Source organism: Ptychodera flava, chromosome 6, assembly GCF_041260155.1.
Source record: "Ptychodera flava strain L36383 chromosome 6, AS_Pfla_20210202, whole genome shotgun sequence".
NCBI lineage: Eukaryota > Metazoa > Hemichordata > Enteropneusta > Ptychoderidae > Ptychodera > Ptychodera flava.
In genome coordinates this window covers 5,251,715-5,323,803 of record NC_091933.1, presented here as the reverse complement: position 1 = coordinate 5,323,803, position 72,089 = coordinate 5,251,715, and the positions used below count along the sequence as shown (strand labels likewise).

The 72,089-nt window shown below is 38.2% G+C and overlaps 1 protein-coding gene and 1 long non-coding RNA gene across 2 annotated transcripts; both read right to left on the bottom strand.

Moving 5' to 3' along the window:
• Nucleotides 1-24,761: 24,761 nt before the first annotated feature.
• LOC139134246 (uncharacterized) lies at nt 24,762-52,559 on the bottom strand. Its single transcript, XM_070701160.1, has 13 exons — nt 52,319-52,559; nt 43,050-43,095; nt 40,088-40,477; nt 38,096-38,335; nt 33,933-33,994; nt 33,411-33,501; nt 29,949-30,277; nt 27,958-28,051; nt 27,695-27,822; nt 26,633-26,882; nt 26,332-26,423; nt 25,993-26,088; nt 24,762-25,276 (listed from the first exon to the last, which is right to left on the bottom strand). The coding sequence occupies exons 1-12, from the start codon at nt 52,388-52,390 to the stop codon at nt 26,020-26,022; spliced, it is 1,863 nt and encodes a 620-aa protein (XP_070557261.1). The 5' UTR covers nt 52,391-52,559; the 3' UTR covers nt 24,762-25,276; nt 25,993-26,019.
• A 10,700-nt stretch (nt 52,560-63,259) lies between these two features.
• Nucleotides 63,260-71,254, bottom strand: LOC139134666 (uncharacterized). Its single transcript, XR_011552827.1, has 4 exons — nt 70,988-71,254; nt 66,671-67,761; nt 66,025-66,054; nt 63,260-65,243 (listed from the first exon to the last, which is right to left on the bottom strand). It is a non-coding gene; the product is annotated as an uncharacterized lncRNA (long non-coding RNA).
• Nucleotides 71,255-72,089: the final 835 nt, after the last annotated feature.

Genomic DNA, 72,089 nt, shown 5'->3' with positions numbered 1-72,089 from the left:
CATGAATTCCCTCCAAGTCCATCTAAGATGTCCTGAATGCGTGGAATTGGTTGTCCGTCCGGCTGTGTCTTTTTGTTGAGTTCGCAAAAGTCTATACATAGACGTAAACTTCCATCCTTTTTACGAACACAAACTACAGGCGATGAGTATGAAGACTTTGATTTGGTTACCCACCCTCGATCGATGAGGTCTTCTAAATATTCTTTCACTTCCTGGTATAGCGGACGAGGTATAGAGCGATAAGTCCGCTGCACTGGCTCCTTATCAGTCAAATTGATATGCAATTTAAAATTCTCTATACACCCAATGTCCTTGTCATCTCTGGCAAAAGCTCAAGCTTCTTCTTTCAACATCTGTCTTGCTGCCTTTCGCTGTGCTTCTATCAGGTGACTGAGATCAACAGGTGGTTCCCATGTGTCCTCAGTACTCTGGTCTGTCTGTTTGCTTTCTGTTGCCCTGGTAACCACTTCCGGTTGTATCTGTTTGACATCTGCTTTCTCCGTAACTTCACGGACTTCAAGCGGTGTCACTGACTTGATAAACTGGAGTGATCCCAGTGCTGTACGGCTTCTGAGAATTATGTCATGCTTTGTTGTGTTCTGTACAGGTACACTGAATCGGTGTAGTGATCCAGGCTGTAACTTTGTTAAATGTTCAGGCACTTGTAATCCATCAGGCCAGGGAGATTTGACGTCAGGTTCAAATATCACTGGTCTTGGCTCGATGATGGGTCCAGTACGTGCTTGACATTTCACATGACAAGTCTGTCCGGCTGGAATCTTTACACATTTTCTTCCCACAGTTACAGTGTAGTGATGCTCAAACTCAGTGTTGTCCTGAATGAGGTTGATCACTGCCTTCAAGTCTTTCTGTGGAACTGTCGGAAATGCGGCCGAAATTGCCTTCACTTCTCTTGGTGAATCTTGGGTATAGTCCCTGCATATTTCTTCTATCACATTATAGCCAATGATCGGGTAGTCGGGGTCATCTGATGTACTTTTGCTTACCAGGATAGGTACTTTCAATCGCTCACCAGATGTCTCCTCTGTGTCAAGTTCAAAGTCCACTTCCACCCAACCACTGTAAGGAATGTCTGTTCCGTTTACTGCTTAAATGTTCAATTTTGTACCCACTCCCAGAAGAGCTTCTATCGGTTTTAGTGGCACATTGTTCAGGTAAGTCTGTTTCCGTGACTGTGAGATAACACATACCTGTGATCCGGTATCCGAGCTTCCACAATGCTTGTACTTTCTTCCCCTGGATGCGACACCATACCATACACTTCTTTCCCACCAATTTGGTCAGTTTGTCATGTCGTACTGGTGCAAGATGACATGGAAATGACATCTTCGGTACTTCTGTTGAACTGCATCTGATACTTTCTTGGGCCTCCACTTGCTGTATAAAACAACACGGTGGTGTTCCCAATGTGCTTCCTGACAGTCTTTTGAACAATACGTACTGGCATGACATGCTGAACACTGGTAGAATGTCTCTACATCTTTCTTATGGCAGTGGTTACAACTTCGGGACTCTTCAGGCTGGTTGGTTACTCCCTGTCCCGTGGGGGTAACCTGCTGTCGTTTCCCGAATTTCTGTGTCTTGTCCTCCTCCTTGGACAGTCTGCTTTGACGTGGGTTGTATCTCTGCAGATTAAACAGTGTTTACAGTCCCGTCTTCCCTCTTTCACACAATCAGCACAACCATAGGGACGAGTAGTTGGTTTGATGTAGTATTCGCTCCACCACCATCTTGCTTTCCCTGCAAGGATTTCACCATAGCAACTAATTCATCATAACTTGGCCTGTTTTCTTTCTTCTTACCTTGCTTAGCTGGGTTATCTGCAGGTGTTTTGGAGCTCTTCTTCTTTCCTTTCCTCTCTACATGCACATCTGTAGCACTGGCTGTGGCAGTCTCCTCTGCTGCAGTATCTTTTTCTTCAGCTCACTCTTCTTTCTTTCTTTCTGCGCAAGTAGAGCAACTTTACGGATTTCATATTGGTTCAACTCACCATTGTCTCCTAGCTTGAGATACGGAGCTACCATCTTCTTTGAGTCTGGGTCTCAAATTCCTGATTCAATTACTTTCAGGAGTGCCTCGTCAACTGTCTTCTTTGGGTACATCCTCAGCTCAGCTTCAGACGTTGCAGTTTCCAGTATAAGATTATGTAATCTTATCACTCTGTACACAAAGTTTGGCAATGTCTCTGATTTTCTCTGCATGGTGGTATCCATTTCTCTGAAAAGATCCCCTGCATCTAATTGCAAGTATTGATCCTTCAAAGAGTTCTTTACATCTTCAAAGGTCACATTACTGTTACTTCGAAACATCTTCCCAAACTCTACTGTTTTGCGCAAAGCTTGCAATACAGCTCTTACAATTTCCTTATCACTGTACCCCTTACTTCTACCTTCATCCATTTGATTAATTATGTCTATAACCATCATTGGATCAGTCTCTTCTGGCTCCCCAAGTTGACCTTCAATCTTAAAGTCTTTGGTGTGTAAAACAGTGGACACAGAATTGGCGGGCTTTGGCTGATCACGTGACTGCCCAGGGGTCACACCCAAAGCTACGATGTTGCCATTTTGAGGGGTGGTTCCCTGAGAATTGTCTTGCTGGCCGCCATTTTCAGATGGATTATTTCCCTCACCTGGTTGACGGTTCTTTCCAAGTTCTGTGATGTTCTTCTCCCATTCGGTGATGATTGCCAATCCCCCATCTTCTGCACCCTCATTCCAGTCCCCTGGAGTACCAATAAATTTGTGTAGCTCCAGCAGGGCTGCAAATTTCCCATTCTTTGTCTTATCTTCGCCTGGTATTTTCATTATTCTAAAGACTTCACCTAACTGTTCTATTGTCATCTTCATAGTTGTTGTCATAATACTTTCTTGCAAAGAGTCTATCTGTTCCATATCTGCCACCTGATGTTCTTGTCTTTTCAAGGTACAGCAATTAAATCACACTTACAGTTTACTGTGCAGTCCGTCCGTACTGTGCAGCAGGTCTTCCTAATCCTGATCAGTTTCCAATTCAATCCCAGCGGTGCCTCCAGAAATTGTTACACGCCTCACACGGGTGTCGATTATATTGGTATGAATTGGGTTTATTGACAGGAGTAGTGAAAACCGTAATACAATAAATCCTCATCAGAGATATATACTCTGGTAGTAGAATGTATACACGTCTTGTCTATCTGTGGCAGTGTCAGGCCTGTTCCATTCAATGTCCTGTACTCAAGTGCAATGCTGGCTGTCTATACAATGTCTGTCTTTGGTCTTGTATTTTGATTAGTGATTATCTTAATGACGTCTGTAATCGTTGCATAACATCTCCTTGCACGGTTAGTTTTTGTCACTTAAAATGAGACACGTCAAGGGTCAACCTACAGAGCTTCATAATAGTCCCAAAAGTATGCAATACTTCATGTCATACTGTCTTATTTCATGTGTCCAATATTGTCTGATAAATATCAATACATGTCGCATCATCAGTAGTCACTTTCAATGCTTGATTACTAAGTTTGCAATTTTGTCAAAACTTAAAATCTGTACCAGTCATTTGCACAAGTCATTTGCATATAACCAGAGGTCATCATTGTAGGTCATGTTGATCTCAAAAATTTTCTAGTCAGTTTACTGGACATCTAACATATGCAAACTATAAATTGGCTGACAGGAAAACTTAAGTGCGAAATGACTATCAATATTGGTATAACCTGGTATAATCATCAATGTACATAGCATGTTATGCAAACTTTGATCAAATAAATCCAAGTATATATCCCTAATTAGGAAAGTTCATTAAATACACAAATTAGGAATTGGCTGAAGCAAAAATGCTTAATGCCTTTCAATAATGTTAGCCTACATAATAGTATCTTTAATGTACATAGCAAGTTTCATCTTATTTTGGTCATGTAAATTCAAATATATATCCCTAATTTCAAAAATTTATTAAATATGCAAATTAGGAGCTGGATGAATTAAAATGCTTAATGACTTTCAGTAATGTCGTATCAAAGTATCTTTATGTACCTAGCAAGTTTCGTCAACTTTGGTCTAGTCAATACAGATAAATATCCCTGATTATGAAAGTTCATAAAATATGCAAATTAGGAATTGGCTGAAGTAAAAATGCTTAATAACATTTAATAATGTTCTATCATAGTATCTTTAATGTACATAGCCAGTTTCGTCAACTGTGGTCTCGTCAATTCAGATAAATACCCCTAATTAGGAAAGTTCATAAAATATGCAAATTAGGAATTGGCTGAAGTAAAAATGCTTAATAACATTTAATAATGTTCTATCGCAGTATCTTTAATGTACATAGCCAGTTTCGTCAACTGTGGTCTCGTCAATTAAGATAAATACCCCTAATTAGGAAAGTTCATAAAATATGCAAATTAGGAATTGGCTGAAGTAAAAATGCTTAATAATATTTAATAATGTTCTATCATAGTATCTTTATTGTACATAGCAAGTTTCATCTTATTTTGGTCAGGTAAATTCAAATATATATCCTTAATTTCAAAAGGTCATTAAATATGCAAATTAGGATTTGGATGAAGTAAAAATCCTTATTGACTTTCAGTGATGTTAAATCATAGTATCCTCAATATGCATACCAAGTTTCGTCAATTCTGATCGGGTTAATTCAGATATATATGCCTAATTAGTAGATTTCATTAAATATGCAAATTAGTCATTGTTTTTCACGTCACCCCTTAATTACTTGCACAGCTGATATATCTTGATGTGATCAACATTTGTAGCAAATTTCATAAAATTGTGTGCAGTCGTTCTCAATGTATAGCCGTTTTTTCTAAAATCATTAATTATGCAAATAAGCAAAAAGTAAGCAAGCCAGACCCACCAAAAACTAATTAAGTCTTGCCATTTGCAAACTTAATCTTTGTACCAGATTTGATTCTGATCTGATGAGCCGTTTTTGAGATATTGAGCACACAGACAGACAGACAGACAGACACACAGACAGACACACAGACAGACAGACATCGCTGCGACATATACTCAGTGTGTAAACACGTGAGCAAAAAATGAGTTGAAGCTGTCTTGACAATTGTTTGGAAGACACTGGTATGTTTACCACATCACGTACAGTCCTTCAACACTTTAGATAACGTTTGCCCGGCGTCTGCTATATCATTTTCGCCTAAATTTGACAAGCAGTGGCCAGTAGCATTTCCGACCCTTCCTAGCTTTGGCATGACATGAAGAGAGAAATATCCAATAATTCTGATTTTAAAGAGCGCATGACCATAGTCATGCAGGGCTGTCCGTATTGTCAAATCACGTCAATTCCGTCTGAAAGCCACAGATTATATTTCCTCATTTGAAAAATCGAATCCAATCGTTTCTTGAAGTGGTTTCTTCCTTGCGCCACAGAGGTGACACAGGTGTTGTCAATTATGTCGTCTTCGGTCTGTCATTTCCTCTTCGTGACATGCGCTCTGATTTGAATGCATCTCTGACGTCATGTGCCGTTGACCGTCACATGTAATGTGCAACTGTGTTTCTCGACATGAAACCAAGGTGCCACAATTCATAGGCTTCGCAGATTTGCTCATAAGGAACGTAGTGCGATGTTATCACAAAAGAATTTGATAAAAGCAGAGAAATTGACTGAAGGGAAAAGTACACACTGAAGAGCTGACCGGCTGACTTGATGTGCCATGCCACGAGTTCGAAAGAATTGTCCTTACCCAGGCTGTCATGCAAAACACTTAGTCAGACTGGCAAACCATCTCACACAAGTGCATAACATTGAAGACAAAGTGGAGAGGCATAGATTGTTGAAACTAGCCAGGCGATCTGACTCTCATCAGTTAATGTGCCCGTTGATACGAATAATTCATGCTTTGTCCGAACAACATCAACCCATTCAATCATGGACGTCAGACTTAAACATCCTTTCACTGCTCTCATATGTGGACCAACACAATCAGGCAAAACCGAATTTGTTAAGCGACTGCTCAAGGAACGGGAAGCCATGATTTTCCCTTCTCCAGAAAACATTGTTTGGTGCTATGGTGAATAGCAATCTGCCTATGCAGAACTCACTGCAAAGATTCCAGGCATTCATTTTGTTGAAGGATTACCTGGAGACTTGGACAGTATGTTCTCTCCCTGTCAGTCCAATTTATTGATCCTTGATGATCTGATGTCTGAAAATGGTAATGACAAGAGGATTGCCAATATTTTCACCAAGGGTTCTCACCATCGCAATCTGTCCGTGATGCTTATCTTGCAAAATCTGTTTCATCAAGGTAGAGAGACCTGAACCATGAGTTTGAATTCACATTATCTGATCCTGTTCAAAAATCCTAGAGATGGATCACACAAGCAAATGGCCAAGCAAATGTATCCTGGAAACACGCGTTTTATTCAGGAAGCCTTTCTCGATGCTACCCGAGAATCCTACGGATATCTTCTTATTGACCTTAAACCCAATGCTCCCGAAGTCACTCATCTGCGTTCCCACAGTTTCCCCGGAGAGACTACCTTCGTTTATGTCAGAAAAACATAAAACAGATGTGACTGAAAGATATGTCATCATTCATCATGTCTCAGCGAATGAGAAAGCATGCCCACTTTTTCTCTTTGTTAGCCAGAGGCAACCCACAGCAACAGAGGGGAGTTATTGAAGGAGCCAGCAACGAACTCATTCACTGTCTTTGCGAGTGCTGTCTTAACATCTTGAGGGGCAGTGTTCCACTGACAGCAGGTCAAAAGAAGAAACTGAGCAAATACAAACATCAACTGCGCACATTGACAGATAGAAAGGTTAAAACGTCCAAGAAGAAGAAAATACTGGTCCAGGAAGGAGGATTCCTCTCTGCTGTTTTAGGACCTGTTCTCTCCATGCTTGGTAGTCTGCTGTTTAAGTGACGGCCACCATGCCCATGGAACATGCCAAGAAGATGGCACTGGTGCCGCAGGAATTACTGGATACAATACAACTACAGCAGAATCAGACGACACATCCTGTCACCAAGGTATTGTCCTCGTTAGACCAAGAGATGCAGCAGATCTTAGAAAGAACAGATATAGCTGATGATGAAAAAGCTAAGCTATACCAATAGACTCTTCAGCAGTACAGGGCTTTCATCGACAAAAGGAAGGAACCTATGAAAATCAGCATCCTTCCATCTGAGAGGAAAACTGATGATTCAGCTGCAACTCCTTCTTCCATGTCTTCATTAAACCTTAGCACAGAAGGGGAAAGGGTTGATGATGAAAAGCCAACAGATAGGGTAGATTTGGATGTCATCGAAAGTGTACCAAAATCTATGAAGAAAAAGGCAAAACTACTCTTGCAGAAAGTGAAACAGAACGATCTAATTGACTGGAACGAGAAAGGGGAACTGGTGTACAATGGTAGTCCTGTGCCGGGCACCCACATGATAGATCTTGTCAATGATATTTTACATCGAAGGAAAACTTTCACTCCCAGGGGATGGCAACGGTTTGCACAGGTATTGTCTACCATGAACGTTCAACAAGATCTGGTAGGAAACAGAGACAGATGGAATTGGATCCAGTCTTTGAAGAAATCCAAAGGATTACTTCACATGGACGACAGTGATGGTGAACCTGAAATGTTCACTGAACAGCCGTCTGCCAAGAAGAAGAAGGCACCTCCTGTCATTTCAACAGCACGAAGACCTCGACATCGTCCAAAGACTTCGATTGACTTTTAAAACAACAAGGCCCTTTCTGCCGCTGGTCATTTTACAGGAGGTTGTGGTCATGGAGTGTTGTCCCCCTTCCCTTTCTGTAAATGATGTTTTCAAACGCATAAGGTGTCTATGTGCCTGCTGTTCTGGGTCCATCGTCATCAAACATGAAACATGCGACCAAATCGATGGACTTGGATCAACATCTCAGCGAGGTATTTTATGATCCGGGTCATTCCGCAAGTTTTGGAGGAATCAATGCTGTTTACCGTGCTGCAAGAGAAAAGGGGGTGAAAATAACCCGTCAGCAAGTGAGGGAATGGATGCAACATCAAGACACTTACACGCTGCACAAGCCTGTGCGGTGGAGGTTTCCAAGGGCTAGAGTGATCGTTGGGGGTGTGGATCAACCAGAGAAACTGCAAACAGACCATGGTAAAGAGTTTGTCGACCACATATTTCAAGAATTACTGAAGAATGAAGGCGTTCATTTCTTTACCACTGGAAATGAAACAAAAGCATCGGTGGTTGAGCGTTTCAACCGCATCGATCCTGAAGACTAAAATGTGGAAATACTTCACCAGAAACAACACCCTGAACTACATATCCATACTTCCTCAATTGATGCACTCCTACAACAACACCTGGCACTGCAGCATCAAGAGAAAACCTGCTTCTGTGAACGAGACCAATGAAAAAGAAGTGTGGGACACACTGTACAGTGACTTTGAATCCAAAACAATCAAATCCAAATACAACATTGGTGAGCAAGTGAGAATCAGCAAAGCCAGACGAATGTTCAAGAAGGGCTACCTTCCAAACTGGACTGAAGAAGTATAAATTATACTATAACCCAAACGGGATTCGAACCCCCACACACTCACGGCAACATCGCCTAGCTGCTAGGCCTCACACAAAACCAGTCGGCCACTGCTTCCAACCCTAAAAAGAGTTGGTCACAGTAACCGACTTAGATGTTTCAACTCTGTGCACGACCAAACAACACGGTATGCGTGGAGCAGACGAAACACAGACACAGTACACACACAGTACACACATATATAGTAATCGGAAAAGCATGAAGCTTTTTACTGAGCTATCAGACAGACTCAGGGACAAGTAAATATCCACCAGCAGAACTGTCCACTCAGGTTAAAGAAATATAAATTATACTATAACCCAAACGGGATTTGAACCCCCACACACTCACGGCAACATTGCCTAGCTGCTAGGCCTCACACAAAACCAGTTGGCCACTGCTTCCAACCCTAAAAAGAGTTGGTCACAGTAACCGACTTAGATGTTTCAATTCTGTGCGCGACCAAACAACACGGTATGCGTTTTCACCATATCAGGATGGATTGATGATCGACCACCCTTGTACAAGTTGAAAGATTACGATGATGAAGAGTTAGAAGGGACATTCTATGAGCAAGAACTGCAAAAAGTGGTTAAGAAAGACAATGATGTCTTTAGGGTGGAAAAAATACTCAAGACGAGAAAGAGAAGGGGAAAGAAAGAGTACTTGGTCAAGTGGTACAGTTGGCCTACCAAGTTAACAGCTGGGTGACAGATTTAGGGAAGAGGTCATTTTCAAATAGGCGGTACCGCCAATACCTCCCGCGGTATACCTCTAACCCTGGAGGGACCGGCGGTAAGGCACTTAGCAGCTTTTAATGAGCTTGCATGCATAATGAGACCGCGGAAAACCGCGCTACTTAGTACGTAATCAGTAAACTATTGTTTTCAAGTCTTTTGATTTTGCGGAGAGCCATTGCATTTGAAAACTGAGTGAACCATAGACCCTAAAGTCATCAGCAAGATGCGCGCAGTTGTTTTAAGATGATAAAATGGAATACAGATACTTGCCAACTGTAACATCGAGAGTTGGTCATAGTTCTAAAATAAAAATGACATCCGTCTAAAATAAAATGACGCCAGAAAGAAACGTGCATGGTGTTGAAAAGTTGGACACCAATTTTTATGTTGGTGGCAATGTAAGTATGTTTTCTATTTTTATAGTTGAATGTCTATTTCTAGTACTGAATGATTATAATAAAAACTATGTTGAATGCTTTCTCCCATTGCCAATACCTAATTCAATAAAAAATGCATACCGACTTACTAGTAATCTACTCATAATCAAACATCGGGTTAGTTATTGCAATTAGACACCAAAGTTTGGATGCGTTGTTTTGCAAAGTTTATGACGACTAAAAATTGATCACGCGGCAATAAACACGGTGAATTACATGTAGGTGTGTGATTGCTAGTGATTTTTTTTTATGATTCTTAAATCGACAAACGAAAACATTTATATATACGATTATGAACAGCTGTGTGTCAGCAACGACACTTGCCTCCGGTCGCTTGGCTTTTCTCGGCATAGCAACAACAGTTACTGGCTGGCCGAGCAAGCCAATGCGTTCATCCCACGATCCTACGCAACAACCTACCACTAATGCGACAGTCTGCTTAAGTTTACTCCTTATTTTTGGTATTTATATGCCCATAGACTTGGAGAAAGTCTTGTCAGAAACGTAAAATGATTCCGTTTTTAGGGTCTATGTTTAAAGCACGGTCCCTCCGCTAAAGTCCCGTCAGCTTGGCTTTTCTTGGCTAACGTACCACTCCCGCACGCACGTTGAATAATGATGCTACATAAATAAAACTTGTTATCACTAGACCCTTGCGGTTGAAAGGTCAATTTAGACGTTGCCTGAATAATACATTGTTCTAAAAAGAGTGCAACCATTACGGTCCGGCAAATTGTTTGTTGACCCACAGTCCGTAGAACGTGAGACTACATGTATGTGATGATCGATTTTCGAACGTGGGATTCTCATCAATGACGACGTCGAGTTCGGCCCTGTGACGTATTTGATTTGCATAATTTATGTCAGGGTCCCAATCTCCGAAAGTCAGCAACATTTCATTGCCCAAGAAAAACATTGTGATTTTACCATATTTATTTAAATACCAGCATCCAACTTTGACGTCCCATATTTCTGTCAGAAATAACGATATATGACGTGATGTTGAGTCTGTAAAATCACCAATATATGTCGGGCTTTTTTCTTCATTTCTCCACGCTTTTCAATACATGACATGTCATGTATATCAAGCATATCAATGCTAGATCATTTATCCGTGACGTGTACACTCCCTCTGTGAAATCGTCTATCTTTTACATCTGACCATATTCCCTCTGCAATTTGGGGGATACCCATAAACAAAAACTGAAATGACGTGCCTTTTACCTTGGCGCTCCGGTACGTAAAATCGCCGAAAGAAGATTGCATTCGTAGCGAAGAACGCTATGATGCAGAGTGGCTTACGCGTTCTGCGCGCTTTACTTTTTGCACAGATTTGGATTGAGACGCTCCGTTTCACACAACCTGCTCTAATTAACGCGGTGTATGTCCGAAATCAAACTTCTATTCATTCATTCACTCTAACTAACGGTGTTTAACAGTTTGTCAAACACCAGGTACCAGGTGAGTATTTGTTCGTCCCTTGATGCGTCACTCTCGCCTCGTTTTTCGTTTGTCCATACAAACATGTGCGATGAGATGAATATTAAATGAGTTCATTGTTTTTAATCTTCATATTTTCGAGTGACGACCGAGAACGTGTGTCGATGTATAGCCCAGCATCTTGCCAAATCTAATTTCTGAATATCAATTTTTCCGAGTTGACTGCTTTTTCCTGTGGATAAACTCAATCATGCTGAAAAACAGCGTGCTGCTGGTCTGCCTATCGTCGTTATTATAGTAGTTCAACGGAGAGTCGCCACCGAAGAACGACGAATGCTCGTTTCAACATATCAGAGAACGCGATATTAAACTGTTTGACTGAAGTTCACGTATTTCACTACTTCACGGTCCTTTTGTGGAGGGACCGTGATTAATTGTACCACAGTCCTCTATTCAGAGTGAGCTTGTACAAAACTCGACCGTCGCGATTTTAGAACGACGCATTCAGTTATCAGCGTGGTCACAGATTCACATCTGTTTTACGTACTCGTGAAGCCAAAACAAGTCGCTTTTAGAATTGTTCGAGTTTCGTGTCAGAATCGATTTATTTCAGTTTTTCGCCAACTGCATGCTCCTTTTTATCTTACTATTAGGAAATCGTTTTAGATACCAGATATTGTCTGATGTTATATTTAGTTTAGCCTAACGGTGGGTTCTAACCTGGCACAACAAAAAATTAATACTGCTGCTCTGAGGTCGGAAACCGTGTTCATGGAGCTGTCCGTTTTTTAGCTCCATGCCGTGTTCAAGGTGGACTATGGTCGTACTGCAACATGCAGTACCGAACGTTAAAGCATGGAGGTAGTAGAGACTACCTCCATGGTTAAAGCCAGCCATTTCTTCGCTCGATAATCAGATTTTAACTGGTACACTACAGTGCACAGTTAAGGTAGCTTTCCACCTTTGCGACGACCCATTTTCAAACGTGAATTTTGCCATCAAGATGTGTACTTTTACCCAAGTATTATATATCACCTGAAAGCTATTTCTATGAATTTTTGTTGTGTTATCGAGAAAATTAGTGTGCGATGAATATTTTTGAAGATCTTAGTGAAAGTGTAAAGAAAATGGGTGGTCTCACGTAAAAAGTTTAAGTCTGAGCGGATAGGGGCTATTGTTTAGGTGTTAACGGGCAACTGGTCTTCAGAATACTGGCTACAAAAACGTGTCTCAGATTTTTGAAAAAGGCCTTAGTTTTTTTGACATCGTTGAGTCAAAGTTTATCCACCGATTAGTCTTACAATGCCGCCTAATTAAGCAGCAATAACTCGACTTTAAAAATCTTCATAAAAAAACTGAGACACGGTTTTGAAGACAACCTACTCGACAAACGTCTGTGAAAATCTGGTGAACTTCCGTTCACGCGTTCTCGAGTTAAACTCTTTTGAACGTGCTGCAATGTGACAAAATGCCGAACTGAGAAAACGGCGATTTAGTAAATTGGTTCGGGTTTTTCCTTTTGAATGGCAATAAACAATGTACTCAATCGACAATGTACTCAATCGTGTTTTTATCTCAAAATACCAAAACAAAGGCAGAAAGCTACCTTAATACGCTAATTTGTATTGAGCAAGAAGATTATCCCCAGCTTTAGTTCGGAATGACAGTTATGTAAATAAAGCCTAACACTTCGCCGCGAACTGGCAGTTTCAGTGTTCATTCTCTTTCAATTTTCACGTCATGTATCATTTCATTCATACCACAAATTCAGACAATTGTGTAAAAATCCTGTACTTCATTATGGGCTGGGAATTTCCATCGAAAATGTGAGCGAACCGGAATTTTAGCTTACTTTGTGCAACTCCAAGGGTCGCATACACATTTCTGCGATTTACTCCGTTCCGTTTTTGGCAATGTATCGCAACTTTTGGAGAATGTAACTTGGCGCCACGTTAACGTGACGGATTAGCCTTATCTATGTACAGGTTGTAGTTAGTGACTGTTTCTACAAAACCGTGTCTCAAAATTCCGATAATGTTCAAAAAAACAAAGATATCGTGACAAACGTGGACAAAAGCCGCTAATTATTCAGAATTCACCACTTCTCACTTTCAAGGCTAATTGTAGCCCTTTTATCGTTTATTTTTCCAACAAATGTGTTTCCACAGGTTCTAGGGTAGTATTTTCTGTATCGATTCCATTTTGCAACACCAACGACTCGAGAGTGCGAAATAAATAAAACAGTTTAAAAATTAAACCATAGCACTGACATAAAATTGAGATCAGAAGACCCCTCCTGGAATTCACATCTCCAACGCAATTTTCGTGGTTGCCAAGCAATATTTGGCCATGACCCAATTCTGAACGCGAACTGCTGAGCGGGGGGGGGGGGGGGGGGGGTGCTATTTTGCAGAGAGTGCAGTGGGCTTTAGGTACGTACCGATGAGCGGCGTCGCTTGGCCAAATGTCGACATTTTATGGCGATCAGTGCAGAAATGATCTGAGAAATTTTACTTTACAGTTTGCAGTAGTCCACAGACACATTTATTCAAATTATCAAAATGCAGAGCGATTTTTATCTAAAGAAGCTACATCGTTACCAATGCGTGCAGAGCCGTAAACTACGTCAATATGTCGGTCAATTTATATTTATTTTTTTATTATTCCTGGGTGATCGCGCTAACTGGATTCGAATAACTCTATCACTCTGTAAAAGGCTGCAATACTAACAACTCTTGACATAATGTTGGTGTCGTTTTGCAAACGCATAAATATTTCCAGTTTATTCTGTGCCTACACCCATTTTTCTGTTTGCTCAAAGTTCAAAGAATACCTACCATGTTCTGTAATCTTGAATGCAAAGCTTCAGACTTCAAACAATTATATCAGCAGCATATTTTATTGAACTTAGCTTTATAGCAGAATGTTTTATTTACTGAACGTGTTCATAAAGTTTATTAATATAAACATGTGATCGTAGACTTGCTCCAAGTCATGGGCATATAAATATCAACTCCGCATGCCGGTTTGCATGTCTGGTTAGTGGTAGGCTGTTTACGTAGGGTGAACCCTTTTGCTCACATGTGCTGCATGCTGTTCACTCAATGGCTGACACATCGCAGCCCATCGATATTGCGGAAAGTATGAACATCGCCTTGGACAAGAAGGTGCATCATATGCGCTGAATAAGTGATAGAAAGGCAAAAACATTTCACAAGCAAATCATATTTCATTTAAATTTACGTTTGGTGATCGAGATTGTGTAAATCTTCTGACCATGAGGTAGTACCTACTACCTCCATGTTCTGATCAAGTTGCACTCGAGTATAGAAGTCACAGAGGTCACGGGACAGGTCACGAGACATCAAGCAAACTGCAGCAGACGATACACGAAACCATACCTCCAAGCACAAATTAGGAAATTAATCAAAGGAATTTATTCTTTATGCCCTTGAAAGACGATTTTACTTCTCATTTTTACTTCTAACTATCAGCACAGCCAAGACCTGCCAAAATATGCGAGTTTATTTCGAAAGTGTCCGATTATCAGTCGATGAATCTTTTGAGTTGAATTATTATTTCAAAACTATCCGTATTTGCTAAAATTTGTCGGCGCAAATGGCAATTACAACACAATCTAATAATCGAGATGTAACTGGTCGAGGAAATCGCATAGCGTACACTCTGTCTATTACCCCCGTGCTCCACCAGGCATAGCATCACGACGAACGCCGAATGTCAACCCCGTATTCAGAAAGTTAGGTTTTTCCAAACTACACGGAAATACGTCGGTGGTAGTTTGCTGGTATTTTCACTGCCTTCTTTATTAAGTGCAAGGGCATTCATGCTTCTATCAAATGCGGATGAAAATTAGACGACAAACTGTCCCCAAGGTAATTTGTCGATATTTACTATCACGGAATGGTCCCACTCTGCTGATGTGAGACCCGAGTTTTACTTCCGATCTCGCACAAATCGAACAAATTTTGTGTGTCGTAACTTGAACCACGGTCTCTCTATGAGGGACCGTGCTTGAACTTTACATTTAATATTACAATCGTGAACTAATTTTTTGTGATTGGGTGTTCTGATTGCACCTTTTTATAGGTATTTTGGCCTTCAGTTTGCAATATTTTACAGGCGGAATTCGGAAGTGAACATACGCAACAGTTACAACTCACTCTGTTTATATGACCAAGATGTACGCTTGCTCTCTCTCTCTCTCTCAAAAATGCTGCAACCTGTGTTTAGTACAGCCGTTCAGGCCATTTACCTCTCTGACCGCGGTATTACCGCGATCGTTAGGAGTAGTAGAGGGTGTAATGTTTCACCTCCAGTCCGCGGTAATGAGTTCTCATGAATATTCACGGTCTCTGAGCGGCGGTAATCCTGGCGGTAAGCGAAGTAGAGGTATACCGCGGGAGGTATCCGGCGGTACCGCCTATTTGAAAATGACCTCTTCCCAGATTTAGCGACTTTCAAAGCCAGGCTGCCAAGTAATATTTCACATATACACCCGTTCTGCACAGAGAAGTTAATTCGTATCTCACAACAGCATTACGAGACTTTTAAAAGCTTCTCAGCATGGACGTCGACTGCACGTAGAACAGTGCCATATCGACAGGTTCAAAGGATTTCACCTTTTCAGCCGTGTTGTCATTTAAATGTTAAGTTTAAAGAACGAATCTAAACTGATGTTAAAAGGTTTAGATATTTCAACCTTCAGCATATACTTACTTAGCCCAGATGAGTGATGGCCATTCGATGTAGCCGTAACCAACAGCCAACTTTATCATTACGTCCAGACGTCAGTTAAGATTTCCCATCTACCGATATTCCTTCCCACAGACTTTTGAAACAAAACACAGCAAACCCTCGGTAGAACATTTCTGTTTACAAATGTTTGTTTTCAATTTTTGTCAAATGTCAAGTTATAGTGTAATTTTTCGGTCTTTGTTGTATCCGTTTTAATATCTTTACATAAACAGAGTATTTGTATTACCTTGTATTGAATAATTTTTTTTAAATGCAAAATTAAGTATTTTATTTACTCTGGCCTTGTTGACAAAACAAACTGCTGAGTTCTCTGCCAATTCCGGTAGAGCGCGCCTCGTGGACTGATAATCGGACCTTCAAATTCTTACAATTCTTTTCTGATCTACCTCAGGGGGCTACCTCAGGGGGCTCATTAAGACAAATTTTTGCCGTCCTATTTTTTCCGAAGATAGAACCTTTTTCCCCCTAGAGCAAACACAGGGATAGCGGCCAATTTGAATTTCAAATATAAATAAATGCTATAGCTTGTCTATTGCACGGTGACCCCTTATTTTATGCTTGATTTGATAAGAGAATGGTTAAAGGTTTCATAACGGACAGTTTGAGCAAATGAGAAAGTTCTGATTGAAATTTTGTGAAAATTTAGCTTCAAATATGAAGTAGGAGAATCATTCAAATGGAGCTGATTGAATGATGATAACACGAATCTTATAGTTTATTAATGATTATTTGTGAAGATATGTTGAAGTCTTGAAAACCAGTACTACTTTAAGAGCGTGCGTGGCTTTTGGATTGGAGGATGAATGTGGCTGAAGACGCATTGGGAAGCCAGTCTTGCCGTGGTTGCCGCTTGGAAACAGTGATAATGGCAGACGTCAGTGAAATAGTTTATATAATATCAATAGTAATAGTAATAGTTTATTGCATTTCAAGGCCTCTGGCACATCTGCTTAGGAGTTACACGTTAAAAAATGCAAATAAAAATAAACTAAAAATTTACAATAGAAAAATAAACCAATCCGTAAATAACATTTCTACATTAAGGATTGTTTACATTAAACTTACAAAATCTTTCTTTTCGCAACTGGAAATTTACGTTATACACGTTCATCGGTAGAACGTAATAAACGCTGAAACTTACATATATTTGGATGAATACATATATCTTCCGGTAAGTACAATGATCTGATATTATGATAAGAGGGACATTCCAACAAAAATGAAACTCATCTTCAACTCAAAGATTTTGTGAAATGTGTAATTCTAACAAAGTCGAAGATGAGTTTCATTATGAGTTCAATATACAATTGAAATATCATTGTAAAGCATGGCATTATTTCTGAAGCATCTAAACCATCGACTTTCATAGCCTTGAAAGTAAGGGGGACTTTGTACACACTGATCTGGGTGCCGTGATGGTGGAACTTGCCTCTCGTGTTATCGTTAAAATCAAGAGTTAGCCTTCGCTTCTGGATCCCGTCCAAGCAGATCGTTTGCCAGGTCGCCAACAGGAAATAGAAATGGGATTAAAATAAACACGGAATCGCAAATAACAATTGTTACCGCAACCACAGCAACAACAACAACAACAACACCAATGACAACGGCAGCAACAACAACAATATCAACGACAACAACAGCAGCAGCAACAATAACAACAATGGCGACGACGACAACAACAGCAACAACAACGACGACAACAACAACAACAACTACAGCGGCAACAGCATAGAGTTGAAAATTTTTTTCGAAGTATATAGTAATTACGGAAAGTGACATCTACACATATCAACGATGCCCTTTAGTCAGCCACAATACACGTCATTGGTGTTACGTCATTATGAGAAATAAAGTTGGTTGATTGGGTGTTGTACTCGATGTACCCATGGTTTGGGCCAGATAGCTATCGTAACGACATCATAATGGAGTATCATTAAAACGACAAGCTCCGAGATGCCATCTGCGACGAGAAGTCAGTAAGACATCAGTGGCATGAATAATGGAACTATAAATGACTGCGTTTACCCTGTGTACATAATACTAAAACTCTTTCTTCTTTTCAATGTGTACCGCTATGACCAATTTATCGTTCCTTCTCCATCGGTTTATTTGGTATAACGAAATGCAATTAATTGATGACTTTGTATTAGAGGTAATAGCACTAAAGGAATAGGCGCACCATATGATGGGCCATAAAAGTATTGGTATCCCACGTCGGTTGGACGATTCTTCAATGTTATAAGACATCACCATAGGACCACATTGATACACAAGCAAAATTGAGTTTCATTATTGACGACACAGTTTGACATGAGCTTGAATTGCGATGTCATGTAAGCAACCTCTTTCCTTGGGGTTACAATTTACAAGTGGTATACTTTTTTCTTACACAGACCAGTCGGGAAAGAGTAAAACCATGGTAATAACGATTAGCAAACCCCAAAGTAAACTATTCGCATATGTAATAAGGTCGAGAACATGTCTAGAAGACATAGGCAAGAAAAGTTTACAAAGTTTGTAGGGTAAATCTTCTTTTCGTGACTTACTTCCAGCTATATGGTTTGTGTAACTTAATTCTTTGAAAAACTCCGGCAACACTTTGCATTCCCTGGACAAATAACTTAGCTGTGCTGGCATAATCATTGCAAGCTGATTTATAGGATTTACAGAATATTTTTTATACTTTCATCAAATTGTCAGGCATATAACTTCTCAAAAATCGTTGCCGATTTGAAGTTGAGAATGTTATCTTTACACAAAAGAAACAACAATTTTGAAATTATTTAATCACTAAAGGCAAAATAGACTGAGCGGAATAATCATTCGTTCTTGACGAAAGCCTGTGAGGACTTGCACCTATTAAAGCCGTACCTAACAGATACTAGCAGCTCATGTACTGTAACAGTGAAATGAAGGAACTATTCAAGCTGTTTACTCTATGAGCCAAAGGAAACTGGAATCAATAACAATGGTTACGATCTTTATGCATATACAGAGTATTTTGCCAGACAGAATATTTGCTATTCTTGCATGCTGTTGGGACAAGAACAAGAAAGTGCAGTTGATACACCAAACAAAACGTACTCAAAGATTAGCTACAAGATACACCCAATGTCCCTTATCTACAATTACATTAATTTTCCTGACAGTTTACCGAAGTAAACCTGTTTCTAAACCATTTTATGTTATTGCTGTTTGTCTGTTCACAAGATGAAGTTTTCCTGTAAGAGATAATATATAAACACAGCGCCCTCTTTCCATGGATGAGAACCGCGCACACAGGCATACGCAGACAAGCACAGGTTCTGATACAGACACAGATATACATATATATATATATATATATATATATATATATATATATATATATATATATATATATATATATATATATTATATATTATATATATAAATATATATTTATATATATATATACACTATATATATATATATATATATATATATATATATATATATATATATATATATATATATATATATATAAACAATGACATAAATTACTTAAAGTACAAGGTAATAATCTCGTCTCAGACACCAGCTTTTTTCTCCTTTCTCTCAATAAGCTTTTGACGCACCATTATACTGCAATCTTTGGTAATATTGAAGTTCGGCACATTGTATTTCATTTGGAGGTGAAATATTTAGACCAACACAGAATGTAAATTTAAAAGCATAGATTTGTTGATAGAGCTTATTCTAAGCTTTCATGATAGGCAAAGCTTCCATCGTCTGCCTAAGTTAGAATAACTCCATACTGTCGCGATAGTCTTCCTGGTCACATCAAACAATATTTCATATGTCAATTTACTGAAACCACCCTACGAGTGAAGCCAGCTCCGGTAATTATACGAAACAAAATTTTAATGGGAATGGAAACTGGTTTATACTTGTAGTTGTTCATCAAGCCCAGAATCAAGCTAAATGTATCCATTTTAGTAAGAAGGTTATCAATCATACATTTCCGGTTGTTAAAGCTTTTTAAGATCTTGTTGGAAATATAAACAGTTTTAAAGACAGCAGAGGGTCTTGAACTCAGACAACAATATCTCATGGTTTGGAATATCCCGATCTATTGTTCATCGCCTTTGATTTCTTACTTGAAATTACAATGCCAGACAATGGTTAATCACAAACGAAAAGGTAGGTGACGGTAAGGAACAACATTTATTTTTATTGTACTTTTTGCTTTAACAAATTATTCATCTATTTTCCGTAAATTACTCGTTTGTCGATCTCTTTACGCCCGTTTCCAGCTACATTCTCTTTTTTGTTAAATTTTTGCATTGTCCTCCAGCTTTCTAGTTTGCTTTTTAAATGTAAGACTTTGTTGGCTAATCTCTCACAATCGAGGTCATTTAATCAGAGAGACTGATAAAAGAATGTGTTACACTGTGCGCTATACTTGTTATGCACTGACATTCGAATATTGTCCTGTTTATACATCTGCCCCTGACTTAAGTTAAATATACCCTTCGAACGTTATTTTAGATAAGATTTTTTTATTCGACTAAAAGGATAAATGCCCAAGCAAAATTAGATGTGCAAAACTGAAAATAAATACATCTGTGTTTTGTTCTTTTCCCAAATTCGTGTGTAACTACATAGTATTCAACTCGGCAACAATAGCCTGTATATTTTTAATGTCCAATGTTGTTGTTGACAAATTAATTATAGTCGGGGCTGGAATACATTTGTCAACAACGAATCCATGATGAACACAATGCAAGAGAAGAAAACGTTCTCCTCTTCAAAAACAAAGACAAGGCGTGAAATATTAGTGAAGGTTGCTATGAATAGCAAACGACCGTTATCCAAAGAAATGTTATCAGATGCTTTATTATATTAACAATTCTGGTGTCTGGTGTAAGTCCGGTTAAACTTTCATTGGCTCAGCATGTGAACAATCTACTAAATCTATGTGATTCAAATATGTATGGGATTAGCAAGAAGTTCTCGATGAGAGCATTTTATCAGCACTTTTGTTGAAAGGTATTTATATAATGACTGGTACAGTGAACTATTTACTCTTGACAAACTTTCATGATATCGGGAATTCAAGATTAAACTTACATCGGAAAGATATCTTTCCATTGTGAAAATTAAGATACTTAGATATAATCCCTAATATTTTTCTTCGTTCAGCGAAGGAAAATACTCGTGACGTAATGACCGTGTCACCACTCGTCTTCGACTCGTGGTGACACGGTCATTACGTCACTCGTATTTTCCTTCGCTGAACGAAGAAAAATATTAGGATACTTAGAATAATATACTTATCACATGCACAAGCCAAGAATTCGTTATTTTTTGCAGAATAAAATAAGTTTTCCATGACGATTCCGCGTTTCATCTTTTGAACTACTTTAGGAATAAATATCAGTACGCCGTGCACAAGTTGTCAATCATTTCCAGTCGTTCGTCGTGTGCGTTAGCGCTCACGTTCGTTCGTGTGTGGAGAAAATGACAGCTCTCGGTCTATACGTAGGCTACCTTCCGCAAAGTTATACTCTATTTCAAAGATAGCATAGTCCTAGAAATTTATCACAGACGAAGATACGCTATTTTTCGGGAACAAATATCGACTGAATCTCGACGGCGAACACTGTAAACGTCGCGCCTGAGCCTGTTTGAAATGCGTACGGAACCCACGGTACACGCGACCAGCTTCAAGTTCGTTGTTTCCGCAAATTATTCACGTAGTTCCTTCGGAATATACAGGCGGTGCACTCTTGTGTTTACATTGTTCGGATTAGTAATGTCGTAGTCTGTGAAAATATCGATTTCATGACATGACTTTTGATCGTGGGAGAAACATCGGCCGCCATATTGTTTGTTTACATATTTAGTAGCACACCGAAGATTGACAAAAAAGGTCCGACGCACCAAAATTGATGACATAGACGCGGGTTGTCGTGACGTAGAACGACCAGAGAATAAATCCCGCATTTTTTGTTCGCAGACGACAAACTTGGCTTGTGCATGTGATAAACATGGTTATGCTTGCTCGGCTAAAATGCTCTTCTCGTCACTTACGAATTTAAACAGATAGAAAATTCAAAATCACATATATGAACGAATACGTTTGTTATGCGATAGGAACGAGGTTGAAAATGAATACCACTTTGTTTGATTATGAAACTTTGTCGATAGTTAACGGCTGCAGTATATTCCAAGATATCATATAGTCCTCTGACAGAGAGAAAATTAATCTCTCTGATGAAATAAACTGGTCTAAATATAATTCAGCGTCTACCATGGCATATACATTCAACGTTATTGAATTAAAATTAAGAAAAGAGACAAGTGAAAAATACTGAAAAAGTGGAATAGGTGTTTGTACTATTTATCAGTCAATTTATATAGTTTTACTTACTTTCCTGCACTATAATGTAAAGGTGTATTGGGCCGATTGCCTCAAATCACTGAATGAAGACCTTGCTTGATAATAAAATATTATCAAAAGTTAAACGCTATTATTCTTTTAATGTACGTCAACCTTATACAGTAAGACGCCAATTACCAAGTCCTGTACACCACAATCATTGACACCATCAGTCCAATAGATTGTTGAAAAGTCTCTTAGTGTTACGTTTACTCAGATGTTAATGTCCGAACCAGTCATTCATTAACACACCTTCTAATATAAGCTACATATAAACAATACGGATAGTTTTTGCATTGTTTTTTCCAGAATTGATGGTTCCGCTTGAACTCCCTGTTGGGCAGAGATAATGAGTCCGACTGTGAAGTTTTCTATCCATTGGAGTAATTGTTTATAATGTGAAAATAAAAAAGCATATTAAAGTAACGTCTCACGTAAAAATAGAACAGCTATTATGATATATCAAAACACGATTGAAACTAATTTGTGATAATTGGATAGTGAAGTAATGTTGGCTTAATTTGCAAATGTAAGCTCATCTACTGTTAAGTTATAGACTTGTTATTATGAGTAATTTGTAATATTGTAACATCAAGATATAGGACACCCAACACTTTTGAAAAATTAAGACCAAATGTTATAATCTAATTGTCCTAAATTGTTTTAACGAAAAGAGTACCTGAAATTTTAAAAAAAAGATACTTTTATGGACAAAATTAAAAATGATGATTAAGTGCCATGAAAATTGCGCATGATCCACTGTGCAAATTTTAGATAACTCGACCAAGGAAATTGCTTGAAGGTTTCCGTCAACTCTTATAGTGTTTCCATCATCAACAAACGTTGTACAAGGACTAAAACCTGAAGGTACCTTACGTAAACAAGGGTTAATTTTTACACAATTTCACCACATCATATTTACAATAATTGAACTGCCACAACAAATTTTTCCAATCACCCTTGTAGATATATGCTAGTGACCGCAATCTTGAATCAGTTCGCTGACACAAAAATAATACTATTGCCAATAAACTTAACGTAAAATATTAAGCACACTGTCATAATACCGAAGAGTTGGCTTAGAAGCGGCATTATGTGCCACAACTCGTAATTATTTCTCGCTGATACGGCACGCAATATAGAGTAGCTCCCCTTCACGTTTGCCTTTTTTAAGAATACTATTATAAATGTGCTTTTCTACATTCACTAATAAAACAATTTTAATGTTTTCCGTCATGGTACCAATCAATTCTTCTTTAAACTAAGAAGTTTCCGGCACAGCTGAGACGATCGTCGATACCAGTACTTGCGTCTTATGTCATCGAACTCTCATGGTCCTACTGGTGCTTGCACACGAGAAACCATCACTAGTACAGAAATTTGCGAGAAATTTGCGAGAAATGGACACTTTCTCGCTTTTTTGCGAGAAGTAAGCGAGAATACACTCTTTCTAGCAAAAACTTTATATAGCGAGAATTTAATTTTCTCGCAAGCAGATGGCGAGAACTGTGTTTTCTTGCTCAGCATCTGCGAGAAACTGAATTCTCGCAATCAATCAGCGAGAAATTTGTTTTCTCGCTCTGCATCTGCGAGAAATTGTATTGTTCTGTATATGCATTTCACAAAAATTTCACAATCACAGATGCAGAGCGAGAAAACATGGTTCTCGCTTATTGGTTGCGAGAATTCAATTTCTCGCAGATGCATGCGAGAAAGCACAGTTCTCGCAGCTTGATCGCGAAAAAGCATGTTTTCTCGCTTACTTCTCGCAATACAGCGAGAAAATGTCCACTTCTCGCAAATTTCATGGTGAGTATCTTAATTAAAAAACTTATACACACAACTACAACTGTCGATTGACACTTTGAAAATGTATCGGATTGGTTTCACCACAGACCGCTGGTCTATTGTCCATCACTATTTTAGTTGAGCTGGCCTTAATTCTTAGCACTTGTTAGTTAAAAAGGCAATCGGTCTTCAATTAGATGTTTTATACAGAAAATGCTGTAAGGCGATGAATAACAAGCTGAAAATATTGTCAATGACACAACGATTCGTTGTCAATTTCACATGATTCCATCATGGAGATGTTATAGAGTTCCTACGCTAGGAAAGTATATTTTAAGGAGTCATTTTACCAAAAGCTGTCTGACTCGTTGATTTTGCACTGATTGAAATGTATTCAGCATAGTCATAAATTTTGTACACATTTGATGAGCACTACGACAAATGTCTGTAACTGAGGATAGATAATAAGTCTCTTTATTGAATTACACTGAATTAAACCGTTTGGCGTTATCAAATGCGTGCAGATGTTTAACTGTTAGTTGATATTCATGTGTTACATTTGACATGTCGATCTTACATGATAAAATGCAAGCATTCAGGAAGAGACCGTATTTTTGTACTTCTAAAGAACTTTTGAATGAAACGTAAAGTGGACTGCGCATCACTTGCGGGTAAAATACATAACATAAGCCAAATGTCGTTGAAACGTTAAACAAGACTCAATATAAAAATCATTATAAGAATTAAAACCCTTAAATTTGAATCGATTAAACCACAATGTTACCAATTTAACTGCGCATTTCTTCTCTTAAGTCAGACGTTTGCGTTCGAGTAAAGACCAGAATCATCATTTTAAAGTTGAGGTATGTTGTAGATTTCAGGCAAACAACAGCTAAGTAGAAATACTTTTAACATCCCCTAATAACATGAGACAACAATATTACAACGATAAAATATCTCAAATTATTAATAAAAACAGCTCTAAGTCTTATTTCTATAACCCAAACACCTGGTGTTGACATCAACGATACATCCTGTGTCCGACGCTCTATCCGTATCAGTCGGAGTCTCTTAAACGACGCTCTATCCATATCGTGAATACAAGGATCATTTCATAGAACTGAGCAACGTCTGAAAAAAACCATGAAACGTCGACAATGTAAACAATGAAGCATTGTCCTTGAAAAGTAGAATATTGTAAAGTGGAGTATTTAGATCATTGCAATTCCTCCGCCTTGTATAATTTGTAGCTTGTAAAGTTATAGTCTATTCGTTCGTTTTACATGTTTGGCACATCCAAGACTGATTAAAATGATTCATATTCATTGATACTTCTGGGATCGTTTTATAATATCGATACACTATCGTATTTATGAAGCAATTACGTGTAACTAACCATACTTGAAAACAAGGGATCCTAAATTAGAGCCAATCAATAAATCTTCCTTTTTTTAAAAAACTTGCATTTTAGAAAACCATGCTTTTTATTTAAAATGGAATTGTAAATGCAATATTTCCAATCAATTTGTATGAAAAGCCCTCAGCGAATTTCTTGTATTCTTTTTAAAATTTGTCGTAAAAGTTTGACACTGGGGAACTGACTCAACTTATTTCCTGAAAACGTATTAAAGAAAGATACAATCATGTTGCATCTGTGTGTTTTGGTTCCGGTCGCCATTCATAGTCTTTTGATTTTAAGCTTTTGCATCTCTTTGTCCTCTTTCACCGTCTGTCACCGTCTTTATGTCGTCAACCCTTTTCCCATGTCTATCACATGTGGCTGACTCTGCTTCGGTTACTTTCTTCCTTTACTTGTACGCCTAAATCTGCTATAGTCAATTACATACCTTCTTGGTATCTGAAATCTGAGTAGTTCAAACGCTGAACACGGTCAGGTGATTGCACAAACACACAGTAGATGTCATATTAGACGTCGACGAGACCTTTGAAAGGGAAATAATTGCGATGATAACAATAGCTCCTGCAAACTAAATCGTTACGGTAATACTGGACACTGGGCTGATGTCTTAAATTAGCAGCGCAACAAATTTTAAGTGCCAAATAATAATTTGACACGTAACCATAAAAAGACCTTATTGACTATGTTAATTTATCAAAGGAATGATTATTGAATGCAACTGTGATGTAATGGGTTTTCATAGGATTTGCAACTTAAAATGGCATACCTTGCAGCCTTGTCCATCCCAGATGTTTGTATTCGTGTCCAGAAAGGTACACCTGGTTTGCTTTACAGCCATCGAGAATTGCACTTCCTGTTCTGTAAAGACAGTTTAGGAAACATGTATTCGACAAAAAGTAAAAGATGGATTAACATAGTGACCGAATACAAGTTATTCGCCATAAATACTCTTATAATACAGCGCTGTTATTTCGAAACAGGTTTATGGTACTCTACACATGAATAAAGTGAACGTAAGATGGTAATTGAATTGAGGAACAGATAAAATTTAAACACATGCAACTTACTCTCGGGAATGGCAAAAGCCAGATAGTATTCTCCTATCATGGTGAAGTAGTCCTCAGGGATGAAGATCCTCGAATGATCTCCATGAAAGTTGACATTCACAGAAAACGCGTAACCATCCACAGAAAACGCGTAACCTCGGTATTGGGTCGCATACATGACCTCGTCCTTAGAAATGTACGCTGTAGCATTTCCGTACATCCTTTTCGAGTTTTCTAACATTATGATAGTTGCATGTAGTAACTGTGATACCTGAAAAGAGATATTTGATCGCACTACAGCGAAAATTAAGCATTTTATGCAATTTAAGGGTTACCAGAACCTATTCGCTAGTGTATTTTCGCAGAATGAACATCTGCGTCAACACATTGCATAAGTAGGTTCAAATAAACTTTGATTGTTCACTGACATTTTAAGAATGGAAACGGAAAACATCTCGGGGAAATTGTTCTGATATCCTTTTACTGGACGTGTTCCCTGATTAATGAATAACCGAAGATAACATGCAAAGCTCATTTCAAACGAATATAAAAAAATCACCATTGACACAAGGAATTTTCATTTTGGCTGTAATTTTCTGGGCTCGATCACGACTAATCGACGACCCAATCTACAGGAATTCTGTAAGTTTCTTTGGTCTAATTGATTTAACATTTAGAAGTTTTCTCTGAGTGGTATGGCCGCAAGGTATATTCTAACACCCTTAGAAACTTTCACAATGTGTCTTTACATCGTAATCTATGCATGCAAGTTGCTGACTTTGCTTGTTACATACGCCTTTCCATAAAAAATCGTGCGCTTCGTTTTCTCGGAATGGGAAATTGTGACCTGCAAATTAAACGACTCACAGCTGTTGAGTTGCAATGGAATGACAGAAAATAAGAGAGAAAAAAGAAAAAGACGTGAAGAAATAGTTAACAAATATAAAAAGTTTGAATAGATACGTGCTTCGCATCAATGCAATCAACGATGAGAAACTAGCAAAACTGCAAACATAGTTATATCAAATGATGTATTCCGTGACTTTGCTACTCAGTCACTTAGTCAGTCACTCACTCACTTACGTTAAAACTTGAACCAAAGTAAGTCCTATTGTCTTCTTCACGATAAAGGCTTTCAATCAACGTACGCATTTCAGGTCCAGCAGGACCAGTGGCAAAAGTAATCTTGATGTCCTCTTTTGTATTCTTCACTATGGAGACAAAACGATTTTGCTTTGATAAGCTTACATCCTTAAATCGAAGCAGGGATAATTCATCATATTGCGAATTAATATCGACTTTCTTAACTTCGAATATAGAAAGCTTGGACACCTGATGTCTCTTACCTTCAAGTTCGTCACCGTCTCTGTCCGTAAAGGACAGTGCAAGCACGTCATTTACCATGACGTCGTCATTGCCCATTCTCTTCAAACGTTTCACCTATGTGAGAAATTGAATACGTGGGTTGATGTCTGATGATCATGAGATACCGCGAGAAGTAGATAAACAACGCTTCAGTCGGTTGCGTATAGCTAAGGGGTGAGATGTATACTTGAATACACTTGTTTTCTATTCCCCTTTCACAGTGAAGGTTTGGGGTTATACGTCCCATTGGTTGCACATTTTGTGAGTTGTATAACTGAGGAATACCGAAACTGAATATTTTGCCTACATCTCCATGGTTGTCATCAGTGTTTTGAGCACCAAAATGTTTGCGTCTTTCACGTCACTGATTAAAAAGTAAACTGCCGACGTTCTCTGTTCACTTTCCACTGTTTGCTGATGGCAATCGACGTACTGTTGATTACTGGTCCTCCCTGGATATCAGTACATTTTTTACTGAGGGAGCTAACCAGTGTAAATATGAAAAAATAAATACAATATATTACCATAAGGAGAAATGTTTCTGATTTCAATCAGTAAATTCCTTGTACGACGCAAAGAGAACACTTTGATAAATTACAAGTTTTGTTATTCTCTTAGAATTTGCACTGTTTTAACGGTGTATAGGTGTTCGAAGTTATAGGAGGCGGTATTGTAAAAATGTTGTCTGCATTATTTGCCTCATTGGCTTCTTTCGAACAGATCTTTAAAAAAACAACAACTCTACATCGTATTCTTTTACAGATGACCTAGGGAGCGCATGCAGATGCGAGTGTTAATGCAATCGGTGGGCAAATCTGTTACGAGACACTAAAGGCACGGTAACAGTTGTTCTTGAATGTTGTGGAGTCAAATATCGATCCAACTTAAACCAGGGTATCATTTTTATGTCGAAAGAAAGAGATGAACGTGTCAACTTTGTTAAAGTTATTGAAATTTCAATTTCCTCTGGGGCCTGGACAGAATTTACTTTGGGGGGAGGCTGGCGCGATTAATGGTAGGGTCGCCGTTATCATCCAAGAGTTTTAGGGACGGTCATTTCACTTCATGGATAAAGCAGGGACAGGGTAACCTATATTTGTACTGTATGACAAAAAAGAAAATACATATTTTCGTGAATAAAAAAGAGAAAGAACTGAATAAATAATATCAAACGTTGCTACAGCAAATAATGAAGTTCTGGATCAGTGTCTGTGAATGTTAGTGGACAAAAACTAACAAACAAGGAAGTATTGAATACGTGTCTATCGCTGCTTTCACAATTAATGAAAAAAGTGTAGGAATCAGTTTCTATCACTGATACTGCTACCACAGACAGAACCACAAACGCCACCACCACAGTCAACATTTTATATACTACTGCTGCCACTGTCATAAGTTTCATCAACCGTCATCACAATCCTCCTCGTTCCCCTCTTCCTTCTTCAACCCTATATCCTCTCCCATTTTCATCATCATTATGACCAAGGCCAACATTATCATCATCATCATCATCATCATCATCATCATCATCATCATCATCATCACAGCCATCATCATCATCATCATCATCATCATCATCATCATCATCATCATCATCACAGCCATCACCATAATCAACACCACAACGATGACAACCACCACCATTATCATCATGAGGGCGGATATTTGGCAAATTGGCATTTCCATTGGGAATGCAGAAACACTTCCAGGCTTTATTAAAATGCACATTATTTGGTATTGGGGAGGCTCACTGGTATTAAATCAACGAGGCGAGGAGGGACAGCAAATTAGGTGCAAAAATCAGGGTAGGGTCAATATTTTTCATGTTTCTGGTTTTTGAATGAGCGAAGCTCTCTACCCTGGTTTAATAAGTTGTTATGCATCTTGGAAAGTCACTTTTGCAGCAAAGTCCTCAATACGTCATACAAGGGGTGATAATGTTTTTATAGGTTATGAAATTAAACGATCTTACTATCCTATTCAATTTTCCGTTCCTTTTTGTCTGATTCACGAAAAGTTTATCTGCCGTTGGTATGATAAATCCGTTACCATCTCCCATTGCTAAAGTGGTGTTCGTGAGGTGATCGATTGAGTCGCTTTCCAAATTTAATCCTATCGATGGTTTGTCCAATACGATTGGTCCACTGCCAGGCTGTGTGTTGCGCAGAATATACTTCGCTAGGTTATCTGCTGCATGTAGCATAGATTCGGTTACAAGATTCCTTCCATCGTTGCTGTTTTCATTTGTGACTGACGCAAGCTGTACTGCTGTGATATCTGCATCGATTGCTGTTAGAATATCTGTAAGAAATACAAATAGCTCACAAAACAGAATTCATTCTTCAAATAGGTCAAAGATTTCCGTTTACATCATATTTTACTGAGATTAAGGTGGAATAGAATTGCGTATATGCTAAATAACAGCTCGGTAATAGCTTATGACTTAAAACTTCACATGAAGCTTTCAGCAGTTATATCAACAATAGGTGCTTACACAAATTTCACATATTATAACTTAATGTTACGGCGCAAGGAGAGCGCACGGTAAAACGAACAAGACACTGTACTGTTGAAATTGAAGAAATTATACAGATGATATGTATATTTAAAGTTCCAATACTTGCAGGTACATCGATATCATGGTGACTCCTTTATAACCATTGTAAAATATTATTGTATTGGTTGAAGTCCGGGATCAACGTAAAAGCTGTAGGACCCAGCCATTAATAAAGAGCAACTTTATTCTTAGTTGGGCGGTATCTCTCTGACGACCGGGGAGTCCCACTTTTGGTTTTGTTTTGGATTTGCTGCTTCAGTGTGACTGAAGTTGCTTCAAAACCTAATTATCTGAGCTGCACCTTGCACACATCCCTCAGGACTAATATTATTACCAAAATCGTAAGAAATGTGCGAACATTTTTTGCTTCTGAAACCAAATTTGAAAGGTCAGTAATTTTCATCCTAGATTTTCTCTGGCCATATTTTATTTATTTATGAAGAATCCTTCGAAAGTTATATTCCTCGACATTTGTCCACATCCTGATCGAAAAACGATGCTTCGATGATATGCCTGTCATTAATTGTGTATGTAAGAGTTTTCAACTATTTGCCATCGTTATACAGCTATCAATGTACTGCCTTATTTGATTTGTTGATTTTGCACACATTACAGTTAAAAGAATAAGACTTTACATTAAAATTGTGCATGGATTACACAGAAAAGCCTGAAGACTTACTGGCAATGAGGTCAAAACGCAACATGCAGTTACAATTCAGAAAATGGAACAATCAGCTGTAAGTGACGAAGGTCAGTATTAACAATCACATTAATATCAAATTCTAGATAAAATTGCTCTCGTGTCTTTTTAAAAAAATAAATTGCAGATGCCTCTTTACCATTTGTTTAAAGTTGCATTTCCTGAAACTGGATGGCAGACTATTATCAATATTTAATGTAAGGTTAGTAGGAGCAAGTTTAAGATATTCCACTCTTTGTTCCACACACAGCCTTCCCAGCTTTTTAAAGTAAGATGGTCCAATTTATTCCCTGGGTTGCAAATCCAATACAGACCTAAATGATTTTATTTATGTAGTTTTAAGTCTGTGTTTACTACTTGCATTTAGACTTTCATACCAGTAAGGACTGGCATAATCAAGAATACAATTAATTAAGCTATTTGTGAGGAGTTTACGGGTCTCTGTGTCAAGAAAACTACATTTGCAACACAGGGTTATCGTTCTGATGTTTGCCTTCTAAAATATCTTGCCAATCTCTCCCCTATTTAACATTTGATCTAAATCTGCGTCCAAATAATCAACAGTATCCTTGGTGATAATATTGGCATTATTGTAAACTATTTCGAGCTTAGATTCCGTTTTACCAAGATGTATAAACAGTTTATCCACCAACCATTCATTCTAACGTTGCAATTCTAAGCTAATTGTGTCTTGTTTTTTCCAACATCCTTTCCAGAGACCAATGCAGAATCGTCGGCATAGTAATAAGTTTAAAATCAATAGGAGAACACATATCATTTACATTTATGGAAATTGGAGACGGATCTAAAATCGACCCTTGTGGACAGGACCTCTCACCCATCGATGGTTTCCTTTCTTCATCGACTGCTTTGGTCTTTTTATCCAAAACTTACACACAAGAGTTTCGTTAAAGAGGGGCAATATTTCAATTGCATTTTCAATTATCGATGTCGCTGTAGTCTCTTCAATTCTGTACGATTCTTACACATTGATTGTATCATATAATTGAACGCAAATTAGTCCCTCCGAGATATTTAGAAATGAAGCGACCAGTCAAAAGACATTAGTTCAGGCCAATGAGCTGTAACTCTTTGTAATTTGTCGAACTAAAACAGTTTTCACGCCATGTTAAATTTTCCCGCAATTTTTAGAACTGCTCATACTGCAGAGAGAATAAAGAGTACAATGCCACAGGGCAGGATATTCGGTATTATTGGTTCAAATGTATGACACCATGTCGCTGTTGTGAACATTCAATGCATAGGCATGATATCTACCATCCAGTTACATATTTGTGTGAAAGCTACTATATTTGATACAACCATTACTCTCAGTGGTTGAAAATACTTGTATTATACATAACTATTTGTAGATACATTATCACAAACTTATTTTAGTCAAAGGGTTTTAAAGTAGGAAAAGGAGAGTTTCAAGACGAAGACAACTTGTCTTTCTCACGGGTCTATGCATAGAATAACTTAGTGTGCAATAATCATACCACTACCGAACTACGGTATGTTAGGAGTTTTTTAATATTTTTCCGAAGGATGGTCTACAATAGGATTTGAGTATTATGACGTTTCAGTCATTCATACTGCATGCCACGTGAAATTAACTTCATTTTTTTCTTTTTTGCCGTGTTTCTCTCGTTACCACTTACCCACCGCACTGTTGCAATGGGTGGCTCAGCATTTTGTTATTCATTGTTTATGCGTGCACTTTGTGAACCACGCACGAGATAAGTGAACATGCGTGATAATCAGGAAATGTAAAGACTGGTTATCTAAAATGACCTACTGAGGAAAATAATTATGTAAGATATAGAAAGGTAGAAATACGGCCTGTGGGCATTTGCAAAGATATGAAGATGTGTAACATATAGCTGAAAGATATTTTGCAAGAACTGATGTATACACCAAAAGTAAATGACTTATACCTATCCAGCTGTCGAAAGCATAAGAAATTATATACGTTTAGATGTATGGTCTCGGTAAACCTGAGAATGAATTGTTCAGCTTAAAAGTAGGGGAAAAATCTACGGGTACGACATGGAACCTGCAGAACCTGCTTCGATGCATTTCAAGCGAGACGTCAGGCTGTTAATAATCCAATGCCTATATCATGGAGAGGGACCTTGTCATAGCGTGATCTATTACGTTCACAAGTATTTGATTACCTTCGCCCAGGGCTTGGCTTTCTTCATGGGAGACATTCCAATTGTCCAGACCAGTTATAATCTCTGATAACTTATTGAAACTTTCAATAACCTGTTACGTATAAGCAAAAATGTGTAACTTGATTTGGATCAACTGTTGTGGCACGTTAATACTCCCATGTAACGATTGCATTAGTATCGGTGCTCAATTGTCGTTTTACAGAAATGAAAGATGCAAAATTGCTTATGATTGGTACCCGAACAGCTTCCAAAATCATATACGATATATCGATGCGTGTATAGCCACTGCAGAAATTATCTCGAAATTCACAGCTAAATCTCCTGATTGTCTTTTTTTCACCGCTCTGGAGAGAAGTTCATATTTTAGAAAGGCTGATAAAATCGGCTCTAATTTGCTGAAGAGTCTTGCAGAATAATTTATGTTTTGTGAAAACGATATTGTAGTGCACCAAATAACGTATTCATAAATATTCCTTACCATCATAAAAAATGTATTAAAGTATTTAATAATTTCATACTTACTTGAACCATTGATAACTCCTGTTGTATTCCCTCTGGATCAGCGATAATAGGTCTGACAACGACTTTATTCATTTGCCGACGTAATTCAAATAGTAAATAATCGAAGATGATAAGAATGGGCAAATTTTAATCATAGGGGCCAAAACCCACAGGGGGCTTGGGCTCCTATTGGTTTTACAGGAGTTCAGCTTTCTACAAAGGCAACCGCAAGTGATTAAATTTATATTTTTCCGTAGCTAATAAATTTTGCAAAAGAAGTGTATTTTAGGAACTACAGGGGCAACATATTTGGTTCTTGGTTCATATGAGTCAGCATGGAACGATTTTTAAAAATTTTATGATGACCTTGAATGACCTTTGACCCACTTTCATATGTCATTGCTCCACCGAATGACTTGCATTTTGACACATGGGTAAAGCACAACGACAGTATTTATTCATTATTCCCTATTTAGTTACCATGCCGACTGATCACATGACCCATGGGTAATCTTCAATTGAAAGTTTTAAATCAATCTCATTTGCAAAAATTATGTTAACATTGTTTGTGGGCCATAGGACAAGGATCCTCCATGCCAAATTTCAAGGTCACAGGCCATATCAATTTTGAAAAGACGATTTTTAAAGACGATTTTTAAAGCGTTATTTTGCACAAATTTTCAATGACCTTTGACCTGTCCTATACCTCTGCAGCTAAGCTACGGTCATTTCTTATTCTAGGGTTAATGTCAATCGAAGAGTGTCAGGTATAGGACCAAATTACACACCTAAATTTCGTGGTTGCTTTTGCCCTTTGACCTAACATCAAACTATACCTCATTAAACATGCACAGATCTAATTCCGGATTTGCCAATAAAACTAGGTCTGATTTTTGGTATACAAGGATGAGGAGAGGAACAATATTACATTACCGGCCACTTCCTCTACCTCATTAATTATGCGCATACCTAATTCTGGGCTATCAAATAGAGCTAGAGGTCTGAGATTTCGTACACAGGGGTACCTATGGGAGTAAAGTTTTTTGGACACAATGTCAAGCGACCTCAGCGACGTTTGACCTCAAATATGCATCATATATGCCTATAAATCAGTATCCTTAAGTTCTACACCTTCATATTCGGTATGATTGGGGACCTTAAGGTGCCACATCCTGTACCTCAATTATGCACATATCTAATTCTCGGCTAACCAATAGAGCTAGAGGTCTGATTTTTGTATACATGGATTAATTTGGGAATAAATGTTTTTGTAAAAATCCTCAAGACAGACCAGTTACTGCAAGTGCTACACCCGTTGAATTTGATGGGAAAAGCACCTAACGGCATTAGAGGATTATGAATTATCACTCTGGTACCCTTTGCCAGTGTTTGCAAATGCTTGGACCCTGTGAATCTGCTTGCAGCTTCAATTCTAAATAGTTTTCTTCGAGACTAAATTAACTTATTAAAGTTTCAGGAATAGTAAATTAAATTACCCACAATTCTGTTTGATTTGTATCAACAACGTTAGTATTCTTATAACCTTTTCAGCTCTGCATAAAAGCAATAATGTTAAGTCTCAAGATAACTAATTAGTTATGTTTTTTGAAAGTACGTTGAGATATTGCAGTATAAATTTCAAAGAACCCGTTAAATAACCATAAAAGAAACAATCTTCAAGTACTACAAATGCCATACTTTAGGGAAGAAAGTTACGACAAACTGAGGGGGTCATTCTCTGGGAAAAAATCAGCATGAAAATTTCCTTTGTCTTTTCTATTTGGAAAAAACATCAACATTCTTTCGTTTAATAAAACAGGTGCAAATAGTCCCCTATTTTCCATCACATTATTATCTATCGCTTGGGACACAGCTAGTTGAAATTTTACAAAAATGCTGCTTCCTCTCCATCGGGTATACATTTCTAAATCATTTAAAATTGAAATTGAGGAGTATGGTGTCCTTGAAAGTACGGGCAGCATTTTACAAATGGTATAGCCACACACTGATGACGTCATGTCAAAGATGTGTGTACGTATGGAAATGAGGTCATAGTTTACGTTCTGAAAGGGGCGATATATTATTTTCGGGGTAAGAGTTAGGAATGGGAGCTTGGAAAATTATGGGGAAGTGATTGAAAAGGAGGATAAAGAATTGAAATGTGTTGTATAAGTGACATCCACGTCTTATTACCTTTATCGCCGAAACGCCTCCGCCACATGAATTCATAAAGATAAGTTGGAAATAAGTCTGAAGATGTGAAGTCCACCCAAGTTCGCTTGGCATGCAGCCATATGCCTTCGAAGGTGTTGGTGTGGGCGAAGGTTCAAGGATCCACAAAGTGAAGACAATGATTAGGGGTAAAATGAGAGAACTAAGGAGACTTGGACAACGATGAATAAGCCCCCCGCCCCCGCCATTCATCAGAATAATACTGGAACCGGAGGGACAAATCGATAAAGCATTGGCATTACGCCGGTCAACAGAAATTAAAAAGCAGGCACAAATATCGCGACCAATGACTCCAAACACCAAATGTCAGTCACTATGTCGACCCAAGCAGTATTTGCACTTCTGGAACTTGAATTCATTAAAGATGGTTTTTACATCCTTGGATTCATAAATTTCCATAATACAGCCGGGCCAAAAATCTATTTGGAGGCTTTGTTATGGAAATCACAAAGACAAAGGAAACAAATTTCTGGACAAAAATTAAACCAATCGATAACAGAGGTGTACAGGTGTGATTTTTGGTGTGTAGAGGAAGTAATGCAAACGAAAGCATACAAAATTTTTTGGCCGTCATATTGATTATTATCTGCATTTGAATGACCTCTGAATTCTGTTACCTAACAGTGTGCCCTCTTTGGCAATGCTGTATTGAAAAGGGGTCAATATGGCCATTGCCGTCTGGGTCAGTTTGTACATGACAACAAATTTGATGAATAAAACGTGAGAGGGGACACATTGTACCCGGAATGAGACGGAATTATTGCCGCGTCACATGAACTAATAACCCTAACCCTAAAAAGTTTATGATGGTCTTCATTTGCTTGATTTTGTGTCGGGTGAAGCACAGTGGGGGCCAGGAATTGGGGTTAGCTGAACAAATTGTCGGAACGGAGCGGGCGTAACAATTTGGTCAGCTTACCCCAATTCCTGGCTCCCACTGTGCTTCACCCGACACAAAAACTAAACAGTCGGAAATTGTGACAGTGATTTGAAGAAAGTGCAAATTTATATTATTTTAACCTTACTAGTTAGTCAGTGCCGCAATTCCGGGGCGTGTATGTTTTGCGTACGGCGATTTTGACGTCATCAGTTTGTGGCTATACCACTTGAAAAATGAGGCCAAAGTATGTTTTCAGAATTTTTACAACTTGGCCAGGATTTTGTTTACAGACGGTAGATATGGTGGACTTCATAGAGGAATCTACGATGGTACAAATCACGATTGCTTATGGAAAATCTCCATTACTGTGAATATTAATCATTTGTAGTTAGTACAACTACTTATTGTAGTTAGTACAACTATTTAATGTGGCAGCAAAAACAACACTAAGTTTCCTATTATGAACTTCTATCGATATATCCAAGCTGAAGTGCTGAATAACAGAAATCAGAATGACTTGTATATATTCCTCTTACTTTCTGGCTTGAACAGCCTTGTATAATATTGTAAACTCAACCTGGAATCCGGCAACATTTGGAGCAAATTGGTCAAATCTTTACTTCTTATTGGCAATGAAAATAATTATGACCCTTCTCCGACTGAATGTGCTTAATTTTTATCCTTTAAAATGTTTGTGTGAAAAATACCCTTTTCCCCTGTAATTTCGCCTTCGAACTCTATTACTTTTCCCTGTTACCTGTCTGATCCGAGCAAATAAAAATTTGCAATTGTTTCAGACATTCAGTCTTGATTAAAACTTTGTCACTAAAGAAAACATGTATACACGATTACAATATCAAAGTCAATAGTAGAGTCATTTCCAATTTAATAGCATGTTATGATATCCTAAAAAGGAAGCAATTGTCGTACGGAATCACGTTTGTCAAGGGCAGACTGATTGTCATGCCAACACTATCAACATATAAAAGACACCAGCAGCTAGACCTGTCCTACACTTCAATGGTACTTGTAACCTTTGCACGCTTTGCCCAAACATCTTATGACTTCTTACCTTTTACTGTCACGGAAAACGCACACGAAGCCACTTTGCCCGAGGGGTAAACTGCCTCATACATAACAGCTGTAACGCCGATGGAAAAGTTACATCCAGGTTCATGGCTTCCTTGTACGCGCACGATTCCAGAGTTATCATTGACTGTAGCATTAGGAAGCGGCCATGTCACATGAACAGATGGTTTGTCAAGCGTTGTTGTTACGTTAATGTCTGGTGCACACTTCATAGTTGCATTTTCTGTTCAAACAACAAAGCGAAACCATAGTGTTCAAGAGAATCTATATGAGCAGTACACTAGCTTTATTGCCCATTGATAAAAAAATTTCCTGGAATTCAATGTTTGGCAACACAGTAAGCACTTTAAAAACAAAACTTGTGACAGGTATATTCGCCAAAGAATCCATGACGACTATTTGCTGTCACGGAGGTCAAAGGTTGATAATTAAATTTTTCACAAATATCGCCTCCCAGAGAGTTGAAAAATAATCTTAGGAATTGTAAAGCACGAATGAAAATAACCATGAAACAAAGATAAAGTGACATCAGAACGCAACGTCGAGCAAGTGCATACTAAAGATGCTCAGAAATAATACAATCCAAATTCTGAGGTGCATGCAGCTGTCTTCTGATGACGTGTCACTACAGAACTGCATGTCAGTGATATCCAGTGTGGACTGAAGTTTCACTAGAAATACTCTCAATGTGACTTTTCTGCAAAATTACAACATCAATATCACTGATACAACTACCCATCGATGGGAGGGCAAGTGATCAATCTTTTCGCATCACCATTTCTCCCAAAGGAAGTTATTGAAGCTTTCATCTTTGCCAGTGGCGGAGTTGTTTCTTGGCCTTCTCATGATGAACCAGTCATCGCACACACTTTGCCGCCGGTTAACTCACCAATTCAAAGAAATGGAAAATATTTCTAGACTCATCACACCTCTAGGCCAGAGTGAAATACAAAGCTTTGCAATAAAAACATTTGACATCTGATTCAAGTCTGATAGATTAGGTTTGTTTTTGGCAATTTCAGGGACAGACTGTAATATCTTTCAGCGGAAACATCGTCTTTATTACATGAGATGGTGAGACCTACTGACTGTGAATGCAGCGGTTTGGAGAACTTTGTTTGACTTGTCGTTCAGATTTCTGCAATGCAGTTGGACAAATAATATTTGCCAAATTCAGAAAATTTTAATAACCATGAAGTACGTACTGAAAAAATTGTGTAGGTTCTGACTCTACCCTGTAAATGATATCTACCAATTTGTGTAGCTATTGACTCGATACTACACTTTATATTTTACAACTTGTCAAAGTTCGTTTAATACTTTGTTGAAGACTTATTAATGGTAAACTACTCAAAGTCGTATAATGACTTTATAAATTTCTCAAACCGGTAATAATGCAAATTAACCGTCATAACCAAAGCTACAGCTGCCAAAAATATAAAAATCAGATTCTTAACACTCAATTGTGCAATGTATACTTCATTTAAGTTGGGGCCTTTACGTAGCTTTTGAGGTACAAAAAAGACTAAACATGGTACAGCTAAAGCCCCTATTGGAGTTCAACATGACTTCAATGATAAAATATCCTCTAATTGAAAGAACTTACTTTCACTAGTTCCTTTGTCCGTCCGAGTGTATGTATATCCACGGTGGTATCTTTCCCTTTTACATAAACATTTCACCGAAATGCTCACTAAACGGACATTTGATACAAATGATTCACATATATAGGCATAGTCATTTTCACACCGACGTGAATGCCCTTCGAAGGTACGGTCTCAAGCATGTTTTAGAATAGCACAGTCGTAACCACCAATGGAGCAATTTCGCCAAAACTGGACATCCGTTCGCCAAGGTTCTCCATTTGACCACTTCTAGTTATCTTTCCTGAAGAGTTTATACCCACCTATCAAACTTTTCCTATCACCTTCAAGGTTATAAAGTAGTGAAGATATGAAACTCATAACAAACTTACCCGTATATTTTTCACATATATAGGCATAGTCATCTTCACACCGACGTGAATGCCCTTCGAAGGTACGGCCTCCGGCATGTTTTAGAATAGCACAGTCGTAACCACCATTGAAGCCATCATGCCAAAAGTGGACATCAGTTCGCCAAGGTTCTCCATTTGACCACTTCCAGTTATCTTTCCTGAAGAGTTTATACCCACCTATCCACCTTTTCCTATCACCTTCAAGGTTATAAAGTAGTGAAGATATGAAACTGAATTCCTCTTGTGAAGAAAACGCCACAAGCCAATATCCCGATTCTTGACAACTTTTATTGGCAGTTGCGAATGTCACATTGTCAGAATAGAACTCGTAACATGATCCTCCAAATGTATAGGTGTCATCGGTGCACGCTGTAATGACAAGGTGAATGAACATTATTGTTACCAGCTTTATTCGGCTTTGCAATCAGAAAGCGTTTTCTCATGAATAAGGACCGACAAACAAAGATATCTTCAATATTGTACAAAGAGAATATAATGTTGGGCAATTGACAACTATGAAAAAGAAATAGATATGAATAAAGGAGAGTAATTTGTGAAAACAATTTAGTAAATTAATACTCATGTTGATATCTCCTTTCTGTAAAAAGGTATTATTTCTCAAAGGCCAAAACTATATCAATTTGGATTTTACAGGTGCTAAAACAGGCCCCTCAACTAGCACAGAAGCTTAATAACATAAAGCGTTTATGTAAGGGAAGCAATCGACGTTTAAAGGCGGAGCCTCCCTTTAAAAGGGCGCCAACCTATGGCGGCGTTCATTGTGTAAGTGGACACCAAGCAGGTAACATGAGGGCACACGATACAGAAAATGCCACTTTTTAGTTTTTTCCGACCGCAAAAACGCTGACAGACTGCCAAGCAGTCAGCACGAAGCTGCTGCCGATCGAACTCAGTGGTTATATTCAAATTCTAACGTGACTGGAAGACGTTTTTTAAGGAAATTCGCCTGTGGTGCTGGGGAATAAATGACTGTTGGCAATTTGAACCGGACCGTCAATCAAACGATTATATAAGCTCTGTTTGCCGGATTAGCAAAAGGTGACAAAAGATTGAAATCAGTTTGTGTAATTAATGTTATAGAAATCAAACATCGTACTGGCCATGTGTTTGACAGGGAGGAGAACTCCACTAATGCGAGAACCAGGGATTGAAAAGTGCGGCTTTAAGAAATAAAGCAAACCCAACGATGGTATACCACGAGATTTTGACCAGTTCACGACATATATGCACGAGCGATAGCGAGTGCATATATGAAGTGAACTGGTCAAAATCGAGTGGTATACCGTCGCTGGGTGTGATTTATTGCTAATATATCATAATAGTATTCTGACTTTTCCTCAAGCCGAGAGCTAGTGCGCATGCCAGCCGTGGTATATTGCCAATATACCACGGTTCTTTTCGCGTCTCGACCAATCAGATCGCTGTATTTGCACCATCAATATTCTGGTATGATATAATAGATGTTATTATAACACGCCACATGCTCATTCCGTGTCGCGATTCGCCAGAATACGTCACGTGACGAGAAAAAAGATACGTCTAGTCCCCAACGGATCGACAAAAGTGACGTCAGAGGGTATTTTTTGAAAAGCTGTTTCCCTATGGAAATAGTTTTAACCAAATTTGGAAAAATGCCCGGTCACGTGACCGCAGTGTCGTCAGCAGCTTTGCAACAATGGTGACTGGAACGTGATGTGCGTCCGGGATAGGTAACGACACATTCTCTAAAACAGATTTTCCAACATTTTCCAACATTCCAACAGCGTAGGAACTTGAAAAGCTCATCGACGGAAAAGATTAAAGTGCAACTAAGGATGTCGCTAGGTATGCTTAGAATATTTTTTGAAAGAAAGTGGTACCACGTACAACTGAAACCGCTGTGGAAACATCGCGCAGTAAACTTGTCACAATGGATTGTTGCGGTGCAAAATATCAAAACACATTAAAAACTGTACAACAATACAACATGAGCATGTGGTGTGTTATAAAACACCTATAGCCTGGTCTTTATTCGGGCTATAGCGCTCGTCTATTACCCCTCGCGGCCGTGTGTTACCAGAAACACATCGCTACACCCCTCGGCCTACGGCCTCGGGGAATAGCGATGTGTTTCTGGTAACACACGGCCCCTGGGGTAATAGACGGGCGCTATAGCCCTCATGACCAGGCAATAGGTGTTTAATAAATGATTAAATACATGGCCATCATTATAAGGCTGGTGTAAACGCTTAAAATATCGCTTTAAGAACTGCCCTATAAAAGCGTTTGGCTTGCGTTTCGGCAAATCATTGCGTCAAATTTTGTTTTCTGGGTTGCTTCCACTTTCTCATTTTCCTTTGTTTTAAAATTTCTGAGGAAACGAATTTTAACGCCATAAACGCAAAATGTTGATATGATAGCAATAGCCCCTTCTTTGCTTGGTATACTCTCAAATACACTCAGTTCTCTCTGTATATAGGTTTAGCACTCGCCCATTAGCTTGTGTTCTGCGTATCGTTTGACCCAAATGTCATGTACACCCGCCTGTCGGGAGGATTATTGCTTAACCGGCTTGTTGGGAATGAGACATTATAAATGACATGTTGATACAAGCAGCCTGTTTTCATGAAAATAATATTGAAGGTGTTACACCATGGCCCTTATCGGGACATGGCATCTAATTAAAATTTAGGAGCTCATCTTTCATTTTCAAAGCAAAATGATTTCCGAAAATATTTCGGAATAAGAGCATCATGATTATATTTTGAAGGTGGCTTGTCGATCAGGTTTGAAAGAAAAACAAAATACCATTCATCAAACTATACATTCAACGCAACACGGTACAATCACAGATGAATCAAATAAAGATACTGGGATCGTGTGATAGATATGTAAGATAAGTACAAATATTCCAAACATTATACTGTTAATGTTAACTTACTTTGCATAGATAGCTTGTACTGTATTGCTATATACAGCATTTGTACCTGAAATAAAAAACACAGTTTTTTTGAAACTCGCATTAGCATAAGACTGAACGGGTGCTTATAAACTGATACCCACCTAACTGGCAAAACACAGTCGTAGTTTACATTATATAGAGCGCATAGTCCAGATAACGACATGAAAACAATTTTAAATGAAAAGCCGTTCGAATTTTTCGGTTCGAGATTTTATTCCTGCAAAGTCCCATTAATTTCTTTCAATCCTTTCATAGTTCTGAATCTTGTTTAAGACTTCATGTAGTTGACGGTAAATTATCTAGCTTTGTGAACAAGGCGTCAGGACCAAGGTTGGGTGGCAGTCCCTCAGGACTTTGGTTGTTTACAGCACGTGTTCCTACGGGATAACAACATGCGAATTCGACAAATTCGAAAAATTCCCTCATCCATCGGACCATTGCAAAGAAGAGACGACTAAACTAAACATCTAAAAATCTCAAAATTAACTTTGGTCACCAATTTTTAAAAAGTTTGCTTAACATTAAAACCACTAAGGTCTAATCAGCACATTTTTATATTGTCACTAGTTTCTGTTTAAAGGTAGTTGTTGTACAAAAATATCTTTACATGCCAACATTTGCTGCTATCAAGGATTAAAGAGAGGTTGTCGTCGGAACTCTGCTCAAATTTTGCCAGGAACCCCTACGACCGATGTAAATACTGTATCTAGGGCACATTGGCGAATTGTGAATGTTAAAACAGTCTTTTTGGGATAGTCACCACCACCAGAATCACAACCCTCACCATAGGGACGACAGTCACCATTATCGGCAAGATGATCAAATTAGTAATTATGAAAGTGGTGATAAGGACGTGATAAGTGATTAATGTGATATGTATGGTAGCGGTCATGGTATACGAAAGAAAATAGAAATGATGAACGAATGCTGGAATACTAAAGCAAAAATATGTTTTGCATATTCGAAGGAATGTTGGAATCTCACGGAAGTTAGTTGGTGGCCGCTAACAGAACAAGTAGGAAAAAAAGAAAAATAACGTTAGAATCACTAGTACAGAACTTTGCGAAAAACGAACACTTTCTCACTTGTTTGCGAGAAGTATGCGAGAATACATTGTATCTCGTGCTTAAATTTCTGGCAATCAGCCAGCGAGAACAGTTTTCTCGCTCTGCATCTGCAGGAAATTGAATTCTCGTAATCAACAAGCAATAAATTACTTAGCGGATAGCGAGAAAACACAGTTCTCGCTGGCCGATTGCCAGAAAATGAAATTCTGGCAAATCAAGAGCGAGATAGTATGTATTCTCGCATACTTCTCGCGAACAAGTGAGAAAGTGTCCTTTTCTCGCAAATTTCTGTACTAGTGAATTTACAAGAATTGGCTGCAAATTAAGCAACAAACATGCAGTTTTAGTAGTACTGTAGATTTCTGCTCCCGTGTTCATGTACAAGATCCAATGTTTTGGTAGTAGTTTTCTAGTTATGACACAGATTCACATTCGAAAACGACTTGGAATGATAAAGTATGGTTCAGTAGCATACATAGTCATGAAGTCATTGTGAGGCCTATCGCAGCACAACACAGCCAACGGTGAATCTACAGGCTGTTTTCATCGTACATGATCAGAGGTAGAGCTACGGTGCCATCAGTCAGGAATTTGGCTGTGCTGTTCTTTGTCATGGTACAACGCAATATGGCGCTTTGGCAGCCAATCTGTACAATTGTCTTCAATCAAAAATCATTTCTAAGACAAGCTTGACTTTATTTTAAATATACTTGTCGCAGGGAAAACATACCTCGGCATACATGTAAACACAAAGTTCGAAATGTGATAACATAGCCTGGCCATATGTTACAACTTTCCATGCCCAATGTGTGTGCAAAGTGATCAATATTCTAATCATGACATTCGATACAATAGGAGAAAGGCAATGTTGAATCATTAACATGCAATTTTTCAAATTCTATGTCTTTGACACTGAATTTTTCAGGTTGTTTTACAAAAGATGGGATCATATGAAGTCATTTTGAGCAATCAATTATTTCACTAACAACATCGAACGCTAATTGGCAGACGACATAAAGGGCACAAGACTGCTTCAGAAGACCTTGCACACTGTGGGAAAACAACGTTACGCTATATACACACCAGCTTTGTTTTCCCCTGTTTAGATGTCCTATTTGCCCTGGAAATGTATGTATATGTATCGATCTTTTACACATTTGCCATACAAATCACACAAAATGTTCCTATCCTACTCTTATTAAGAGGAGTTTAATATTCCCTCTACATCGCCACTATCACCAGTTTGTCTCTTAAAAGACATCGCTTTCTTTGGCTTGACTGCTCGTGCATATATTAATCAACTGAAATTCAGTTTTCATATAGCAAGCATGAATGAATACTATTGACACACTGCTATTTTTATTAACCTGGTTCTTTCATACGGCTTTCTGGATAAAAGAGCGTGTCACTTAATCTCGTCCATACAGCCAGTATCACAGTAGTCTGAATTTCGTTTGCAAAATGATTACTTCCCTTCCTTTCATTCTTTGAGCTCCTTAACTCTCAGAGATTTTCATTCCGGGAGAATTGTCACAAATGTTTAAGACTTACATGTTGAATTACATGTTGAATTCTTTATTCCCATAAATAAATATTCCCATAAATATAAATATAATGTAGGTGATTACAACAACATCCAATACAGTATAAGTATACAATCAATGGGGAAAAGGGGTTGAAAATAGCTGTCTGCATGGCAACTAATCTAGTCCAACCCCTGTAACTACAATTTATCATTGAGTAGAACATATCACAGGGCATACTGTATAACTCTGTCAAATCACCTCAACTCATACATATGTGTTCATAACTAAAATAAATAAACACCATCAGTGTGATTAACTTTCTGTTTTCAGAAAATATTTGTACTCCCGCTTAAAGTGTGACCTGCAATTAATATCTCTGATATTTAATGGTATACTGTTCCATAGTTTTGCTCCTGCAAATTTTAAACTGAATTGACCCAATCTATGTTTGATTTTTGGAATTATAAGATCATTTCTAACATTTTGTCTGGTGAAGTGAGAATGATTAATTGGCGTAAAAAAGTCGGAGAATTCTGTGGGCAACCTCTCATGTAAAACGTCATGGACAAAAACCGCCAATTGTAAACTATGTTGTTGGTATATATTTAAAATACCAAGTTTCTTGAATAGTGGTTTTGATGATGAATTCCAATTGCTGAAAGTTATGATTCGTACCATGCGTTTTTGTATTTTTAGAATCTCATTTAAGTACGTTGGATATATACTCCCCCAAATTTCCAGACCATAAATAACATGTGGAAGAACTATAGAGTTATATAACGTGACAAGAATAGATTGTGGTACAACAGAGCGCAAACGCAAAAATACTCCTGTTAACTTGCTAATTTTAGACTTGACAATAGAAATTTGCTGTTTCCATGACAGACATTTATCAATAGTAACCCCGACAAAGGAAGAACAAGTGACCTCAGAAATTGGTGTATCATTTATGGTGAGTGTTCCAGAAGTGTCAATCCTATTCCTACTACCCGTTATAATTAAATAATTTGTTTTGGTAAAATTCATTGTTAGTCTATTTGCGGTACACCACTTAGAAACCTGTTCTAATTTGATACTGACACTATTTAAATCAATACAATCTTTCTTTTCAAAAGTGTGAAACAAGTTCGAATCATCGGCATATAACCGAAAGTCAAAGAAATCAGAAGACATACAAAAATCGTTAATATAAATAAGGAATAACGTAGGTCCTAAGATTGAGCCCTGTGGAACACCACAAGAAATTAGCCTTCTAGAAGAGAAGACACCCTTCATATCCACAAATTGATAACGAGAAGATAGATAGCTTGTAAACCATCGGAGAGGCACACCTCTTACACCATAATAATTCAGTTTTTTTATAAGTACGTCATGGTTGATAGTGTCGAACGCTTTTGAAAAGTCGATAAATAGACCTAAAGTCGAGTTTCCTTTATCCATTTCATGTAAGAGGTATTGAACAAGGCTTATCAGAGAAATTTTCGTACTATGCTGTTTTCGAAATCCATATTGATGATGATAAAATATATTATGATTCTCAAAAAACTTTAAGATTTAGTTGTTTACAATTCTTTCAAATATTTTGCTAATCAAAGGCAAAATAGAAATTGGCCTATAGTTTCCTATATGTCCTGTGTCTCCCTTCTTATAGATGGGAACAACACGAGCTATTTTCAAATCGTCAGGAAAAACACCATTTGATGATGATAATTCAAAATATGACAAAGAAGTTCAGATATTTCATCGGCAGAGTCCTGTAAAAGTTTCACACTAATATTATCATGGCCACAGGCCTTCCTGTTATCTACAAATGAATCATTGAATATATTTCCCGCTCAGTTACGGGCTGTAAAAAGAAAAGAATTTGCAGGTGGAGTTCTCAAGTGTGACATGAAATTAACATCTGAGTGAGTTACTTTCAGCTCACTTGCAAGCTTTTCACCAACATGTACAAAGAAATTATTGAAATCATCTGCCATGTCCTGTAATTCAGTGTGGATCACAGTTTCATTTTCAGACACAATGTGTAGTTGGTCTGGTATTTTGATATTAGTAGCATTATGTTTCCCGAGCAACTCATTAATTATTCCCCAAGTATCTCTCATATCATTGCGACATTCATGAGCTTATCTGAATAGTAACGTTTCTTTTCTTTGCGGAGAATACCTGTCAGAGTATTTCTAAACTTTCTGTAAGAACCTACAAAAGGTTCCATAAAATAAACTTTATCTTCTATTTATCACAAAAGATAGCTACAAATAAAGATCTGTCAATCAGGACTTTACCTGTTTTCTTTGAAATAAGAAATAAAACACTCAAGTAAGATAGCTTTCCTGGCATCAAAAAAGCGCGAATGTTTCAAAGTACAAGCAGTTACGTAAAAGGTAGTTATATTTTCATGTAGTCCCAAGCTTAACATCTAGTTACTTTACAAAAAGAGACTCCTTATCTTGCGTTTGACATAACACTGTTGCTGCAATTGAACACCCTAGTTTGCGATATAAATGTACTACAGGTGAGATAAACACATTTTCTGTCAAACCATGTACACAGAATTCACTCTGTAAACAAGTGTTATTATATGACTCCGGCCGTTGTGAAGAAAATTGAATTATTACAAGTCACCGAAAGGTAACACGTTTCCGCCTTTTAGGTTCCTCAATGGGTTTAAAGATGGCGATAGAGAACAACTTCAAAGTAGACCATAGACAGACATCCTCTACTGTCTATGAGTAGACCATCTAAAGTCAATACAAATACCATAAAAATCCATTGTGATGATATAAGACATTTTCTCAGTATTAACAAACATGCCTAAAGCAAATTATGGCGGGGATAGAACGCATAACTCAGAAACATGTTCGCAAATACAGTAACATATATTATATCATGCTAGCATGCGCCATTCTGATTGGACGAGAGCTCATTCTCTCTGTGAAGCTGCTACATATCTCTTCTGTATTGAAAATACTTGGGAAATGCCTACAAAAGTTTAACAATTCTAAACAAAAAGACAGTAAAAACATGATAAAGTCAGATACATTTTGCATTTTTATTTCAATTGAAACATGTGATGGAAAAAACGTCTATGGATATCACTGATAGCTATCTTTCAAACTAGTAAACACAGTATGAACACAACCCTGAACACAGCTGAAGATGAACTTGAGGCGACTGGTGAAGAAAGTTTGGTAATTTTCGAAACAATGCGTCAAAGGCTTGTAGCGTTATACGCGGTCTCTCAACTCTGGAGTAGAGAGAGACTGTACACGGACAAGCAGATTGATGCTGTGTCTCGGGGGAGGGGGCCTTGTCAGTTCTATACACAAGACAGCGAAACATAAAATGCACTTAATAAATACACTAAACGCAAACAACCAAGATATGAACGATGTGTGGAGTTGCTTTCCGTTTATTGACTTCGTTCGATGACGCAATGTTTATCAACAAATATGAATAAGAAGAGATTATCGCATGAGCGTTCCGTACCAAGTTTTTACACAAGCTTGATTATATTGATTGCGAAGGCAGATGGATAATATTTTATTTTATATTAGTATATTTTAAGTATCTTCCTGTTGATCGCTGGTTGTCTGCAATATATCAGAAACAGTGTCGTTATCCTCTATTTAAATTAGGGATAATTTGAATACTATGGCAATAAATCAACTGAGTGTGTATACCAATGATTCTCTCAAACATTTGCCAACAAACCAGCCAAATCTAGTAGTTACATGATCGGTTGGTAAGAATATTGATTAACAGCTACCTAGGATTAAGTCTTTTAAATTTTAAATGGAAGTCAGTAAGCGATCAACTTTTAGTACTCACTTACCTAGGTAAACACTCAAAATTTGTAAAACCATTCAAAAGCCAATAAAATATTTTTTAATGATTACAAAATACCTTAACTGTTATTACAAAGTGCAAATTATTACAAAATGCTGATACCCTTGTTACAAAACTCGGAAACTATTTCATTACAAAATGCTGATACCTCTATTACATTTTGCGTAAGTTATTACAAACACGTCAGTTAATACAAAATGCCACATTACGACAATCAACTGTATTGGATTGGATTGGATTGGATTATGAAATAAATTAATGTGAATTTGTATTTTGTGGAATACTGTGATGAAATAAAGTGATGTGCTTTTTATGTTATAGGATGCCATACTTGTTCAAAGTTTAAGTGAAGTTTGTCCAGGCGGACACAAGGATTTACTGTTGCACGGATGCGTGGATGGACTGCACCTATTCTACAGGTCCCCTTTCAACTTTGTCCAGCAGGAACTAATGATAGGCAGTCATTGTGTAAAGATTTCTTCCCTCCATTGTTTGATAACAGAGTGTGGTTGAAAACTGTTGGGAAGATTTGGTCAGGACAGAAGTCACTACTGGTCTGCAAGATACAAATGGATTGGCTGAAACAGGTCTACACGAGTACTACGTCGAAGATGGCAAAGGCTTGCGCAACAGAAGACGAGCTGCTGACCGCTATAGAATAACTGGATTGGACGACATAAAATGGTGCAATATGACTCGAAGAGCTGGAACAAGGCAAATGTAATGCAAAGCCAGCTTTCACTAGAAGGAGACACCAGTTGTTACAGTTCTTAGAAGAAGAAGAAGAATTGCTTAACACTAAACAAGCAAGGTATGTTGAACATATTTTTAGTATAGTGTTTTAAAAAATTCGTGAGTGAGAATGGACAGAGTATTGTGGCCAAGGGATCGATATACTTGAAGAACAATTTGCTAATGGTCAGGACAGAGTTCAAGACTATCTTGTTGATATGCAGAGTGGTATTTCTGGAAAAGTAAGCAAACGAAACATTGAAATGATGATGAATGGACTCGCACTTACCAGAAGAGAAAAACCAGGTCCATATAGAAGACATTGCTCAGGCTCGACAATGTACACAGTGCATTAGGGAAGAGATCAAGAAAAGGGAGAATGAAATCGTATGTCATAAAAGGGAACTCGGAGCAGAATATGTTCACCGCCAAAAAACATATGATGAAGTACTGCACGCAAAACATCAGTGTATCAGAGCTGCAGAACATCAAGTACAACGAAAACATCAACAGCTTGAAAATGAAATAGCGTTCCAACTTGGACTGGTGCCTCCAAAGAAGTGAACAATGTCTGCAAATACTATGCAGATCAAAGGCACACCCTGCTTTGCATCCTGCAAACAGAAATATTGTTTGGAAACCAGCCATATCAACTGCCAGTGGACATAGCTTCTGGAAACAATAACACTGACAACCAATTGCTGTACTTGCTGGTGATAAATGTTAATACGAAAATTCGAAAGCTGCCATTATTTCTTACATTAACCAAGCTCCTATCGCTCCTCTACAGTAACTTATGTACAGCCAGTTAAGAGGGATACTTTCGTATGGTTTAGGTGCAGGTTTGATAACACCCACTTACACAACTGATTACAAAAGTGTGTCCATTAAATTTAGACTGTGATCGATTTGCAACTAAGAATGAGGTGTCATGTTCGGAGAGGAGCACTGTTGTTGCCATATATTATTTTGAATATTCATTTTAGTTTCTATTTGTGTGTGGATTATTGATATTAATGGGATTTTTAAAACTTTCTTTGATTGTTTATTTCGATATGTATACATACATGAGGAGGAGGAAAATGGCATCGAATTATAATTTATATTTAATATTACACTATTGCCATAATTGAACCCCTATTAGTATTTATTTAATTATATGAGGAAAATTTCATTAATTTATTTTCTATCATAATGTGTACACAGCTTTTACTCTATAGTATAGTCTTCACGATTTCGAATCTCACTTTATGTTATTTAATGCTAAAAATACAAGCTTTGATGTCACTGATGAAACAGGATAAGTGCATAGTATCAACTCTCCTCTAAGACAGAGGCAGATACGCTGTGGGCATTTCCCACCCTCTGCTATCGGATAGGGTTAGTGAAAAAGTTAGGTCAAGCGTCTTGTCAGTGTTCAGGCGGCAATTGCCTAAGATACTTAACACAGGTTTTAAAGAGCGCACAAGTATTTTTATTGCCATAGACGACATTAGAAACCGAGCCAACTTCATGATTTACAGCAATGTGTCGGCCTCAAAAATGTGTGTATTTTACTTTTGTCGAATTTTAAGAACACTTCAGGATAAACTATCCTATTTGGCAACCATATAAAAATACAAATGAATGGACATGTAACCAATCGTAATCGCTGCAACCATTTAAGCTGTTTACCTTTTCTTCCAACTAAGCTGATAGTATTCTGGTTGACAATGACTGTAGCCATATTGAAATGTTGATTCCTAATACAGCTTAAAATAGCTGCAGTCTAAGAGATGGTAGAATGTTCATGGATTGTCAATAGGAATCGACAGGAATCAACAGACATCGACTTCTCTCAATCGAAGATTTACTGCCTACGTTTGTCTGTTGCTATCAGTCTGGCCCACTCCCACTGTCTGCCATTGTGTATCCGACAGTCTTTTCTAATTTAACTGTTCATCTGTGCATACTCAAACCTTTACTCAGACCGTGTCTTCAAGCCGTATTTCGTACTTCTAATCCTATTAGACTTTCAGTGCTTGACATGTGTTAGTCTTTCTGTGATATATATTTGCATTATGTGAGCACCTACCATTAAGTTATTCATCGTATATCCGTAGACAGGTGATAGCCACAGTCGATCACGCTGGCAGACAAATAGCATCAGATACCAGCAGGCTGTAGTCTAGACAGTGCAGAAATTTTCATACGATATGAATAAGTTTGCTGTAATCGGAATCATTATCGAGAATACGTGGCATGCAGAAAACTCCAATCGCAAATTAACATCGAGCTTACAATGTATGATTAATTATTTAAGTCATAGAACTTGTGATTAATGATGACACGTTCTGATCATTTCTACTAAGGTTGTGTCAATTTTTCACGGACGAATAAGCTTCCAAATTCTTATTCTCCTTCAAAACAGACAGACCCCCTAACTACTCGAAGGAAGTGTTGATGACCTTTTTAGAAGATGATAAAAATGATGACCACAATGCACACCATTGCTGACACATATTTTGATGTTCTGAAATTTTAGTATTTTTGTTCTTTGTCTAAAAGCGTAAATGTGTGTCTTTGTGTGTGAATGGGAAAGGATAAAGATATATATGACCTCGGGTTGGACGATTGCATAATTATGCAAAAACCCCTGGTATTTTTCTCCTTTTGACGTCATCGTATACGAGTGTTTTTGATGTTTGCAGTGGAACGTATCCCGCCCGTAGATACCCTTAAAATTTCGTCACTTGACTGTTTGTTGTCGACTTTCAATAATACATCCACAGCGCTGCGGAGTTCAGACTACAGCTAACAGCCGACGTATTAACAGACGCAACCACGGAGCTATTCATCGAAAAATGTTCCGGGAGCAATTTTTGAGGGCAGGGGTTATTTTAATTTTGCTTGGGCCGGGGCTTATTTTTACCTGGCAGGGAGCAGATTTTAGTTTTTTGTTGGGCAGGGCAGAATTCAGTTGATTGGCCTGGGGACCGGGATTGAGGAAAAATGAGGAGAGTGGAAGTTACTTGTAAAACGAGAACAGGGTAAGTTGAGCCTATTGATAACATTACGGTGTTTCCGGGAAGGGGTACACAAGGCAAGTACTTATGCCTTACTTATGTCTGCTGCCAGTGCTGGTAAAAATGAAGTTTGAGTGCAGGAGGGTAAGTCGAAAAATTTTCAGTTGGAGGGCAAATTATGAAAAGCTAATTAATTACCTTGTCCTGCACAATATAAGTTTATCTTTAGGACCCCTCGAAAAGTGCACTGTTCATTGGCTGCACCTGATTTAATGCTACTGACAGACCATTGGCATTGGATCTTGTTATGTAGGTCATTTCCCCCACACTCATCATGACCTGAGTTCAATTAGTCTAGAACATTCCCAAGGTCACTGCCCTTGATGACCTCACAACCTTGAATTCAATTAGTCATGTTTGGAATGTTCTGGAAAGTTGATTAGTTGTGTAAGGGAGATAATTTTAGAACTGTAATTAGCATGTCAATAAAAGTTCTAGATTGTTCTTATATGCCTTTATAAAAGGGACGTGCACAGCTTCCAGTCAGACTTTTGGGATCGTGTCTCTTGTGTGTTACTAAACTCCAGCAGTAGTCATTCTCAAGACTTTTCAAGACCTTCACTGCCAACGCTGGATTTATACTGTGAACTTTGTGCAGTTTCAAGCCTGCAAGCCAAAGGACTGTTCATTCATCCGACTGACTGTTACAACTCTGAGACTGGAGCTCTGCCGTCCCAGCTGAGATAAGTAGTCTGTACACTTTTAAAGCTTGTACTCTATCCCTGACTTAGCAATTAGTTTTATTTTTGTAATAAATTTTGTTTAAACGTTAACTGCTGAGTTCACCCTTTTGTTCGTTTTCTCTGCACGTAACAAAATTGGGGGCTCGTCCGGGAGACGAATATTTTGAGCCGTTTGACAACATTTTGCCTACCTTTTCAAAAACTACTATATACTGTGAACTCAGCGAAATTCAATCATGGCGGAATTCAAGCCAGACGAATTATGGATGACCTTGATCAGGACACATTTAATTCCCTCAGAAAAGACAACCTCATAGCACTGGCAAATTTCCTTAAAGTAGATGTCAAAAGATCTATGCGCAAGCGAGAAATCAGTTCAAGATTGCAAAACATTTAGTTAATTCTGGCCATTTTGAAGAGTCTGCCTTAAAAGATTATGAGCCTGAGTCTTCCTTCGAACTCAAAAAATTAGAATTAGAAATACAGGCAGATTTGGAGCTTAAGAAATTGGAATTAGAAAAGGAAAAATTACAAATGAAAGACAAAGAATTACAAATGGAAGAAAGACAGAGAGAAAAGGAGAGAGAATTGGAAGAACATCGACTACAGTTAGAAATGAGACGTTTAGAGCTTGGACAGTCAGGAAAATTCTTCCCTTCAGACAAGTTTGACATCACTAAGCATTTCAGGTTAGTTCCCCCTTTCCAAGAAAAGGATGTTGATAAATATTTCCTCCATTTTGAGAAAATTGCTCAGAGTCTGAATTGGCCTAAGGAGTCCTGGTCTATGCTTTTGCAGAGTGCTTTGGTGGGTAAAGCCAGAGAAATTTACATTCAGTTGTCAGTAGAGCAGGCTTCAGATTATGATTCTGTGAAGGAATTAATTCTCAAGGGCTATGAGTTGGTGCCTGAAGCTTACCGTCAGAAATTTAGGGATTGTGAGAAGGTGAAGGATCAAACTTATGTTGAATTTGCTCGAACAAAAGAACAACTGTTTGATCGTTGGTGTTCTTCGGAAAAGGTCAGTCAGAATTATGACAAATTACGACAGCTTGTTTTGATTGAGGAATTTAAAAGGTGCATCCGGAGTGACATCAAGACATTTATCAATGAACAAAAGGCAGATACATTGGAGGTTGCTGCACGTTTGGCCGATGATTATTCATTGACCCACAAATCTTCATTTCTCAGCAAACCATCCCAGTCCTTTTCCTACAGAAACAATGCAGGTAAATTTAACTCCTCCTTTTCATCCAAGAATTTTTCAAAGGACAGTAGAAAATCAAATGACAACAGTTCACAGAGTTCAAGTAACACTCCCACATCATCAGATCCCAAGTCTCAATCTCCTGAAAAACAGTTTGGTACACTTTCTTGTAATTATTGTAAGAAAGACGGCCATTTAATGTCAGAGTGTTTCAAATTGAGAAGAAAACGTGAAGGTCAAAGTGGTCAAAGTGGATCTAAGCCCACCGGCTTTATTTCTTCATCAACTCAATTAGAGTCTAATAATGTGTGCAACACATTTTCTGAGGTTAAATCCCTCTTATCCCCAATTAATGAGGTCAAGGTCAATTCTTCTCAAGATAGCATTATGGGTATTTTCGAACCATTTATTCACGATGGTTTTATATCACTTTCTAGTGATTTTTCTTCCGCTAACCCTGTCAAAATTTTAAGAGATACCGGGCGTCCCAGTCTCTTTTGTTGGCAGATACCCTGCCGTTTTCTGAAAAGTCATTTTCAGGTTCTAAAGTTCTTATTAAGGGGGTAGATTGCAATGACTACATTCCTGTTCCTCTCCATAATGTCTATTTGTCTTCGGACTTTGTTCTGGACCTGTGGCTGTAGGTATTAGGCCTTTTTTGCCTTTTGAAGGGATTCACCTTCTTCTTGGAAACGACCTTGCTGGGGACAAGGTCATTACTAATCCACTTGTGACTGATAATCCTAGTTTAGATCAGGATCCAGAGCCAATTGAACAAGAGATACCCGATTTATTTCCTTCATGTGCTATTACTCGAGCCATGTCAAAGAAAACTTCCGAGAATCAAAATACTCTCAAAAATAATGTCACAGATGTTGACTTAAATGACACCTTTCTCAGTCAGGTGTTTGACATGGATCATTCCGTTATCCCTCGTGGATTTGAAACTTCCAGTAAAACTTCTGCTGACCAAAGTCAGACATTTTCTAGATCAAATCTCATTGCAGAACAACACAAAGACCCAGATATTTTGTCTTTGTTTGACAGGGTAGATGATGAAGGTAAAACTTCAGATAGCTCTGTTTCCTATTATACAAAGTCTGGTATTCTCATGCGTAAATGGAGACCTCCAGATGTTTTGTTGATGACAATTGGGCTATAAAACATCAATTGTGGTTCCAAAGCCCTACCGTGCTGAAATATTGCGCCTGGCCCATGAAACGCCCTGGGCTGGTCACTTAGGAGTCAGGAAAACTTATCATAAAATTCTCAGTCACTTTTATTGGCCTAATCTCAGGCAGGATGTAGCACATTTCTGTAAAACTTGTCACACATGTCAAATGGTAGGAAAGCCAAATCAGACTATTCCAAAGGCCCCTTTACAGCCAATTCCTGCATTTCAAGAACCATTTAGTAGGATACTAATAGACTGTGTTGGGCCCCTACCAAAAACAAGATCAGGAAATGAGTACATGCTGACAATAATGTGTACATCAACTCGGTTCCCCGAAGCCATACCACTGAGAAATATAAAGACAAAGACTATAGGGAGAGCTTTAGTCAAATTTTTCACTTTATTCGGCCTCCCTAAATGTGTCCAGTCCGATCAAGGCTCCAACTTTATGTCTGGAATTTTTCAACAAGTAATGGATCAGCTAGGCATTAAACAGTATAGGTCATCCGCCTATCATCCAGAAAGTCAGGGTGCTCTTGAGCGATTTCATCAAACTTTGAAAAACATGATTAGGACCTACTGTTTTGACACAGAGAAGCAGTGGGATGAAGGAATTCATTTTCTGCTCTTTACTGTTAGAGAGTCAATTCAGGAGTCTCTTGGTTTTAGCCCATTTGAGCTTGTATTTGGACATACAGTCCGTGGCCCACTTAAGCTCGTTAAAGAGAAATTCCTATCAGACGATGATGATTGTCTGAATATTTTGCAATATGTGTCAGATTTTCGTACAAAACTCTCTAAAGCATGTGAATTAGCCAGAGAAAAACTTGAGTCATCTCAGCAGTCAATGAAAATCAAATATGATAAAAACACCTCAAAACGGAAGTTTGAACCAGGTCAAAAAGTTCTTGTTCTACTTCCAATTCCTGGCAAACCACTCCATGCTCGTTACTTTGGGCCAATCTAATCGATAAGAAATTGAGTGATTTAAATTACATCATAATAACACCTGACAGGCGAAAACAAAAGCAGCTATGTCACATAAATATGCTTAAGCCATATTTGGATAGGGATAATCCTACTATAACTCAGCCTGTCAGTACCGTCAGTTCTGGCCATTATGAATATAGTGATACTGAAACTGACTTGAGTGAAAATACTCTAAACTCAAAGCTGGGCTCGGTCAAGCTTCAGAACTCAGAAATCCTGGAGAAGCTGGAGTCTACAAAGTTGGCACACCTCCAGCCAGAACAACAACAACAGGTGAAAGAACTGCTCCATGAATATAAACACCTGTTTCAAGATGTTCCAACGAGGACAACCATCATCTACCACAACGAAGATGTCTGCGACAGTAATCCAGTGGAACAACATCCAGACGGACTGAATCCTGCGAAAGCGGAATATCTCCAGGAGGAAGCCAAGTATTTGCCGAACAATGACTTTATCGAACTCAGTAAAAATAACCGGACTTTGCCGTGCATACTTTATGCCAAATTCAGTGCCATTTCAAGTTTTCAACAACAAATTGCAAGAAGATAGTCATGGGACATCCTGTTTGCTACTTTTCACGCAAATTTAACAAATCCCAGAGAAACTACTCTACAATTGAAAAAGAGTGTTTATCTTTGATATTAGCTTTACAGCATTTTGAAGTTTATGTTACTTCTTCAAATCGGCCAATAGTGGTTTATATTGATCACAACCCTCTTGTTTTTCTGCAGAAATTTAAAGGCAAAAATCAGAGATTGCTAAGATGGAGTTTAATGTTACAGGAGTTTAATCTTGACATTAGACATATCAAAGGCAGAGACAATTAATTGCAGACTGTCTCTCTCGTATTTAGAGTTTATTGTTGTTCACTTTCAAGAAATTTTACTTAGAGTAAAACAAAATTTGAGTACTTAAATCCTTTTCAAGATTACATTTGTAAAAGAAAGATTTTTCTTTGAAAAATTTCTTTTTTTTGAAGAGGGGGTGTGTTATGTAGGTCATTTCCCCCACACTCATCATGACCTGAGTTCAATTAGTCTAGAACATTCCCAAGGTCACTGCCCTTGATGACCTCACAACCTTGAATTCAATTAGTCATGTTTGGAATGTTCTGGAAAGTTGATTAGTTGTGTAAGGGAGATAATTTTAGAACTGTAATTAGCATGTCAATAAAAGTTCTAGATTGTTCTTATATGCCTTTATAAAAGGGACGTGCACAGCTTCCAGTCAGACTTTTGGGATCGTGTCTCTTGTGTGTTACTAAACTCCAGCAGTAGTCATTCTCAAGACTTTTCAAGACCTTCACTGCCAACGCTGGATTTATACTGTGAACTTTGTGCAGTTTCAAGCCTGCAAGCCAAAGGACTGTTCATTCATCCGACTGACTGTTACAACTCTGAGACTGGAGCTCTGCCGTCCCAGCTGAGATAAGTAGTCTGTACACTTTTAAAGCTTGTACTCTATCCCTGACTTAGCAATTAGTTTTATTTTGTAATAAATTTTGTTTAAACGTTAACTGCTGAGTTCACCCTTTTGTTCGTTTTCTCTGCACGTAACAATCTGTACAGCCCTGACGCCTTGTTTGGTTATTTAGAATCGCTAAAGCATTAGCAACATGAAATTTTGTTTGACACGCCTTCCATGTCTAAATTTATTACATCACCTTTCGTGGCCTGTGCGCACTCGCTTGAAGTAGTCAGGTGTTTTAGCAACAAACACAGCAAGATCGTTACACGGATGACAAAAGTGCCAAATTTGCTACAGAGGTTCGCATATATGTGTAGATCAAAATTAGCTATTGCTACAAAAATTTGGGCCACCGTAAAGGCTCGATGACGTCATAAATTCAAAACGGCCGCCATTATATTCATTAAAATGTTAAAATACGATTAAGGCAGTTTTCAATGTTTTTGAATGCATCAAAACATCCCAAATTATAAATGAAATATTAAATTGACTCAAATCAATTATGATGACGTCATAAAGCCAAAAGGGCCAACAAAATTCAAAATGTCCGCCGTAATATTGCCTGATAATGTTAAAATATTGTTTATTAAGCTGTTTTCAGCATTTTATTGCCTAAACGGAAATTTACGCTCCAAATTACGAAGGAAACATATAATTGGTACAACATTTTTATTGTGATGACGTCATAAAACCAAAATGGCAACCGAAAATTACAAAATGGCCGATAATGAAGTTCATTATGCTTAGTACAATAGCCCATTTACGTTACAAAATGATCATGTTGACGTCATAAAACCAAAATGGCAGACGAAAATTGCAAAATAGCCGATTATGAAGTTCACTTTGCTTTAGCCCATTTATATGGAACGCCGTTGCTGCCTTCTGAGATTTATTTGCTGTATTTGATGAGATGACATCAATATATGATTTAGTAATGCCTTTGTATGATTAGGTCGTGTCAATATATAATTAGGTGACGCCTTTATATTATGAGGTGGTGTCAATATATCATAAAGTGCCTTTAATATATAATTGGGTGACATCAATATATGATTTAGTAATGCCTTTATATGATTAGGTCGTGTCAATATATAATTAGGTGACGCCTTTATATTATGAGGTGGTGTCAATATATCATAAAGTGCCTTTAATATATAATTGGGTGACATCAATACCTTTATATGATTAGGTCGTGTCAATATGGCACAAGACCAAAAATTAATTTCCCATAGGCCACCACAGTAGCGTTGAGCTTGATTTTCCTATTTTAAAACATTCAGCGGCACGAATCCTCTTAACAGGTGTTAGGTCAATGTCAGCTTGACTACTGATTAATTTTTCGTGTGGGCAAGTCCACGGAAATTTTGAGATAGCGATGAAAATAGCGCCCTCTGTGGTGTTTCACAACAATCTGCATTTTGATTCAGGCAGAAAAATATCTTTACAAAAATTCTTGACGTTAAAGTTCTAACTAAACAAGCATCCATGCAGATATCAAAACTTCAAGGTCTGCACTGTAACGAACCCGGAAGTGAATGAGTGGGCTTGTGCCATATATCATAAGGTATCCTTAATATATAATATGGTGATATCAATATATGATTTAGGAATGCCTTTATATGATTAGGTCGTGTCAATATGTGATTAGGTGACGCCTTTATATTATGAGGTGGTGTCAATATATCATAAGGTACCGTTAATATATAATTTTGTGACATCAATATATGATTTAGGAATGCCTTTATATGATAAGGTCGTGTCAATATATGATTAGATGACGCCTTTATATTATGAGGTGGTGTAAATATATCATAAGGTACCGTTAATATATACTTAGGTGACATCAATATATGAATACACAATGCCCTATACTACGATTCAATAACAGTATATGATTAAGTAATGCTTATATATTGTTAGATCACAGCAATATATGAATTGAAAAGGCCAATATATTATAGAGGGCGCTGCGTTCGGACACTTTCTTTGAGGGCGCAAACTTTCATTCGCTTTGCCCGACGCATGAGTTCTTGCGGGGTACATCACTCAAATCTCAAGGATGGAACGGATTCTACGTGAGTTGGGACTCGGAAATCTCTTGCAGAAATTCGTAGACGAACGAGTCGATCCTAAAGTAGTGATCTCATTATCAGATGGGCAGTTAAAGCGTCTTGACGTGAGCACGATTGGTGATCGTTCAAGACTCCGGACTTTCTTTCACACTTAAAGTGTGAAAGAAAGTTGTACGCACCGGACGAGAGTGCGGCGGAAGAGGCAAATGTATTAGTGATCCCATCGCTACCAGCAGTGCAGGCCTACGGTCAAATTTGAGACGAGATATATCTCGCGAAATGACACTTCTTTTCACTCCAAGTCGTATTTCCGCAGTAAACAATGTCAGACGAGGGCGAACACGGAGAGACATCAAACAGAAAGTTCAATCGTGGACTGCAACATTCTTGTGTTTAGCTGATCGAAATACAGTAAGAGCAGCATCCATGCCTGGAAAGGTGATTCTAAACAATGCGGGCCTTGAAATTAAAAAAATCAGATTTATGCAGACGATGATGAAGAGACGGTACTAGAGAAAATGACTTCTGTGGATGAGGGATTTCCTCAGCTTAAAAGTTGTGGGGGTTTTGAAATGATGTCTTGCCAGGTCGGCACGGAGAAAACTAAAGATTGTGGATTGTTCGTGGTCTGTGAGTGCGTTACGGAAAAATTTGTGGCCAGGCTAAAATATACATCCGCCCTATAGAGAAAAATTTAACTACAACACCAATTGAATCGGCAGTCGATGTTACAGAGGCCAAGGAAAAGTGTATGGGATGTAAAAAAGAGTTCAAGATCCGCGAATTGAGATCACATCTATGGGATTGCACGGCTATATTTGACACAAGCAGTGATGACGCGTATGAGCCAGTAACATCGCGCCCAGTTCAAGCAACAGATACTAGTTCAGGGCCCAGTTTTGAGCCTGTGACCCTGTCAAACGATAGAAGTGAAGCTATTGATCTCACTGACGGAGACGGTCAACACCACCTTCCCGAACGTCAGGTTAGTCCAACTCTGATCACGAGATAAGTCAAGCTGGCCATGCATGGACTATGTCGGTCTTACCCAGGGCTCCCGTTACCTGATCACCAATTAGCCAAATGCTTCGGAAAATTTAAAAATTGCTACAAAAATTCCAGTTGGCTAACATTGTGGCAATTGAGTTTTTAGACTGCTTCCTCAGCACAACAGAAAACTACAGCAGGCACAAATTGAGTGTTCAAAATAATCGGTGGCAATGATAGCAATTGCCACAAAATTGTATCAATTTGCCACCAAACATTCTATCGTGTGGTAATTTTTGCTGCTAATTTGCACCAGATCTTTGAAGTTGCGTTAAAAACAAACCACAACATTACGCAGTATATTGCAAACTAATGATAAAAGTTGTAAGATGTTGAAACAGTTTACCCTCCTTCCTACAAAGTTGCAATGCATTGAAACAGTTTACTCTCCTTTCTTCAAATTTAGAAATTCCCTGGTGAGTAAAACAAACATTCTTGCTGTTCGATACACAAATACACTGAGGCTTGGGTTTGCCTCTGAGTCCAGTTCGTCCTTTAGTCTGTCAAGTTTTACCTACTTTGCTTGAATCAAAATTTTTTCTGCAACTACGCAGTTTGATAGTAAAATCCATAATTTCAAAGAAAATTTTCACAAACAGAGTCATAATATAAAGGAAAAAGGAGAACTTAGGCAGGGAAAGACACTAAGGGTTGTCCGATTGCCCGGGGCAAGTGAAAGTCGCGTTCGGGCAAGTGAACCTCCGATGCCACTTGCCCGACGGGACAAGTGAAAAAAATAATTACCTAGAATAGTAGAAATCTAATTCACGAGAGCGATTTTCTGGTGAGGGAACATGGACTTAAACAACAAAAATAATCATATTATGTCATTGTGAACATTTCCATAAGATTTTTCATAAAATTGCATGAAGAGTTGACGAAAAGAATCATATATATAATAATCGCTGTCAATAAAATCCAGTTCAAACAATACACCGGTACCCGTAAATTACCGTACGCTGATTTTGCATATGAAAAAGCTGTTCAGCTGGTGGGACGTACGTTCACCAAAGTTCATTGCATTGACTGTGAAGTTACGGTGTCTCACAATATGTCGATACGGTAAAAAAAGAAACACACAGCGGTTTTTGTGCTTTGTATGAACTTTTATAATAATGTAAAAATAAAGTCCAGTGGTTAAAAATCACCACATAAAATTGGACTTTTACTAAAACGTACTCTTCAATGTTAACTTGTTGAGGGACAGTGAATGGCAAGACCGCATGCAATGAAGTCATGAGCAATATTTGGTGTCAACGGGTCAAGTCTTTGAATTTTCAACAAACACTGACTTAATTTTCAGGTCAATAAGCCAAAAGTTACTTGTCCGTGGCGACCAACCTCTCTGTTTGTGAATTTTCCCATTCTAAAATGACTGTCAAGAAGCAATTGGAGCGAGTTTGACATCGAGAAATTCAGCTTTTACACACATTGAAAAACACCGACGCCTTAGGTTGTTGGTTTTAATTCTATTTAGTCTGCGCATGAGCAATAATAAGACCACCTAGGTTATTAGAAAAACATAGGATACTGGTATAGTGCAATGGCAATTCAAACTTTATAGGGCTGGTGTATGATATAAGCACAGTAAAAACATGACAAAGAAGTACATTATTTTTCAGAAGCTTCAAAACATTCCTTTATAGCTACAGATTTTTTCTTTCTGTATAGATAAGTTAAAACTTTTAAAAGCAAAAAGACCTTGAAGGTACAATTGAAATGGCTGTTATTATTTGTACATTAAGCCCCAAGAAAGTAAACATACAAACATATGAACTGTTAGAATTTTTTCTATGAATATGAAAGCCCCACTAGCTGTAAATCTTGAAATTTGTTGACCTAAAAAGGCTTCCTATTTTCTCTGGTTTTCTTTAAATTCTACCCATTTACAGGATAAGCTTATAGTCTTTTACAGCTTTACAAAACATTCTTTAGTGAAAAATTGGACATGTAAATTTACATTTTAACCGTTATTATGATTTTCCCACCATACTAAAAAGAAAACAAAGCATGTCCCAGTTGAAAACATTCAACACTATGCATTACATTGGACTACTCTGTTGTTTCCGTGAATATTCAAATGCATATATGCACGGTGTACACTGGTTTTGCTATATTTGCATGGGGTGCCATTTTACATTTGGGCCCATATTTATTATTTTTCTTGTTCAAAATTGCACATGCAGTCTCACTGGGCAGTTAACAATACTTGTATTCCAACCCCTCAAAGAGCAAATTCCAAAAACTTGTTTTAGTTCAGAAGTAAAATCACATAAAGAATGCTAAAAGATACAGGATGGGGCTTTAGTAATAATGGAATATAAATGAGCCATCCAGCACGCTTAGAAGTGTGAAGAGAACCCCATGAGAATGTCTGACATTTTCTCATGATAACATAATTTTCAAAATAAAGTGAGTGAAATAAAAAACCAATGTTTTAGCTTTTTTCAAACACGTAATTTATACTGGGCAAGTGGTTTTCCAATTCGGGCAAGTGAACTGAACCCCCCACTTGCCCGAAGGGCAAGTGGACAAAAAAATAAGTGTCTTTCCCTGCTATTAGGTGTCTGAAAGGTCAAGTGTAGGTCACATCATCTCATCATTTGATGTAATGTATGAAGACCTCTAAGTTCATCCATATGTTATTGTATTCACATGGATAGTTGCCTTCATATTTCATAATGGGAACTTTTAAATTGTGAAAGGTCTATCCAATATAAGCCATGTGCAGTTATAGTAGCAGTACTAATGAAATGTAAAAATGTCAATTTCAAATACAATTTTATTTTTATAGAACTGCATGCTGGATACCTATCAGGGTATCTTGGAAATTATTTGGGTCAAAGAGTGATTGCGAGACAATATTTTACTTTCACAAAGAACGACAAATACAGCTGTTTCTTGAACATTATGCACATTACTTCAGTTACTTCAAGATAAAATCGTTGAATCATCATCGTACAGTATCCCAGGCGACTTATCTTTCGAAGTATGAATGGTGATATTTGAGTTTATGAAAAATACAACGCATCAGTCAAATTAAAGAGTAACATTTTAAGGATATGCCTATCCTTCTCTTAACTAAACTTCGAATATCTTGTTGAAATAAAAAAATTAAAATCTGCCACAACCAATAAACATCTGGTACAAACATCTCACTTATGTTCAGCTGGTGTTACACATGCGACTTCAACTATTTACGCTTGACCAGTGACGTATTTGAACAGTGTGAGGGCAGTTGCCATGGCCACAAATATCCCAACCGACAATGGAGTGTCGCTGCCACCACAAGCTGTGGAGAACAAAATACACAAAATACGAGATAAGGCAGTTTGTATCTTGAAAAATGAAAGATTGCAACTTTTGCTAAACCTTTTAGTAAAGAAACTGTAAAACTATTCGCTTTCGAAATCAAGAAAGAAATTCACTGGTCATAGGACAAAATTTAATACTGGGGAAAAGTGTTATTTACTAACATTGAAATTCAAAATGGCCGCCATCCCCGTGTTAGCTTTATGGGGAAATATAAAATTCCTGATTTTAACAAACTAATCCGGCGAAAACTGTATTTACTCAATAAGCTTCAAAGGATCCCCAACAAGTGGCAGGCAACAATAATAATGTAAAAGTTTGACAGTCTGAATTGTCTGTCCCCGAGACGCATTCTACCTTAAGTAGAATGATGTAAACAAAGAAAACAATGAAAATGAGGGGAATATACAATCAAAAGTTGCAGCTAATAGAACAATAAATTTGCCAATATCGTTATCTCCTAGGTCATCTCTCTCTCAACTTAACGGGAAACCTAGAAATTTAAAATCTTTTCATGAAAGAAAGTATCTTGATAGAAGCATTGTGCCTGAAACTGTTCGATCGAAATTTCCGATATCAAGAAATTTCTCATTGTATCAATTAGACCATTGCAAGAGAGTCTCTTCTGCACACATAGATAGACACAGACACTGACAGACAGGCAGACAGACAGACAGACAGACAGACAGACAGACCAATGAGGGCGCACACAATAATTACACACACATTTGAACAATGATTATAACTCAGCTACAACTTACCTTGCTTATTCGGATCTTCAGTGGCATCGCCTGAAAAAATAGTAAATAGTGGAAACTGATGACAGAGGTTGTTGAGTAGAGAAAATTTCGATATAGAACAGCAAATATGTATGTATGTATGTATGTATGTATGTATGTATGTATGTATGTATGTATGTATGTATGTATGTATGTATGTATGTATGTATGTATGCATGCATGCATGCATGCATGCATGCATGCATGTATGTATGTATGTATGTATGTATGTATGTATGTATGTATGTATGTATGTATGTATGTGTTGTTCTTTGCTTGATATGCATTTCAGATCAGTATCAGTCTGAGAAACCAAGCACAGTCTGCCCTATGGACTTTACAACTGTGCATTTACCTAGAATTGGAACATGTCTAAACCTTTACCAAACGTAGAACGAAAATTTGACGATCATATGTAAACATTATCACCGGAATAGCTGGCAGAGTCTCTCTCATCACTTTCTTGTTAAAGATTTTTTTCATTCTATCCAAGCAAGACTTAAAAATATTTACACGTTCAAAACGTGCCGAGAAGACGACAAGTGATTGTGATCTTTCTTTTGCGTTTGATGGTGGACGACATTATACAAAACACGGCTTTGGTTGATCTTGCAAAACAAGTACTTACAATTTTTCATTTCCGTGATATCAATACAGGTGGGTATATCCTCCGGTGTTATACAGATAACTGTGTACAGATGGCAGTTGTCCAAGTCAGGTTTCACTGAGGCGGTGAAGTTGGTGAGGGTCAGCCCGTCAGCCCCTGTTGGCACGGTGAATGGATAGGAGGAGGGTCCAAGGGGTGTCGTGAACGGCGAGATGAGTACGTTCTGGCCGAATGAAGAATCATTTGTGAATACACAATTTGTGCGAGTGAGTTCCTCCGCGTTGCCTTGGTCGGTAATGACGACAGAGTAATATCATAGACAGAGTGGCAACAGCTATTGTTTAAGGCGTGAAGCGGTTACGTAAGCAATCCGTGTTTGCCTCGCCTCACGAAGCTCTTGGCTCTCTTTTTCGAAGAGTGCCGACCATGCACCCTTCGGTAATTTTCGGATTTTCACCAATTGTTAAGCGAAAGAATGTTCGGCAAAGTTTGTGTTGTTGTTGTCGTGTGGTGCTGATCGGAATTGACGTGCTGGCGAAAACGGGAGTGTTTTGAGCTTCAGGAAAGTGGATTTTACCGTTTTAAAAATTCCTCTCATATTTTTATGAATATATAATGAGTGGGTTTGAACCAAATTTGAAAGTCTTTTATCGATACTGTCTGGTTTTACTCAATGGTTTACGGTCAGTCATACCGTCTTTTACACGTGCGCCAAGAAAGGACATGTTTATGAAACTGCTGGCGTGTTATGTTTTGATTGGCGTGAGGCAGTGTTTCTGGCCTGAGAGCTCACAAAGTAACTATGGTTGCTACGCGACTGGCAGTACGATGCCATCTCGTCGTATGTTTCGCATAATCTCGTGTAATTATCAACCACAAACCAAGCCTCCAAAAAGTTTAACACCTTTTAAGCTCATTTTAATATGAAAAGCCAATAGTCTACCGAGACGACCATGGAACAAAAGGCATGCAAGTGTTGCCACTCTGTCTATGACACTCTGTGGTAATGACGACAAAGGAGAATGTAAATGTGGTGTAATAATGAGCGCTGAATGTCAAAGAATCAAGACTCATGATGACGAACGAGTCTTCTTTAATCGTCAATTCTGCATCTGAAAATAAAAAAAAACAAACTCGAAAACAAAAAAATATATATACAGATAAAAAAACCCTCAAAAACCAGACCAAAATCAGTCTGGCGTTGCAGATTTTGGTCCATGGGACCCGTGTACAGGCACATTCCCCGAAGGATTAGTAGAAATCAGTATGTTAGAACGGCATTCACTGGTGATAGGGGCTACTCAGATATATCATGGATGTACAACCCCCCCCCCCCCCCCGTTCATCCTAATTCCTATGAACGGGTCCACAACCACCATTGCATGATAACAGTTCGGGTTGGGCCAAACCATGGTTGTGAAAGGGGTGAACGTCCAGTCGCATGCAATAGGTGGCGCCCTCAAGAGCTCCTGTGGTTTCTGTCAAGTGGCAACTCCCCGACAAACACCCCACAACGTTTTACATGTAATTGACCACGGTCAGGTGATTATTTGCTGTCACAGTTCAAGACCTACGCTGACATTCGATAAACGCGCCCCGAGGCAAACAGTCATTTGTCATGACTATGAGGCTCAGTCATTGAACAACGTAGCTGCTGTACAATAGCTCGAGGTTTTGCCTGGGTATTTGGGTCCGACGGCAAAAATCTGGTTTTGCCGTCCGACCCAAATACCCAGGCAAAACCTCTAGCCCTGCGTACAGGTCTGTGTGTTCCCGGCGTTATACGGCCTCCACCACAAACGCCGGGAACACACAGCACGGTACGCAGGGCTAGCAAAACCTCGAGCTGTTGTACAGCAGCTGTAACCATCCTCTCCCCCGACGATCACGAATAAGCTGGCGGCACTCCAAGACTTGAACCACATACAGTATTTAAAAGGTAGAATTCGCCTCGGGGGGAGACACTCGGAGTCTAATACTTTTCCAATAGCTTTACAATATCTTTCTGGTCTACTATTTATTGGGGTTCACCTTAGGGGCCGTCGATAATAAAAGCTGACGCACAAGAAACGTAATTCCTTCGTTTTACTTGAAACTCCCTCCCTCCCCCTCAAAACGAAAGTTCTTATGCGAAATCAATTTCGTATTATGATGCCGTGTCTGGCAAACCCACACGCACCTCTCCGATCCGCACGCCCATGAAAAAATACCGGAAGGGCACGTGTATTTCGCACGTAGGAAAATGTTTCACATATACATGTTTCACATTGAAAAACCATACAAGTTTTTATTTCACTTTCATGTCTTTTAGTTCTTTTCTGTCTCCGTATTTTGTGGTTATTCTGTTCTCGATGAATGCGAAGGTAGTTTTGCGTTCTCGCTGCAAAGTCGCACTTCGAAAATAATAGAAAATCCTTATGCGATTTTGACGCACACAAAACGAAATAAGCTTTTACCCCTCCCCCCTAAACGAAAGAATTGTGAAAAACGAAAATTTAATTTTTCCTCACACGTACGTACGTACATGTCACCTGGGATGGCGGCAATTTTGAATTTCAAGTGTTGGTAGATATTGGTTAATTTTTTTCTATTCCACGGTGCAATTATGTGCGTTTTGGCGAACGATGCTTGAATTACCAACAACGCTACTACTCTTTCGCCAAGATATCGAGTATTGTGGTGAGGGCACTGTTCAAATGGCAGAATTTCACATATTGTCCTGTACCAACCATTGTTCAGCGAAATTTAAAGTAGACTGCACCTCGGGGACAGATATTCGGACTCTCAAACTTTAACAGTGCAATTTTAAACCACTATATGTGGGGGCAAATTTTGAAGATCATGCTGTCAAATTACTTTTTACAGGCTCATTTTTCTGAAAATCGAAAATTTACCATGATACCGTGTGACTCAAAAACGGTGGTCATTTTGAATTTCAAGTGTCGGGAAATATTCAGGGTATTTGTTTTTCTGGTACCGTATTTTAAAGGGTGACCACTGACTTCTATTCTTGATTTTGAGAGGCACTATTTAACGGTTTTAAGGTTCTCTTACGGAAAGTTTGAGCGAAAGTTTAAGTCTTTCAATTTATAGGCGCGAACTACCTTAGAGACAGTCGGAGACAATATCACCCTCAAAACCCCAAGCGTCATTTGGATTTCAATGACTGTACACCTAAAAATTAAGTTTTTGCAACCTAGTGGACCAAAGGACATTTAGCACAAAAAATGCATTTGGTACTTAAGGGAGTATGCACTTCGAAAGTGAAAGACTTAAACTTTTGCTCAAACTTTCCTTCATGAAACTTTCAGCCATTCTCTTACAAAGTCGAGAATAAAATCGGGGGTCACCGTGCAAATTTAGTACCAGAAAAACAAATAACCCAAGAGTTACCGAAATTTAAAATTCAAAATGGCCGCCATCCCTGTGTTAACTATGCAGAAAAAATAAAATTTTTGATTTTCGAAAAACTATGCCGGTGAAAAGTTTTCTTACACCAAGAGCTTTAAAGTGAACCCCCACAAGTGGTAGATCTGAAAAGAATTGTAAAAGTTATAAGACCCCGAATATCTGTCCCCGAGGCATATTCTACCTTAAGTAGGTCTAATTTCATGTACAATTGACTGGATAGCATGCCATTCTCCGCCTTTTCAGTCGAAAGGGACTCAGATTTACACAAAAAGTGAAATCGTTCAATAGGGTCGTCTATAGCTAAAAAGCTGGTGACATTTTGTTTAATTCTTGCTTGGCACCCCTACCCGAACGTCTCCCCTCGCAACAGGGAAAACATTTTTTCCCTCCAAAATAGTGACATGCATGCCAACGCGCGCTCGCTGCTAGTACGGGCGTAGCCTGCGGGCCGCGGTGGCCGGTTTCAAATACTAAATCCGGGAGTTTTTAGACTGAACACGATTGGAACTAATTTAGGATAATTGGATGGTGAAGTAGGGTCGTTTTAACCTGTATTATGTAAGCTCGTCTGCATTTCTTTTTACGTCAGACACTTGTTTTTATGAGTAATTTGTAATATTGCAACATTCAGCTATACGGCACCTAACACTTTTGAGAAATTTGAAAAATATGAAGATCCAGTTATCCCAAATTAGTTCCAATCGTGTTACTGGAATGTGAACAATTATAAAACAAGATAAATGTCTTGTTTTTTTTATAACGATATAAAAGTAAATTCTGTTCTTGCAAATGTTGCGTTGCATAGACAACAGTTATGCGCACGTTTAAACACATATTTTGAAATAAGCATTACCCTCCGGTATTCCGGGCATTCGAAGTTTTGGAACTGCATTGTGTCACTGAACGTAAATACACATTTCTACTTACTGACATTGGTCCAGGCGATGGAGATCAAAGTTATTAACGCGAAAATCCTGTCAGATGTCTTCATGCCGTCAGGAACAGGATTGAACACCACTCCAGTAAACCGATGAAAGATAACTTGTATTCCAAATATGGTATGCCAACGAAATGTCTGTCGGACCTGGCTATTAACGAGACAAGTTTCGTACAACCCCAAGTACACGTTCAACTCAGCGAATAAAACTTTTTTTTGTCCGAGAGACAGAATTTGGAGTGTGGGTTGACGGAGCGCGTTCGTGATTGAGAGTGTATGGGTTTAGTTGACTGGCAACCATGTGTTGTTCACACTAAATAACACTGCAGTACACTTATAGTTTCTGACATCATCGAACGCCCTCACAATATTTTGGAGTATAAGGTTGAACCATTTGATCCCTGGGGGTAACAATAGGACATGCGCATAACTAGCATTTTTTCCAGTTCATGTGAAGTAGCGCTTTCAAGTTTTTTTACCACAATATATCAATATTTTGTCGATTTGCATTTTGATCTTACAACAACCAGTTTCATTTTATTGTCTTCATGAGGGAAATATTCTGAATCATCTACAAATGGAAGCGCCATTATCTGAGCTCACCTTATAAGGTCTCCACGACCTATATACTGGAGTAGAACGATGAAATTCATACATCGGTAGAAAGGACTTCTTTTGTCTTGTCATTTGACTGTTATTGATCGCTAGAGGTCTAGATTTCAGCCAGCGATTCCAGCTCTGCAAAACTCAAGTCGGCCGTCGAACGCCACACATTTGGGAAATTTTAGTAGAAATGGTGAACCTACATAGCAGCGTCCAAAGCCATCCATCGACAGTGTTCGCGTCGTCTTTCCAAAACACACAATGTGTACCACCTTCCACGGTACATGCACAGTGACACAGACAGTGACAAGGTTATGGTACATCATATAACAAGTTCAAAGTCATCCTCTATCAAGGTAGGATGCGCCTCGGGGACAGATATTCGGACTCTCAAACTTTTACAATATTCCTTTGGCCTACCACTTGTGGGAGCTCATTTTGAAGCTCATGTAGTAAGTCGGTTTGAAAAGTTTGAAAATCGGGAATTTT

Coding starts and splice junctions, on each gene's coding strand:
- LOC139134246 (XM_070701160.1), bottom strand. CDS start 52,390: ATGCTATTTGTCTGCCAGCGTGATCGACTGTGGCTATCACCTGTCTAC. Junction 26,424..26,632: donor GGCTTTTGCCATTCCCGAGA/GTAAGTTGCATG, acceptor CTGTCTTTACAG/AACAGGAAGTGCAATTCTCG. Junction 26,089..26,331: donor GGGATGGACAAGGCTGCAAG/GTATGCCATTTT, acceptor TCCCTTTCAAAG/GTCTCGTCGACGTCTAATAT.